This window comes from Trachymyrmex cornetzi, unplaced genomic scaffold, assembly GCF_001594075.2.
Source record: "Trachymyrmex cornetzi isolate Tcor2-1 unplaced genomic scaffold, Tcor1.1 scaffold346, whole genome shotgun sequence".
Lineage (NCBI taxonomy): Eukaryota > Metazoa > Arthropoda > Insecta > Hymenoptera > Formicidae > Trachymyrmex > Trachymyrmex cornetzi.
The window spans coordinates 489,608-561,696 of NW_017298173.1; the positions used below are offsets into that span (position 1 = coordinate 489,608).

Sequence of the window (72,089 nt, forward strand, 5' to 3'; positions counted from 1 at the left end):
GCTACGTTCGTTTTGCAGAATAGGTTTTGCGGAACAAAAGATGACGCAAAAAATAAGTAATCTCTTATTCTAACATAAATATAACCTTTCTTGAAAATACGATTACGTTTATACACACTCGGAAATATTGTTATATTTGTACGTATGAAAGATTGCAATATTGCTACATTATATCGTGCATTTGAGGATACGTGTAATGCACGTTTGGTGATGCGAACGTGCTAAAGACGAGCGGGGCAGTATTTCCGGCGCTTCAACGTCGAGACATCGACAGAGAGAACTAGCGTAGGGACGTATCTAATTTCGCAAGTTTCAGAGAACCAACCGAAATATCCGGCGGAAACTTTGCAAATTTTCGCTCGGCGTCTTTATCTTCGTCGAACTTTGCAAATCGAAGAGCTTCGCGCGACATGCGCGACCTGCGCAGTCTCGTGCGCTCTCCCGATAATCTCATTCTCTTCTGGAATGCTTATTTCGCCTTGCTCATTTCACACGAAGGACCTTTTTATATTCTTATTTATTATGATAAGACACAATCTCAACGTCGAGGCACGATGAGAATTTTGCGCGCATCTTTCGCGAGATGACTCTTTTGTTTTTCCCGTGTCGTTATTTTAATGAAAAAAAATTCGTGCTCTCATTTTTTTAATTTCGCAACGGACATAAAAAAGAATTCATCGTAAACATATGCAGATATGTTGCAATATGAACTAAAGATGTGCGAACTGTACGAATCGAATTGAATCAAAATTCGGTATCAAGATTCGTATTGGCTCCCAATTTGTAATTGCAGTTTTATTTTTAATTTTTTACCTGTATTGTAGCCTTATTGTCAAATTGTAAATAAATGTGTATATTTTATTAATTTGGTATTAAATATTTAATTAAATATAAATATGTATATTTAAAAAATGACTTAATATCGTTGCTGTTTTTCTTACACAGAAACGTTATTTATCTTTACATTTTAATTTAATTTTAATTTTAATTTAATTTAGTTTATTGCAAAGCTATATGAAAAAGACTACATGTTAACAGAATAATAGACATAAAATATGATACAACAGACTATAGTTAACATAAACATAAATACAATAGACAATAGTAGCTTGCAAATGGTTAGACATCGGCAAAATTACTGTTACAAAGCCTACCAGTAACAAAACCAGAATAAGACAATGCAATAAGAGGTAAACCAATAGCTGAAATCATACACTCACACACATACACCCGCAAACCAATTACATCAGTCTCGTTTAAATACTGTGAGTGACGCGAAATATATATATATATATTATATGTATTAAAATTTAACCTAACAATAATTATATTGTTAATTGAAAATTATGTTCCAAGAATTTGATTCGATTCAACGTCAAAAATCTTGATTCGCACATCTCTAATATAAGCATCTCACGAACATCAAATGTCGGTATGATGATGGGAGAGAATTCGGAAAATGATTGAAAAAAATATGTACTTTATAGAAATTCTCATTAAAGTGACGAAACCGTCTATTTTCATGTATTTATATTTTCATATATTTTATATGTAAGTTACGATGCGTTTTCCATTTAATTCCTGCCAAATTCGTATTGCGATATCATCGAGAATCGTTAACAGCGTGGACAGTGTGCAAACGGCGCCTAAGTTAGAATCATTGCATATATTTTCTCACCCGTACAATCGGTCTGGGGCTTTCCTCGTGATTTGCGATCCTGGTTAACTCTAACTGTACCGAGGTAACCCATCGGATAAATCTTAAGTAGCGTGTTTGTAATTAAAATGCATTGTAAATGTGTCGGGGTTCAAGTATCATAGGTAGTTCCGAACGGAAGAAAACGTGAGAGAGAGAGAGAGAGAGAGAGAAAGCGAGAGAGAGAGAAAGCGAGAGAGAGAGAGTATTAAAAAGGCTGTCGCACGCGATAGAAGCGGGACGGCGAAAAAGTGTATATTTTACGATATGACCGTCATACTAAAAATTATTACTGTAACGTTATCGTATCGCTAGTCAGTCGACGCGTTTCGAAAAGAGAAGGAAAGAGGAAAAAGGGAAGGAGCGAAAAGGGTGGGAAGCGAGGAGCGTTCGAACTATCGAGTAAAATTAATTGAGATATTAAATTATTGTACAAAATTGAGCGCCGGTAGTTCGTAAGGCCTATTATATCATTTTTCCATTTCGTATCGATTGCGTATGACACGCGCTTGTAAAATGATACGTACGAGCGAGATGTACGAGGAAACGTTTTAGAAGGAATATAAGCTCAATGTTAAGTACGAAGAGAGGCGTCCGTTTACACTCTCCGTAAAAATATCGAGTAGAAATATTGAAACTTGCCAATAAAAATACGAATAAAAATATAAAAATCTCGCATCAATCAAAGATGCGGACGCAGGACCAGTTATACGTTCCATCTTTCGGTATCTAACATTCCTTACGAAAACATTGCGTAATGTGTCTATTCTATCTATTTATAATGTCACGTATGTTCCATTTCTCACGTACGTCTCGCTCGTATATTTCATTGTAACTCTACCCCCTAAATCGGCGCGACGTCAAAAGGCGCGCGCGCTACCTCTCTCGTCTCATATCTCGTCATAACACACGACTCATCCGAGTTCCTTCTGCCGTTCGAGAGATAAGCTCGAGTTCTGCCATTCGACCCGCGAGCTCGCGACGCCCGTTATCGGGCGACGACAGGGTGTCGATTGACGAATTCCGCGTACTTAACGGCGCGCAATGTAATCTCTCGCCGGAGGTGTCGATGTGCAAGCACTGGCTGGCGCTTATCGACGTCTCTCGATAAACTTGGTATCAATGCGCGTTCTGTGCCATTGTGATCGCGATTCCCGGATATAAGTATGCACGTGAACAGCTAAGGACAGCAGGGAACTGTACGCCATGAAAAGGCAAACATAACGGGTCGATTCTCTGTAACGCGACCTTTATTTATCTATAGAGAAATCGAGATTCTCTTCGTGATCTTTTATTTTTTTACGTATAGATGTAACGGCGATCTCTTGCGAATCTTACGGACGATGAACTGGTTTCGAATTTGCATCAGTCCTGTCTCACGTGTGTTCTATTTTGGAAGAATGTATAAAAAATTAGGATGGCGCGTTATAGTTCTTTTTCCTGCTAAATATTCAATTCGATCCAGGAAAGTAATTTCGCCCACAATGGTTTCGCGAATGTTTAAACGAATTTCCCTTCGTTAATAATATCCCATGTATCGAATTTAAACGACCTAATCTTACATTGTGATATATTATATGTATGTAGTACTTGATTCGCCCTTGAGTCAAGCTTGAGTGGAACTGTGAGTTTTCATCGGGATGAATCAGACGATATGCACATTCCATGAGAGATCGTATATCATATTAGGGTGATATTTCGCGCTTCTCCAGGATGGCGGAACTTAAAGCTTCTTCTATCGATCGATATCTTTAGACAATTATGTAATTCTTCAATCTCGTCTCCACGCACTTTATAGATTCGGAAGACGATCATAGAGGATCAAGATCGGTTCCGAGTCGAAATTTGATCAGCGGACGAGTCGGGACACATACACAAACACACGTATGCTCACATACACACACACACATACACACACAAACAAATGCACACAACGTACGCACACACTACACTGTACATTCGTGTAAAGCATAGCGAAGCCTTATTGAGAAAGCAATATTCATCCTTAAACCGCTTAAAGTATTTTCAAGCTGCTAATCTATCGAGCGATTTCTTCCTACGCTAGATAAAAAGGAAGAAGAGGAGACGCCTCCTTCGAGACGAACGGGAAGGCCTCGATGATCGCGGATCGGTTCCGCGATCGGCGACGGTCCAAACTCGCGCGAGAGGACTGGAAGCTGCGACCCACGGGGTAATGCGCGCGTTCGCGGATTTATCGCAAAAATGTTCCTTTCAATTCCCGATTGCTATAAAATAGAGCAACTTTGGTCCCCGAATTTTGATAATGCCGAGATATCACGCACGTCGAAATCAGAACATAAGACGTCTTAAAAACGTCTTAAAGATGTCTCGTTTCCTGCGACTTTGAACATGCGCTGTCCAAATCTAGGCATTTTGTTTTATTTGGGCCAAAGTTATCTCATTTTACAGTACAGTTATTGCGGACAACAATGCGCTGAGGTTGAAAAGCTCTCCTTGATTTTTCCGCGCATTTTTTGAAATTATTATATTGTCTCGCGAAAAAAACGAAACGAATTGTAGCGGAAATAAAAGACAAAGAGCACGCGTACAACTTTCTGAACCGTATACGGCGTGTTAGAATTGGATTGGAAGGACAAGTTTAATTACCGGGGCGTACTCTTCCGCGTTCGCGTAAACACGTGCGGAATTTCGTTGGCGCGTAAAAAGCGTTTCGAGACTGAAAAAGTTCGGGCCGTGCGTTCACTTGAACCTAAGGCACACACACTGAAATACATCTCCCCGCGAAAAATGAGGAAACAAAAAGGAACCGCGAGCCAAGTGAAAACTAAATTAAACTCTTACATAAGTCACCGGCGAGGTGAATGTGGTACCTGTAGAAATATCCGCGCGGGAAATGCTCGAGAGAAATTTCTCTTTTTTTTTTTACGCGATAGTCGCGATCGGAATTCGCGAGAGTTTTTCCGCGATAAGCCTGAACACGCGCTCTCTATCTGTCTCTCTTTCCTGCCCTGAGAGTGATCCGCGTGCAAACGCGATCCGCCGTAACGTTTATTAATCGATAATCGCTCTCCCGCGTCCGAGAGCCGGCACTTCTGGCCGCAAACGGGTGTGCGACAGGACTCTTTTTTTTTTTTTTTTACATTATTAAACGGCTGCGTCGCGTTCCGGAGAGGCAGCGAGACCAGCGTAATCTCCGGCTCGATGGAGAACGGTTATCACTTCGCACGCGCCATATATCGATCACACATCAGCCGTCTCGCGGATTAACCGCGACGGTCGTCGACGTCGTTACACCGTGGGTACAAATGGTACAGCTTCCCCGCGACTCCGCCCCCCCCCCGTCCCCGCTGTAAATACACCCCCGAGTTGTTCCCCGACGGTGGTAGACGGCCCGCATTCTCGCTGCGCTTTGCCGAGCGCGAAAGTCGCGGAAAGTGCACGCGAGGATTTTTTTCGAATAAAAGGGATTCCAAATTTAATTCGTTCGCGATCGAAACGATTCGTATCCGGCTCAGTTCTCGTCAAAATTTCATGGTGAATGAGCCGAATTTCATTTCTCGCACGTATCATGTGATAGACGCTAATCGCTAAACGATGGCTTAGTCCGTCGTTTTTTGTTTTATTGCAATTATAAAGTTAGTTAATATAAACTGTATTATATGTTTTTTTTTGCTTAAACTGTAAATTGTAAGATTTATTCAAAGGATATTATATTTAGACACCAACATTCGTTTTGGCCAAATATGGCCTTCTTTATGTGTATTTTTTCATCTATAAAATAAATAAATAGAGAAGTAAATAGAGAGAAGTAAACAAATATCTATAAATAAATAGAGGAAAAAGTTTCCTGTTTATTATTTATTTTTCTTACCCACTTTACATTGACTAGATGAAAAATGTACAAAACGGAGAATCGAGTCGGATCTGATTTCACCTTCTCGGATTTTAAAAATTCACCGTACACTGTTAGAGGGTTAAGAACGCGGCCGAGAATTCAGCAGACAGAAATGATTCGATATAAATATAATTTATTTTAATTTCAAATTGACATGCGCCGTGAGAATGCGGGGCGACACGCACACGCACACACACAACACGCGTTTATCGAAATTCGCATTCGTCGCCTATACTCGATTTTCTCTTTACTTAACGAGGATCCTTTATTAAGATGTGTATCATAGAGGCGAGTATGGCGCGGACGTGTCCCATTGATCTCGCGGCCTTCTTTTCGTCCGCTTTCCCGTGGAAGAGCCGATCCGATCGCGATCGGTCTGTGTAAATATTATTCGTCGCATTTGTGCGAGCACGAGGGAAAAGAAGGCGAGCGGGAAAGGCGCGTGGCGCTCGTGTTTTTCGGCATGGAAAGGACAAGCGAACGTACTCCGACTCGTCGAACCGAGCGGAAAGAGGGCTGTTCTCTTTCGAGGAAAAGAGGGAGTACCCCTCCGGGCCATAACATAGGTCATTAATAACATAATAATAATAGTAATAATAATATTAATAGGGATATTCCAGCGTTATTTTGTACATAAACAACTTTATCAACGGATATTAAGAGAAGTCATCAATAAATCTATATATAAAAAAAAAGAGAGAGATGCTGGGGTCTCTTATTCTATTTCCTCCATCTATCCCTCTTTTAATCCTAAAATTTTCAAAACCGTTCATAAACGTAATTATGTTAATCGCAGAATTTAATTGCTGAATTCTGAATATTTCAAATGATTTATTTTGCGCCGCTTATAAACCTGCGGTTTCGGACGCATCACGCAAACGTTGTTCACTGATAAGCAGGACCAAATATTTGTTGCCAGGATTGCCAGAGTCAATGTTCACATCTGTGTTTGGCGGTGCATTTAACGCTAGCTATGGCTACCTATATAATTCTGAGTTTCATATATCTAATATGGTAATCGTATTCAAACGTAAACACGAAGGGACTCAGACAGTTACATCTGGCATAACGCAGTTGCATTTGCGTAATACAAAAGATGATGGTGGATGGTAAACATACAATGCGAATCGGGCAGTCAGATTTTACGCTGAATGCGCGTTCAATGTATAGATCAGCACTTTACAAAGGAATCAAATTTCTGTTCCTCGTCATACGTGGTCTGAACTCAAGAACAAGGACGCGCCGTAAAATCCATTTGACGTGATTTGCGAACGAATACGTTACATTTTCCGCGTAAATAAATCCATGTGCGATGTCGTAAATGAGAAGTGGAGCGTCGCTCCATATTCCGTATAATTTTATTACGATGGAAAATCGTCGGGTTCCGGTAACGTCGAGTAAAGCTGTGTATGTACACGGCAATAATTTGCGTGGAAAAAGCATCATCCGATATAACTTTAAACATTGACTTTTATTAAAAGGATCCAATAACAACATAAATCCACACATATAACCCTAATTATATACAAAAGTTATAATTCTTAAATAATTATTATTTTGTAATTTAACACTTTGGGTAAACATACGCTTTGGTTTTAACATACGCGCGTATAAATAAAATTTTAAATACAAAAACATGTGATATACATATATCAATATAGATGTACACATACCCATATGTGTGATATTATGCATAACATACACAATACAAAAAATCGTATGTAGCCTTGGAATGTAAAAAATAATCGCATATAATTTCGAGAAACATATTGGAAATTAAATTAATTTCACTGTTAGATTTTTTAAGCATAAAAAAAATCATATTTTAAACGATGTGCTTAAAACGGTATAAATAATATTAAATAATATAAATTAAACAAATCATGTTCACGCTAGTTTTTCCCCTTGTTCTCCTTTTCTGTGATTAATAGAAAAATAACGTTACAAATTACATTTATTGGATTTGGTCAACGTTCTAGTACATTTGAGACTCTTCAGTCTCAAACAGCAATTATGACGCAAGTTACACACCATTTCGCGCAAACACATTACATCACAATTGTAATTGCATAATCACGATTCTAATAGTTCTTTTAGGGGTGACGCTTTCTAATTTTTTTTTGCCATCGCGATGCCCAGGCCTAGAATACCTGCAACACCGATAATAACACCTCCCGCGACAGCCATACCCATAAGGCCCTCTGCAAAAAAAAAGAAACAAACGGGATTCAATGCCAATTCCAGTCACGAAAATATTGATTAAGCTTCTTAGGTGAAGCAAGTTTAACATGTTAGTTGATGCGGTTAGTATAGCGAATCATTAAAAGGAGAACAATATGACATATGTATATACGATAGCATGATGTGGTATTAAATGGGTTTTTCATCTCGTCCGTATAAATTTTTATTACTTATTATACAGAATATACAGATGTGAAATACTAGAGACAGATGCATTGCAAAAAATACAAGCAATGATTATTAACAAAATAACCAAATCTATGCTAAAGCCTTTAATTTGTATATTGAGATATAAAATTAAATATCTACTATCAGAAAAAATTAGGAAAGTTAACAATCATAAAATTAAAAAAGATGAAAATCTTTAGAGAAGATTATGGAAGAGAGGTTATATACAATTACAAGATTGTGCTGCAAAAACATGCAGAAGATTAGCTATTTTTGCCAAAGTTTTGGATTAGTAAAGGACACAAAATCGTTAAGTGGAATCTATATAAAATTTAGCAATCCAAGAGAACAGAAAGATTAGCAGAAGCAACCAGAAATAGTACGATTGCGTAAGGAAATCACAGAAATCTCTCAGCGATATTGCTCCTAGATAAATTATAAGCTTTATTCTCTTAAGTCGATAAAAAATTATAAAAGGAAAACCTTTTTCCATCTTCTTCCTTATTAACGATTCCAAATGTTGCACTTGTACATTCGCAGGTTCAATCTGAAGGAATGCTCTGACGTACGAGAGTGCCTTGGAGTATTCCTGGAAGGATACATTAACGATCAATGATCGAGATCGCTTTGTAACAAAGTGCTTGATATATTAATTCATGATTTATATATTTTTACCTTTATTCTAGCATTTCCAATGGCCAAATAGTACAAGCAATCACGCCTCTCCGTATCGTGATTGTTATAAAGGTCCTCCAACAGCAATATTCCTTTCCTAATGTCTGCTGAATATTTGCTCCTCACAAGGCACCAGGCGTATTCGAATTGTGCTTTTTGCGTGACATACGACGAATGCAATTGCTCATGGTACACAGTTTCGAATTTCTAAAATGGAATCACGACAGTTGTCACAAAGTGATGCAACATTTGTGTACTTCGGATTACATTTCCCGATCGATGAGTCATCCCGACATCGTCTCGATCCGCAAGTGACGCAAATGTCAAATTAATTACGATCCGTTCGTGGAATAAAAAGAGTACGTGTACCTACGTTTTTTTAGAGAGAACGTTATGCACGTCATCGAGTATCCTCTTCGCTGATAAAATTATTAAAGTTCCGTAAAAATATATATTAAAATTCTACGCAAAGCGAATCGCCTGAATGCTTAAAAAAAATGACAGGAACAAAATTTATCGCGCAAATATACATAAATATAAATAGATTCGACGTAACCTAACCTAACTTTTCAAACGTACGTCGTTGTTGTTAGCTTATTCGAGGCGAGAGCAGGGACGGACAAGCGTGAGAAACGATGTCGGAATGAGAAGCGATATCGGCAATGTGAGAATTATTCTTCGGGCATATTTACCTTCAAATCCTCGGAAGAGACGACTTCGTTCAAAACGTCCTCCATTTCTTTTCCAGACTGACGCACGTAAGCGGCGCGCACTTTGCCCAACTTTGTCACATACACACGGACACACACACCGAGACGAGACGGTTGCGCTATGTTACGCGTGTAAAATTCCACCGCGATTCCCGATTCATGAAACGCGATTGCAGCAGATTCCAGGTGCGGGACTGCGAGATGACTTGACGCATTGCAAGAGGCGAGATACGCGAAATCTACTAGCTCGCCTCGCAGATGGCGCGATTTATGAATCTTACTGAAAAGAACGAAAATCTGCGGCATACAAAAAAATATCATTTTTTTGCCAAAAAAAAAATGATTACTCAATTCACTTTCTTTTTGTTAAGTAATAGTTACCTTTAACACAAAGTATTTTCCTGATAATAATCTTAAACTTTTATTATAAATTTTAGAAAACTCATTAATGTAAATAATAAAATAAATAAAAAAGTAATGGTTTAAATGAATAAAAATCAATCATAAAACAAAAGGCTACAAATCAATTAAAATATATTAAGGCTAATCCACTATAAAAACAAAATGTATTTTAACAAATGTTCGACCCCCACCCCCCCCCCCCGTACATGAAGTCATTAACGATCAATGTTACACAACAGACGATTAAAAATAATACAAAAATTTTGAAATCGGAAAATTGAAAAATCACGCCAAAATAGAAAGTCCGTTTTCACTCCATTATTGGTCTTTTAAATATTAACGACCATACGATTTGCGACAACTCAATTTTACTTTGCAAAATAGTTTAATTATAAGTTTCATGTGTTTTGATTTTTCACGATGCGAGGATCGTGTGACTGCCTGAGTATTGATGTATTATACCCGTCACTAGATCTGTTATTATTCACGATTTCACGGTTTAAAAGCAGGATAATCATAACTCTGGGCATCATCGTTGTATTGCAATAGTGCATTTAAATTAAGGACTGTTGATGCTATTTTACGAGAAGATTAAAATGAGTGTCAAAATTGTAAGAGCTTTTTGACACTGCTTGAAAATTATATCATTAACTCGTAAATGGCACCTGGGTGCGAATTCGCATCAGTAAAATTTTCAACTTGTGAGTATTTAATAAAATTGGTTTTGCTTAACACGCAATTTTAAATAAATAGCACTTTATATTTTTTGAAAATTCAATATAACCAATCGATTGATTGGTTAAAAAATTTTACATTGAAAAACATACGTTTTACTTTAATTCTGTTTTTAACTTTCAAAAGATAAAAACATTAAAAGTATCTGGTGCGAATTCGCACCCATCAGGTGTTCTCTTTACGGATATTCAAAAGGAACATGTTCTTTGCTGGTTAATGCTCCTTAAATTGGAATGGAAATGAGTTTTTTACATCGAGATGATTTTTCAACTTTCCATTTTGCGACTTAAACAATTCTATATTATTTTTAATCACCGATTGTTTGTAACATTGATAATGATCTCATTCACCTCATGCATAGGTCGAAACGTTTGTTAAAATACAATTTTGTTTTGGTCAATTTATATTAATGTATTTTAATTTTGATCCTTGTTTTATAATTGATTTTACTCATTTAAATGTGTACTCAAAACAAAAATTAATTTTCTTTTGAAGAGTATTTTATAAAATTCATCGAAACATTTTTATATAATAAGTAAATCAAATTTGTTTTAATTTAATAATCTTAATTTAATTATTAAACTTACCAGGAGATTCTCAGATTTGGTGCTTGTGATGAACATATGATAGATTTGCGGACAAATTAATTTTTTAAATACTTGGAACAAGTGATTATTATTTGTACTACAGTATATACTTTTCCATGTATAGCGTTTCACGCAAATTGCGTATTTCACAAATTCTTTCAATTTCGAAAAAGCGCTTTGACTAGCAAGTAAAATTACGAAAAACATTATAAAAACAAAAAATTTTAATGGGTCCAAAGACCCATATGTCCCTTTAATGTTATAAAAAATAAAATGTTCTTATTACAGTTAATTATATTTATTTATAATATAATCATATTTCAAAAGATAATTCTGAATCGGCACCTCTTATATTTATATCTCACTTCAATATATTTTCATATTGAAATTAAATGTGTTATACGATTTGAATATTCCTTTAAAAAAATGGAAATATTTTAAGAAAATATTCGTTCCAATGCTAGTATTTTTAAATATATTAAAGATATTTTTAAATATGTCGTTTTCTTAAATAGAGAATGGACATAATAATTTCACTAAAATATTTTTTTAGATAATGATAAATTAAAATAAAATTCAATTATTTTCAAAATGTGACGCTTGCAAACTTGAATGTCTTTTTTTACATTGCATTATAGTATGACTAAAACGGAGAAAGTTTAACCGAATGAATATATAGCTTATATGGTGGTTAATTTAATTACGATGCCAACGTGTGATTCGCTTTGTGTCTTTGACAGCGTACGATACGATTATGAATGTTAATGAGCGCAATATCAATATTAACGCGGGTTTAAATATATACCTATTAAGCCGCAACGTTCGGACTATTAAATACACAAATAGGGAAATTCATAAATTTATGAGGCTTTTAACGTAATAAAATTTATTCACGTAGAAACGACGGTACAATAGTTCAGGTACTGACGGGTATACAACGCAATATTCTACTAACTACACATTGGAGAACATTCGGTTGAGTTGCTTGGCCAACGAATACAGCGGTAGGCCCGTTATAGTGTAATAATCACCATCTATTCTTTCGATCAGGCAACCCCCTATACCCTGAAGACCATAGCCTCCTGCTTTATCCCTGAAATAACATCTTGCTTGAATGCAAAGACTAATTGTAACAATTGCAATGCAATATTAAATATTTAGAGTGTTTACTGAAATCTTGTGAAAGAATTTCCTGAGAATGCCTGGATTTTCAAGATATTTAGAGAATATTAACGCGACGGCCGAATTCTGGGATCATGCGATTTATAAAATATGCATATAATTTACGAAACACATTACTATATACTACTACATCAATATCGCATGCACATCTACACATAAATTTTTACGCAATTTTTTTTAGATCAAAGCTTCTAGGTTCATTTCTAGTGCAGTGATTGTTCTTTCGTGTAATCCAGGTGAAGATTATTTTATCAGTCGAACGCAATAATTTTTATACAATTTTTATATGTATTTATTTCTACAGACATTTTTGAAATTCTTTCTCTAGAATTAAATTAGATATTAATTAAAGTAGACATTAAAATAGATATCACAAGATATCTGTCTGAATTCTATATCCAAAATCGAAAATTGAAAAAGAATTGAAAAATTACAATCTCGTTACCGACTTCTGGCGTTGACCTGTGACAGCATATGCTTTATATGTATATTACATAAAAGTTTTAAACGTACAAAATATAAAACTTTTATATAAACCATATGCTATCAACGACAGAAGTCAATAATAAAATTGGAAATTTTCAGTTCTTTTTCGTTTTTCATAAAGAATCCGAATTGTGTTAATGTCTATTTTAATGTTTAATTTAATTCTGGAAAAGGATTTCCAATCTGTAAAAATAATACATACAAAAATTGGATATAAAAATTATTGCATTTGATTGATAAAACAGATGACGCTAGCATTTTCTTAAAGTTCCAGGTAAGATTAAAGAATTTTTAATTAATTGTTTGCAACTTTGAAATAAATTTAGAAAGTAAACAAATTGTATATTGTAATTTAGTAAAAGACTGGGATTCCACAAGACTATATTTATACAATTGAAGTTACGAAATCTATAAGATAAGAATACACTCAGAAAAATATTATTCTATTAAGAAAAATGATTACTCAATTTACTTTTTTTCTTTTAAGTAACGGTTATCTTTAATAAAGAATATGTTCTTGATAGTAATCATAAGATATATTGATGACATATTTTAGAAGAATTCATTAATACTCAAAGCAAGGATTTATTTTTTTTTAAGACTATAAAATTGATTAAAGAAACGACTTTATATAATAGGCATCCCGAATTTGTATTAATTTAATAATCTTGATTAAAGTATTACACTTGCTAAGATTCAGAATATATTTTGAATAAACTTAATACTTGTGATGAACTTGTAACAGATTTGCGAATATATGAATTTTTGAAATAAATAATTATTACTTACGTACAGTAATGTCTTAAGATGTTAACATGGCCCTTCATTGGTTTATGACATCTTAAGACGATTTTAAATATAAGAATCGACTCTAATGAATTTGGCTAGAGAGCCATATTTATATCTTAAGACATTATTTAAAACAATTTTATAATAAGAACAAATTATGAATATTGGCCTATGAGTGTGAGCTATTTTCTTCTACTGTGTATTATCTTTTACTGTCACCCTCACTTTTATATAAGAATTTACAAGAAGGCACATGGAAATGTACGTAAATGTATGCTTACTTAATGCTGATTATTTTTTTAAATTGTCCAGCAAATTGTTTTATCAAACAAATTGAAGAAATAATGAAACAATGTTTTAATAAAGATACGGAATTTAAATTTAAAATTCCCAAAATTTCTCTGAATGCTGATAAAATTCTATGACTATTCTTGACTTTCAAAGGTAAAAGAGAAATCCCCTGAAAATTTCAAGTTTTCCAGATTTTTGTAGTAAACACTCTGAATATTGCAATGCAGTATGGCAATGCATAAGCTACACTCACATAGGATCACCAGTTTTAATGTACTCTCTGATTTGTTTCTCCGATACATCTCCGAACTTTACTTTGGCAGACTCATAAAACTGGAGTTCGGTCTTTGGTGTTTTCAGACACACACCAGTGTAGACAACGTGTTGCTTATTCGCTAAGCTAAGAAAGATGCGTTGCATACTACGTATTACATTCAGATGAGTAATCCAGGGTAGGAGTTATTACCTGGACAACATCTGAAATGCTTCCACTTCGTTTCGAGGCTTTCCATAAATGACGTCGCCCATTGTCACCATGGTATCTGCTCCTATTATCAGAGACGGTGGCACCGGATCCCTTTTTAGACGTTCATACACTTCGAGTACTTTGTACTTGGCTATGTCTTGAACGTATTCCCCATGTCCCTTATACTTGCACCTGTCGAGCTTCTCATCGTAGAGGGACGGCATCACTTCTACGTTTATGCGCTGATGAACATTATTCACGTTAATACGATTAACAGCCTACCCGAACGATTATCGCACAATCATCCAGGTCCATCGTTTACATCTACAGAGCGCTTAAAAAAAAAAAGATTCTCTGCACGATTGTTTACCAATTGTCTCAATATGTCTTGCCGCCTCGGGGAACCGCTGGCCAAGATCGTCCTACCGCTTGCTAAGACTTGGGCAGTCGATTCCAACATCCTTCGCGACGTGCAACACAAAAATTCAGTGTTTATTGTTAATGACACCTGCTACAACGCAAAAAAACTCGCGAAACACACGTGGTGAGCAGAACGCGCGAACGTAAACACATTAACGGTACGGCCGGCGCCTGTCGGTAAACACGAACTGTTGCGAGCCGCTTTACATCTCGATGATGCCGCAGAGGACGCTGCAGTCAAAGGGAAAAGCGCACTTGCTCTTCAATAGGGGTTACTTTTTTTACTTTACTATACAGAATATCCTAAAATTTGCATATCAAAATATTACGATAATAAAATTTTCGAAAAATTAAGAAAAAGTGTTACACGTACATTTTTATTTTAGTAGTTTTTGAGATATAAAGATTTAAATATAATTACAATTTTATGTTTAGACAGCCACCCTGTCCATGAATCGCGCGTGCGGTATACTGAGAGAAAGGTTTATATATTTGTGGTATAGGTTTGTATATTTTATATTTAAAAATTTATATATTTGTGTGTGTGTGTGTGAGAAATATATTTATTTCACTGGAATAAAAATTTATTTAAATATTTAAAATACGGCGAAATAAAAATTTATTTCTAGCAATTTTTATTTTTTTACAATCAATAAGATATGTTTCACAGAAATGTATATTTCATCACAATCAAATTTTTTCATAACTAATAAATATCGGGAAAAAGTATCATAAGTAACATTTGCTTCGCAATACTTCAACATTTTTTTTTAACGCAATATCAATGAACGTCCACTTCAACGTTTAAACGCGTAGTCTGTATATCTAAACATAGTTCATAGTTGGCTATATTTGTATTCTTATTAATTCACAAACTATTGCTTAAAATAGAAATTTATAAATAACTTTTTTACTCATTTCTTTAAAAACTTCCTTACTGTAGTATTTTTATTCGCGAATTTCGGAAAGTCCTATACATATCGCTGCGTAAAGTATTTTAGTGGTCGGGGGGAATTTCGATATTAATTTTAATACACCTACTAGGTTTGTCAGTTCAAAGTTGAGGTACGTACAAATAACACAATATATATTCGAGTGTAATAAATTCCTGGAATATTTAAGTAATTATAATATACTTAAATATTGAAAGTTGAATTTGTTTATTAAAAGTATGCGTAGTATCTTTTTAAACATTCAATACCATCGTTCCAAAACTGTTGGAATTATATTATCGGAATTAATTTTGTATCAATTAATTTTATATCATGTTATTTAAAATTAATATTAATTTTATATTATATAATATCGAAATTTTAATTGCATTTTAAAACCATATTAATTATAAACAAAATAAATTTAAATAATAAATAAGATGTGTTTTAGATTGACAGAATTATTTCTCATCTCGTTTCAATGAATTAAAGTTTTAATATTCATTTTTTAACGCTCCATCTGCAATCTTTTTTGTTTAGCCAAACTCACACAGCACAAAGTCAATCGGGACATATAAGACATTTTGAAAACATCTTTATTACGTCTTTTACAGAGAATGTTTTTAAAATTTCTTTTAGACGTCTCTCTTTAGGCGTTTTAAGTCTCGTTTATTTTTTAATATGCAGATTATATTGTCTGCAAAATTTTTTTATTGTTCTATATTTTCAAAAAAAAATGAAAAATTTAGGGTTACTTCTCAACATCTCTATTACATTACCTAATAATTTCTAATTTAAATGTTATTTAATAAAAATTGAAATTCGAGAAAAAATAAGGAAGAAATTTCTGAATGAATTTTGCTTATACTGTAAAAGATTTAGATTGTAGGTGGAAGGTTAATAATCTTAAGTAGGAAAAGAAAGGAAGTGGCATCAAACATAAACATAAACACTTATAAATAATATCTATTTAAAGTGTTCATAAATAGAGCAATGTAACTCTAATTTGCTACTATTATTTATTCCATCGTTATCATTCACGTCCATCTTCCTTTCTTTATTCCTTTCTCCAAGACAAGATCAAAAACATTACTTCACTCGATTAGTATCTGAAAATTCGCATAAAAGATTGTTACGTCGATTGTTCGCAGATTGTATAGATACATATACGTAATATAATATATATGCACGCACATCGCATATCTAAATTATATATATATAGATTACAGATGTACATACATATAGTATATAATATAATATATGTAATATTCTTGTACTTAATTCGAAAGATAAACATGTGGTGTAATCTGGTGCACGTTTGAAAATATATCGGCGTTAGAAGGAGAACTCTTCTCCAGGCGCAACTCAAGCCAGACTCTAATACATCGTAATCGGTAAATTACGTAAATGCCGCATGCCATGAACGAACCTAAAGGTCAGTCAGTCCGAGGCCTTACATAATCGCAAGGCGAAAGGTTGACCCATCTTTGCGCCGCGCAGCCTTCCAGTTGAACAAAGATTTAGCGGCATTCTTTTTTTCGCATGTCACTCGCGGTCGTATCCTACCTTTAATCGATTAGTGATCTAATTGCTCGTAAGTATGAAAAGAAAACGTTGCAAGAGGTACTGCAACTTTGTTTTAGTAGATGTATAATCTTTTGAGATGAATAAATGTGAATAGCTATATGTGACATTTTAATTTTTAGCAGATTAATTTGCGATAACGTTTGTGAAATATGATACGGAGTTATTTAACAATCATTTATTCTCTCGTTGAGAGATAAATATATAGATAAATATAGATAGATATTATAGATGGATGGATGGAGGTGTTTATTAATATTCTAGGTCAAGCTTTCTAAAAACATAAAAAATGACAAATGAAAAAGAAAGTAAAAAATCGATAACAAAGAATACAAAATAAGACAACATGAAACAAAAATGAAAACAGTAAAAATGAAGAATTATGAAAATAATCGAAAAGGAATAACAGAGGAGAGAGAGAAGGGGGAGGGAGAAGGGGGGAGAGAGAGGGAGAGAGGGAGAGAGAGAGAGAGAGAGAGAATTTTGTTATAATTTTGCTGAAATAGCATTGCATCGAGTATCGACAGATTTGTTTAATTACATTTGTTTTCCGAAATTCGGTTTACACACCGTTCTGCTAGAATAAATATCCAACGATTATGTATTCGCAATTATTCGTTCGGTTGAAAATCAACAAACGTACACGTCCGTCTGCGGTAAACAATTCTTGTAAACAAGTAATCGCTTTAATTTAATATAATGCGAATACAAGCAAGTAATAACGGCAGGGTCAAGTTTACTAATGAGTGCACGTGGCGAGCGGCCTGTCGATGTTATTTATGAGATAATTGCTGCTTAGAGCCGAGCGAGGATGAAATATCACTTCGTTATCCCTTCGATCGGCGGGACTTCAGCTTGATCTGCAATAATTGACAATCGCGTTTATATAACCGGCATATCTAAAATCTCGGAAATGATGATCGACGCACGATGATGATTATCGCGTGATTATTTGTAAGTGCGATTATTTGTAGCTCGGTGTAATTATTAATTTTTTTAAGCTGACGCGGCGTATTGTCATATGTAAATGAAGTATAATTATAATTAGCTGATAAAAGAATAAAAATGTTTTAAAATTATAATGGCCAGGGACTTGAAGGATGGGAAAAACAATGTAAACGAAATCACGCGATGTTTACAATCTTCTTCTATAAATATTGAATAATTATTATGAAAATATTGTTTTGTGCAAAACCCTGTTAGATTCCGCCTCTTTACATTCTTGTCTCGAAGGATTAGAAAGGAGCACGCATTAGGATTATTACTTCGATAAATAACTTGCGATAAATAACGTATATCTTTTCTACGCTGTTAATGGAAATGTAAACTAAAAAAAAAATAAAATTATATATATATATCAAATTATTATATCCTCAACACGTTTATCTATGTATTTGTAAAGTAGTGCTTCGTTAATGATGGTTGTTCACTAAGCAATCAACTTTTCCAGGTAAATCCTTGTTCCTGGACATTAAACGCTTAATTAATTAAAGTTTCGGATAAAAATTCGGTCGATGGGGAATATAATAAGCGAGAGGGGCAGTGAATCAAATCGCAGGTGTTAGAAAGGAGAAACACAAAATACATAATTCACTTGCATGCAAAGTGCATCAGATATTAATGCCGAAGCTATAAGCTGTAAACAGGATATCACAAACCAGTTATTAAAAGCACCTTACGCGGTTGTACCTCTTCTCGCTTTTCGATCAAGTCGCCTCGGCGTGGATAAAGCGAGGGCTGGCATGTTTATTTATACATATGTATCTCGGCCGACATTCATGAAATATCCGATCCGGTTCAACCCTCGCGTGGCAGGTGTACGCGATGTACACCGAATATCACCGAGGATTACGTCATTGGGGTAACTCACACGAAGGACGTTTAACGAATGTCCAAGAGCGGTCAAATAAATCGAATAATCTGGGACGAAGTAGTTTATGAGAACTCGGCGGAACATGTACCAGTTTCTTAAACGCAAATTTCTCTCTCGATTTACCGTATAATCTTAGCGATCTATCTTATGAGAAGTTTTTATCCTAATAATTTAAAATGCAAGCAACATGAAGCGTGAATCAACATCTTTAATTAACTTCATATATCAGATGTTTGAAGAAATGCAGCCTTGGCCATAAGTAAATAAGTAAATAAATAAAGCAATCCCCCACAAATTGACGTAAACGTGCTACTGTTTGAACGAAAAAATAAATTAAAAACAGTTTTGTTAAAAAACAATATTTATTTTTTAAATAATTTCAATATTTTATTAGCTCTCTAAGAGAGAATTAACAATTTTTCAATAAAACTGCTTTTTAATTTCTTTTTCTTTAAAATAGAACGTTTACGTCAATTTCTCCTTTAGCTTTTATTACCGTTTTTTTTCCAAGAAAATATAATAAATCGAGGGTGCAACTTTATACTTATAGTCAAGGCCGTATGTTGATTAAAAAATGTTCTAATTTTAATCGACCGATTTAAAATTCATTCTATGAAATAATCTCAAAGTTTTGTCGCAGAATATGACATACGCTTTTCAACGTTCTTCAGAAAATTTTAAACAACATCCAGCTAGCATATGATAAATTATCATATGAATTGGTGCATAAATAACTTGTGGGAGGATTCACACGTATGGCTGAGATACGTGCCTGTCTAAGCAGTAAAATTAACGAGTTGGCCAACAGGTAAAATTACTAGCGCAGACTTCCACTTTTACGCGTCGGATGAGAAGTGGCTTTTGCGTCGTAAAAAGTTTTCAGCGATCAAAACCGATGTGAATGGTAATTGCAAGGATTATATTACACCGTGCTTGTCGAGAGTTGCGCAACATCTTATATTAGGCGCTTCTCGAGGTGGCAGGAGTGGCGACGGTCGTGAACCGGCCAGCCGTCGACGTCACTTCGGTCGCGACTATTTCTGTACTATTATATACGTGTTAAAATAATTACGAAGGCATGCACGCGAGAAAGGTGAAAGAAAAGAGACATGAAGAGAAAATCTTGATCGTTGGCCCTATCGAGCGCGACATGGCTTAATTCAACGACAAATGTTGCAACGTACACGTTGTCGTGTACATTTTTTGTGTAAATTCACCAGCTGAAATTTATTCGACTCGCTCTGCTGTGAAAATCCGTTAAACTGTCATAAGTGTCCGCGCGAGCTGCAGCGAGCACGGTAATCGCGCCGGGGCTGACGTTATTAAATGCGATTGCGCAAGAAGCCGCGCGCGAGAAGCCGCTCCAAAGGACGCGCGCATTATGACACCGCGGCATGTAACGCGGCCTCTATGGTGCCCCGGCTACGTCACGCCTGCGAAGTGCCTGCGGTTTTGTATTACATGTAATACGCCTGCACACGATTATCAGGAGCGTACCTCGATCGGAACCCTCATCCCGGTTTACTTTCCTATAGTTGATCCTTTCTGCGATGTCGCGCCTCCGATAATGGGACATTGCTTCGATCTGTCACAATAGATTAGCGGATTTGTCAGAAAATTCTGTCTCTCCAAGAGAAGAAAATTATGTCCATTTTTACCAACGTAGATTAACTCTAACATCTTGGTTTAATTATTTTTTTATTTTCTTCTAAAAGATGATTTTGCTAAATTATGTAACAATTTAACTTGATACAGATCTGAAAATAATTTTGTTGGACTATAGAAATAATTATGTGGGGCGCTCAAGCAATGCTGCAAAAAATTTTGATATTTTAACAATCAGTTTGAGCACTCTACATAATTATTTTGATGTTCCAACAAAATTATTTATAGATACTTCAGCAAATCACTCATTCTTTCTATGTAGTTTTAAAAATTTGGGAACGATAAATTACAAATTATAAATTTTTAGATACTTCGGCAAATTTATTCTTTCTATGTAATTTTAGAAATTAGAATAGGTAAATCAAACGGTAAACAGAAATTTAAATCAATCTACATTGGTAAAATACATTGAGCTATGAATATATTTTTCGTAGGCAGAAATTAAACGCATTTACCTGCGTATATAATAATTAAACCAGTCGCTTTTTTAACGTAAAAATGGATGACTGAAATTGTACATTTAGGCTTTCACGATGATTATGAGGATAATTTTTTTATTATTTTTTATATAATAATACATTGCCATATTGTAAAATTTATTTTTATTATAATAACAATTAAACGTCTAGATAACGGAAACATCCGCATTACGATGTCATTGCTGTAAGATGAGGCTGTATGTCCGTGCAATTATTAATAACGCAATCCGGTATCGACATCTTTTCATCGTTGAAGAAGGAAGCAGGCATACATTCGCGACATACATCTCCTAGACACCTTTATTTAATTAATTCAATTGTCATTACTGTTTTATCACCTGGCATTGCCTGGACAGTAATTTAAAAAGACGGACTTCCTGCATTCCAGCACGAATGTCTTGCCTGCCGCGTACGTGGAAAAACGTCTTTACCTCGAATTCTTTTTATTCACTCGTAGCAGGTGTTTCCTTGTCATGGAAAAATTAACTGACATGATATTACGTAGTGCATATTACTATTTGTAGCCTATAGCGAAATACCGAAGATATCCGTTTATAACATCCTAGTTAAGGTGAGCTCCATTGCAAATCAATGGGGAAATCTACAACTTTGAGATGAAACAAAGGCGTATATCCTTGGTAATAATTCTTACAAAATTCTTTACTTCTTCCGTGGTAATAATTCATATTGCCAACGAGTGAAGAATCTTGTCAGCATTGGCATTTATATAATATAAAAAAAAGTAATTTCTCTCAGAGAGAGAGAGAGAGAGAGAGAGAGAGAGAGAGAGAGAGAGAGAAGAAAAAAGAGCTACCGCCAACACGTACCACGTGCTTGTCCGTGTATCAAATATTGACGCGGCGCTCGACGGGCTTAAAGTTAAGAGCACTCCGTATAACGATCGGATTGCCAGAGTATAGCATATCCTCGTGCGCTCGTTCCTTCATTTGTGCGTTTCGGTTTTCCGAGAGTCAAACCGCAACTCGAGATTGAGGCTGCCACTTCATTAGCTCGATTCTATGACATGCGTGTACGTACACGCGTGTACATACCCACACGACACATATCCCTTGTAAGTAGGTACACGCGCGACTTACGTGATCATCTCGTCTCCTCAGCTGACTCCTCTCGATTCGCGGCATGGCGATTTGTTCGCGTGTGCGCGTGCAGTCACAACCGAGTAATTCCACGGGGGACGACGAGGCTACCACCCATCGGAATGCAAATTGTGACTTTAAACGTTGCGCCGATAGTAGAGTCGGCCTGAAATGTTTCAACGGTCGCGCCACAGCTACACGTTTTTTCACGTTGGATTATGCATCTCGTCTCCTACGAGGCGCATCTCATCTCCTACGAGGAACGCCTTTCATTTTCCCTCCATCGACATTCTTGCCAAAGTTCCTCCAACAGATAATGCGATCTCGCATTATCCGTTGGATTTTTGTATCGCTGACACTGATACCGCGATTAACATAATCTGCGTGTGAACATGCATGTATTATTAGCGTTTTGAATTTTAGTTGGGATCAGTTATTAAATCGGTTATTAAATAATTTTTATTACGCGAAGGTTTCCCTAAATAAACTCAGGAAAAATAAAAAATAATTTAATTTTTACAAATTTTTATGAAACATGAGAATATGTAAAAAAAAAAGTAGAAAATATACAATAAATATTTTATGCATTTATATTTTTGAAAGGATGAAATATTTATAAAAAGTTTAAATGTTTTACAAATGTATATTTACAAATCGAGGAAAGCGTTATTAATTTTTAATAGATTTTTCCGGTTCTTTATTATACATTATCCGTGTTCTGAATTAATTTTCGTCACTTTTACAAGTATATAAAAATTATTAATTAATTCTTATATACTTCAATATCATTGAAAAATATTTGTAAAGTTGCGTATTTAAAAAATTGTGTATAAATGTAATAACTTATTTGGTATAATTACTTGATTATAAAAAAATTACTTGATGTTCCTATAATAGTACTTCAAAGAAAAGGAATGCGCAGGACAAGAATGACCTAATCGTGTGTACTTAGAGTTATCCAATTATGGCCGGTTTCGTAGTCGGTTCTTATTTCAAGACCGTCTTACGTAATGTCTTAAAACGCTAATGCAGCCCTCTGATTAGTTTATGACGTCTTAAGATTGTACTTAAGACAGTCTCAAATATATAAGGATCGATTATGAATACTGGCCTATATCAGTACTATAACGGTTTTAATTCATTTTATTAGTTATCTCCAACTGTATATAAACAAATCGTAAAACACAAAAAATATATATTTTTGTAAGCATATATAAAGCACATATAAAGAAATAGGATAAATAAATGGGTTATTCAGTAAACAAAATCTCTGATTTTGAAATACAAAAATGATTCATCCGATGTTGTTACAAAAAAGATTACTTATTAATTCACGATGCATCTTAGGTTTCTGTCTGCTAACATTATATACATGTACGTACATTATATACAAAACGTGACTTGTGCGAATATCCATTTTGGAGAACCTGCACAATGCACGGTTGAGCTTTACTCGTATTCGCGAGTTTATTAAATAGTAAGGATCATTCTCGCGCATACCTTTCCTTTGGGAGATCTCGATTTATTTCTCGTTTTTCTTACCAGCATCCCCGACGGAACAGGAATGCTCGACGATTTAAACAGTCGGGTGCAATCTTAATTAGAATTTTTCAGCGGGATTTATGTCTCAATCGTCCGCATTCCCAGCGCGCCTTCGCGATTGAAATGTGTCGGCGAGATGAAACCGATTGAGACCAGAGGATAACTATTTCAATCGTTTGCTCATCGCCATTGGCACCGAATGAAGATTCGATGAAACATCATTCACTGATAGCGATAGGGTATTGATCTTCTAATCTTGTTACTCTGAAAAGGCTATGTCACACACAATTTTTCTTGGTCAACGTAGATATAAAGGAAAGATCTATTAATCTTCCAATTTTGAAAGCTCCATTCACTCTTCTTCTGTTGTGAACCACTCGGTTTCGCCCATGACATTCTATCCTCCACGTGGACAAGATCGTCGATGTTGATACAAGCAGGTCTGATAAGAACGAGGCGGGACAATCGCCACGCGCGCAACTTGAAGAACAAATCCTTTCAAGCCTTAAAGGCAGATCCTGTCTCAGCGCGCTCGGACAAATCGCCTTCCGAGAGAGATCACGCGCGGTATCCTCGCGATGCCGCGTCACACGAATGACACGACGTAAATGTCGGTGTATGGCCGTGGAGGCTCGCGAGAAAGGTACGTTCGACATGAAGATTAATAAAAGGGATTGCGTCGCACCGTCTCGCTCGGGCTTCTCGAGGGTTACCTCCGTTCGAAGGGCGAGGTGAACGATCTTATCGTTAAGCAGTCAACTATATTATTATATTCATAATGTCAAATTATATTCATTGATTTTTTTAATTTGAGTTATTTTTAATCATTTCTATAGGTCGTCATTGCTCCTACTTGGTATGTTGTGTTACGGATACGTTTACTCCATGCATTTAGGCTGCGCCCTAGTCCAAACTTAATTTTTAATTATTTAGATTAACTGCTTATAGTAAACATTTGGTAGGTGACCTAATTTGGCTTTAGGTCAGGTCTCGGTTTTTGGTGATTTGACTTAAAATAGGCCACCTATTCGGTAAACGCGTATTACTTGATTTAAAAGCTTGCTAATTTTTTTTACTATATAAGAAAACTAATTTTCTCGCTGTGATAAAGGCACAATAGCTAAAGACATAATATGAAACGGTGCTGAGTCCATAAAAATACTTTAAGTTGCTTATGAATTTAGGGTTGCCAGGTGCCCGGGCTTTCCGGAAAAAAGGAATTCGTCGACTGATCCCGTATCGAATAATTGAAGTTTCCTGTTCTGGAAATATGTAATTTTAACAAAAGCTCAGAATTCATCTCATATTTTTAGGCCACTTCTCGTGATTGCAACCGTCGAGATACTTATATTAAAGATTTATATGTCTACAACATTGTGTTGTGCTTTGTGCGTTCTGGCATCACTGGTATATTGTCATTATTTTTTTTAAACTAAAGTAATTTTTATATTTTTGAAGATAAAAAGGCGAATCAAAATAGGATATGCAGTTCTCTTTTTTTTACTAAATAATCAGAAAAAACTTTCAAAATGCATCCTAATTCTCGAATCGTCTTTCTATCTTAAAAAAAAGTTATTTTAGTTTAAAGCATTAGCACAAAAAAAAATGATCACAGTACATCATAGTATATATGAAACATTGATACGAGATTTAAATACTTTAATAATTTATTGATCAATTATCGTCTTAGACATGTCCTAGAAATGTTGATATTAGACCTGACAACCCTACTCACGGTGTAAACAGTTGATGGCTAGATTTTCCTTGGGTGACGGTGTAGGTCACGTTGCGCATATGTCTCCTGATGCAAATGCAGCCTATAATTAATTTAATTAAAACAATTTAGCTCAAGAAGTGTTATTAAATTTGACTCAATTTAACTCAATATTTAATTTAGTTCATTATTTACTTACAACAGAACCTCTCGAAGTGTTAAATTATAAATAGAAATGGATTAATTTACATTTTGAGAGACACACATAAAAGTTAAAAGTAACAAAATGTTATTTAATTCAAGGGATACCATTGCTCCTTTGACTTCTAGTAATGTAGACGCCGTGCAAAAAAAGTAAAACGCCGTTCCGTATACACGTTAATTATTCATGCGAGATTACGAAAAATGATAAGAACACGTAGTATACCAAGGCTGGTACGGCGGAGGCGTTCATTCTGGGCCTCGTGGCACTGAATGAGTGGAAATTACGCAAAGCGCGCGCGGTATTGCTAGGGTACTTGCTTTGATACGCTGCACAATATCTGCGGGCGTGTCGGTTGTTTCGACGTTATCCGCTTGTTGCGTGTACCCGCGAAACCGATGGTTCGATGCCACTCGACACATGACTGATAAGCCAGCTGTAGCAGCTCTCCGAGGGAACGTAGTAACCTCCGTGTTGCAGCAACGAAATTGGCGATCCCTGCGGTTCTTAAAATTTGAAGAGAGTTAGTCCCGTGTGTTTTTTCCGTGACTGTTAGATAAGTGAAACTCCAGCGTAATCTAATTTTAATAAGCGTGGAAATAAAACCAGGTATATTTCCCAATAGTATAAGAAACTTCTGCTCAATTACGTTCTCGCGCAAGCAACAGTTTTAAATTTAAACTTTGTTTCTCTCTCTTTGTCTCCTTATGACTTTCTGCTCCAGTCGTTACAACGCTATCAGGAAAAAGAACTGGACCAATTCGAATAAAGAATTAAATAGCGCGCGAGAAGTTCACGACGATCAATGAGTCGCTCATTCTTGGTCCTTCGCGTCGTTATGAAAATGTCAAAAGCGACAGCGGACAAAATCCCGCAAATTCTCAGGTGAAAGGGGCGCGGCTATTGTATAAGTAACGTAAAGATGTCTAATTATACGAACAATAAAAGTCGGGCAGATTGCACATTCGGGAATCGAATAGCCACCCCTCGCTCGCGATCGCGAGATTGCGGCTTCTCGAGACGCAGCTGGAAAGATCATAAGGAATGCGTCGCGTAACGATCAACGTAATTCGTTTCAAGGACCGTGCACACAGGTACGGTAAAAACGAATTGCAACTAATAAAACCGCTGGCAGTTCGCGAAAATTGTAAATCACGAAACTCTTTTTGGAGCGTCGACGGCAAATGTCAGGGTTGAACGGACGGTTTTGAAGTCAACTGTCTTCATGTCAAAACTGAGAGACAGATTTATTGATTCTTTATAAAAAAATAAACATAAGAAAAGCATAATAAAATAAATATTATATTTAATACATAAAATATAAAAAAACATTTAAAAAATTTGAAATATAGAAATATAAAAAAACATTTTTTATTTTAGAAACGATGCAATATTTGATACTTTTTTCATGTACTTGGCGTATACTTTTTCTTTTTCAAAAAGTTTTTTAGAGTAAAAGGATGCGAGAAAGTTTCATATCGTGAATATAATTTATTGCAAGCTTTTTGTATTTATTGCATAATATATATATATATATATCGTAACTTTAATAATGTTTAATAAATGAGTTAACTAAATTACCTTGTTCAGAAAATTTTTACAATTTTTAACAGGAAGAAAAAGTTTTTATATTTCATATAAAAAATTTTTTATATATCTTGAAGTGTGTTATATTTGTAATAATAATTATTGAAATTGTTTTTTAATTCAGAACAAACAAGCAATAACGATATTACGATTTTATCGCAAAACAAAACGATCGTGGTTAATTTCAGCGAATTGTTATGCGAACAGTTAGCAATTCTTTGCGATTTGTCGTTTTTTCTAATTCTGCTTCTTTTAATAATTCACTCACGTATTTACGATCTAGTGATAATTGTAAAAGTCGAAAGTAGCCGATAGCGATCGCAAAGGTCAACGCGTGGTTCAACATTGGATGAGTTTACATTACATTAAGAAAGAAACGGGAAACATTTTATACGTAAACGGCCGCATCCGTACAACGGAGCTGTGAAGATTCCGATTTCCAAGAATATATTGACACGCGCGCGTTGAAGCGCGACATGCAGTACTGCGTAATAATCTTTCGATTTCTGCCATTCCTGAAAACGGCAAGCTGTTATTGCCGTACTCTCTTTCAACACAATAATGATGTCATAAATTCAACCTCAAAACTCAATCGTCGACCATACGAAAACTTCATTTATATGTATGTGTACATACATCAGAGAAAGAATCACTACCTGAAAGTGTTTGTTATTAATTTTGTAGTAGACGCACGAGGAAGGTATAATTTACAACAATAATAGAAACAGAAAAATGTTATATGTGATGTTTGTATTTATATTATATTTCTATTACTGTTGCAAATTGTGTATTTAACAAACAATTTTGATAACAATCACTGTAACGTATTGTAGGTGTTTATATATCTCGTCTATTTTATTTGTAGGGAATCTGTTAATTAAATTTTACCTAAATTTGCTTCTTCCAAATTTAAACATTATATCTTTATATAAGCAACTTATAAGTAATAACCTGATAAGTAATAACTACATATAAAGTCTTAAGTAATTTATGTAAGTAATAACTTATATATATGTAAAATCTCTGTATAAGAAATTACAACTTATATATATTTTACATATATAAGTTATTATTTCATAAATTATTTAATACTTTATGACAATTATCTTCTCACTCAATTAATATCAGCCTTATTCTTTCTCTAATACTTTATATACAAGAATTTCTTATAAATATTATATATATATATAAGGATATAATGTTTGAATTTGTAAGAAAAAAAAACTAAAGTTTAATTAACAAATAAATAGAATAAAATAGATGGAGTATATACATATAAATACGTACAATACGTTACGGTGATTGTTATCAAAATCGTTTGTAAATACATGTGTGTATACATAAAGACAACAATACATAAAGAAACAGGTAAACACAAAATATATACGCGAAGAAATATACGTGCCGACCGTGTTAGGATTATCATTTGTAGGTGGAATTCAACAAGCGGCTTATCAGCGACTAGACACGCGCGCATAAAGTATGCGCTTCCCGCGTGCATGTATTATCCTGACGTGCTATCGCGCTACGTGTCGTGGCGTTATGAATGGCGCGAGGAAATCGCTTCCACGACGCGACGCTACGCCGATGTAGCCGTAATCGACCTAGACATTGCCGTCCCTACGCGTATCTCAGGCGCAATGCGCTTTGCTCCACTTCGCGGAATCGCGATTGTACAATCGCACGCGCAAGTTCAACACTATTTCCGCGGAAGAGATATCGATTTACGATGAGACTATGTTTCTAATAACTGAGATTTTTTATGCATAAAGTGTCAGTCTGGTCGTCTGATATTTTTTTTACAAAAAAAATTAGATTACGTTTCCCTATTATGTCTACGCATAAAATTATTTCAAATAATTATGATGTAAAGCGCCTTAAAAAGTCCCAACTGCGATGTTTCGGATATAATACACTTACGATATGGTTTACGTTTCTATATTGTTTCTACAGAATAATGTATTTTTCAAATTAATGTAATTTAACTTATGGTGAAAAATTCAAGTTCACGATTGTAATTATTTTACGTTTCGCCTTCTTCCTGTCTCTCTCTCTTTTTGGAGAATATAGGCCGGATGTCCGATCATCAAAAACCATACCGGTATCGATCTAAACCGTTCACGTGCGCGCGACATGCGGAGGGGGCGGGAGGTGGGGATCAACAAGCTTAGAGGAGAAGAGGGAGCGGATGAAGAGGAAGATGGAAAAAAACGTACGGAGTCTCCACTCTTGATTCATCCCATCAAGCATTTTTCCGAAGATGCACTGGTCAGAAGAAGAAGTGTATTGTGAAGAGAGGGCAGGGATGACCCCTTTCACTGCACCACGTTGGCACCGTCGCGTATATAAAGAGCCGAAGCGTCTGACGAAGAAGCACAAGTATTACCACCAACCCATCTGCATCTCAGGCAAAGCTCCTCTTCATCGTCTCGGTGCCTGTGTGACAGAGAGATTATGTATACTATTAAGGTAGGTACGCGCATATTACTCGCCGAGTGCCGCGAGTTGGGTCCAATATCGTTGTCGCGAGCGGGCCCTTCCTTCGCGAGAATACGTAGGGAGTGCAAATGAGAGAAACGGGAGAGAAAGGCAGAGAGAAAGAGAGAGAGAGAGAGAGAGAGAGAGAGAGAGAACATGAGGGAACTTTTGCCTCGAAAATTTCGACTCATCTATCTTACGCGAAAACGCGTCCGCGAGGCGACGTTAGGTAACGACGAATGTCAGGTCCCTCGGGTGAGAAGAGACGTCCTGCAGTCATGAGATTAGTTTAAGTCGCGACGTGTGTGTGTCGGACCAGACTAGACTAGACGACTTCGAACTCACGCGCGATTTGTTGACGGCGATATGGGATGACATTTTGGCGTGACGACCAAGGGTTGCGCAATTTTCATTGCACATCTTTCACTTTATGTATCTCATATAATTAACGACGCTCCGACAAGATATCGTTTTACAATCGGGTTAAGTCTGGTCGCGATAAACTATCGATTATTAATTAATTGATATTAATGAGCTATAACATATAGCTAAGCTTAAAAATGTTTCGCGTATCTTATAACTTGCATCTCTCGGGAAAAAGAATTGGTTTTTAGAGCAATAAATGAAGGCGGATATCAAGTATTATAAATTTAAAAAAATCTCTTGTTTTCTCGTTAAAGCTTGATATCTGCTTAAAAAATTTGCAATATTTCAAAAAGATGCGTAAAAATCGCACGTTCTACGTAGCTAAATTTAAAAATGTTGCACGTATCTTGTAGCTATAACTTATATCGCTCAGGAAAAAAAATTGAATGACGCGTTCATATACTATTTCCAAGACGATAAGAAAAGACGAATATCGCATATTATTGATACGAGGAAAGTATCTCTTGTCTTCTTGTTAAAACTTGATATCTCCTTAAAACGACGTAATAGAGTTCAAAGAGGTGCTTAAAAATTCTAAACGTTTTTTTAAGCGATTTTTTGCTCCATGTAAATGTGTGTTTTCTTTTAATATTTTCAAAGCAAATCATAATGCACAGTCAATAATTCGTAATCTAAAAAGACGTCACACATCCGCGAACGATTAGTGTAACAAGATTTCATTGCACGCGAATCGCAAGCTTATCGGTAAATAGAGAACGTTAAATCGCTCTTTTGGCGAATTATTAGGGAGTTTTCGCAACAATGTGAATTCAGATACGGTGAACGCTAAAGTCATGTTATCCTTTTCTGAATTATTTGTTAAGAAGAAGATAGCCTGACCTTAACGTTCACCGTATCTGGATAAACGATATTGCAAAAACTCCCTATTATAAGAAAGAGACTACCGTGTGTGTTTCCTATTTTTTTCCTCTCTTCGCGTCTCGCCCGTGCTCGTCGTTCGGAGGAATAAATTTAAACGATCCTCTCCTCGGCTCGCGCATTCGATATCAGCGGAATTTTTCACGAGTAGAGTCGTTCGCGGAAACGAACCGATAAACTTTGCGCGACTTCGGCAATTTTTCCAGCTCCGCGGGCTCTCGTATATTAGTAAATATGAAATACGCCGTGCGCGCTATCAAGTAAAGAGCGACGTATCGGGTGTGCGATGTATATGTAATATGTATGCGCCGTATCGCGCACGAGGACGGATCGTGCGTCGGAGAGAGAGAAAAATTTCTTAAAACCCGGGGATCGCTGCATTACATTCGAAAATGCGCCGTGCGTCTCATATAAGTCGCATTTCAGAAAATGCGTGCGTTTCTTTTTCTTCCTTTCTCTTTCTCTTCTCACCCGTCTCTCATTCTTTCTCTCTTTCTCGCGTCGCTACTGGAATATTATTACCTCTTCAGTTTGAAGATACAGAAATTTTGTTACGCGGGGAGAAGTTTCAAAATTCAATACAACGTTTCTGCGCTCGAAAATAGGGACAAGTGTTAAAATACGTTTTGCGAATTTCCGCCCGATCGAGATACAGATCATATTCTTATCTTGCGTTTAATGCCCAAATTTGATTCTGTCTGACGCGGGATTATATGACGCCTGAAAACATCTAAAATTAGAATCAGACAGTCGGGTTTGGTCGGATATGATATGGAATAATGAGTAATTATTGGCGTCAGTGCCCTCCTCCAGTAATTTTGCATACGTTAAAGCCGATTGAATTAAATACCGTACGTTACAAAAGATTCATCTAAAATAAGAAAGTAGTTAAAAATATATTTGTCACATTGCGATGTGCGGTACATCACCTCATTATGTCATCTGTCGCGCGTACATCTTTTTACGGTTTCTTCATTCTTTTGCAAGTCGTTGCCTCTTCGCCGTCTAATTCGCAATTCCATGTTACTCCTGATGGTTCTGTCTTATACTGAGACTTTAATGTTCCCAATAGCCACCTTTACATCACTTATTCTTTGTTTTAAAATGCATATAGCATTATTAAATTGACGTAAATTAATATAATTTGTGATGTTATCAGCTTTAGTTTAATCAGATTGCAATTCAAATCCGATAAATCGAATCGACGCACAGTTTATAAAACTAAAAAATGTATTTAGAAACATTAAAATTAAAAAAATTACATCGCGGAATATTATTAAACACCAAGATCCTTATCTCTTGACCGAATACAAGTTTCTTTCTCTTATTTGACTTGAAAGGATTGCTTCGTAACACTGTAAATTGTAAGACTACACTGGGTATCGTCAAGCGACGTAATAATAATTCAACAGCTATTTGAGGTATCTTTCACAAAGTGTGATGTAATATGTGGCGCACGCATGCCGAATAAATGCAGAATTGTGAATATATAATTGCATTGTAACAAATGGGACACTTGACAGACGTTACATCACACAACGCCTTCTTGGCGACACCTTTTTCTTCACAAATGATAATTGCCGGCGTAAGTATTCTTGGAGTTTCGGTACGCGTATGTACATTACGGTCTCTGCCATCAAGAAAAAGAAATGACTCGACAGCCACTACTTGCACGGTTCATTATTGGTTAATCATGATTACTTTAATACGTTGTGAGATTTGTTTAAAATTAGACGGTGTATTACGTTTTCAAATTTATTAAAATATACGTTGAGTAAATGCAAAAAAATATTCATACACGAGAGATTTTTATGAAAAAGCCGTAGAAAATAAACATTAATTAGCAATTTATTAACAAAGAAAAAATTAAATTTTACATTTCTCAAAATAATTTTATCTAAAAAGATGTAATAATTAAAATATAAATATAAACATATTAATAATAAGTATAATTATTTTAATAATAAATGTAATTATCTTAATAATAAACAAAAGTGAAAAATTGTATTTGAATGCACTGCACACACTGGATATGTTTTATATTAGTCGTAAATTATGAAATTTTCCAGAGCGGCTCCCCAAAAAAAATATTTAACACGATACCTTGGAATTTCCAGTTACATGCTAACAATACACGTGCGTGCACAGTGTGCAGATTTTTCAAGGCGGATACGCATTTAATACGTTATGCAGCGGAAGCGCATATCCGTATGTTCCCGTATGGCGTGGAGAACGTCATTGAAATCGGATTTCTCAATGTCAGCTCATCGAGTAAAGGCATATCGATTTCCGCGGTAATCTTCAATGAAGGCGACGCGCCACAGAAAAATCACCGTCTCATATCTCACTAATCATATTTCATTACCATCGCGTAACACAATCGGCTACACCGCGAGATTATTTTCAAATTACAGCGTCATCCACGCCGCACGCTTACGAAAGGCAAATCCTGATTACTGTCGTTACGTACGTAATCAAGCACACTGTAAAGATCAACATTGTTAGCAATCTTAAATATCTCGCCCTGAGGGGCAAACGCGAGATTCCGATATGCTCTTCGATTTTCATATAAAATTCAAGCAGATATTTATACGAAATTTTCACACGTGAGTGGAAAGTTTGAGAGGCGTTTTGCTCCTCGAATCTGTCTCGTCGATGAAAAAGATTCGAACGGAATTCTATTTACAGCTACGTTAGAAAACCTATACGAGAGGAGTGCTCGATTTTCATCTTGAATTCGCTTCGTACATGATATACATAACTTCGACGTTTGCTATCGAATGATAAACGACATCGAGAGAGCGGTTATCGATCTCGCAAACGATCTTGTCGTTGAACGCTTAAATCGGTCGACGAGGCACTCAACATCGGCCGCTCTTTCGAACGAGCGTGCATTTCTTGCGCGATTCTGTGACTTTATGTCAGAGAAGGCAAGAAGCTGCCTTCGTTCCTCTCCCGCTTTCATAATTCGTCGCGTTATTACACGTTGCGCATAACTGGTGCTTCAACACGACGACGTCGTCATTGTTACGATCATTCTCGCCGCGTCTTGCTTTTAACCACAGAGATTTTCCGCGCTCTGTCGTTTTCCCGATCGCTTAATAACGGATGCGTTGCCGATCAATTAGCATTTCAGATAACGATTCGTTTGCCGAGATAATCATTACGTGAGCGCGAGGCGTGAAACAATCCAGCGGCATTCGCGCAACCGGTCGAAAAGAGAGGAAAAAAAAGGAAGAAAAAGAGAAGATGATCTTGCGCGAGCCTGGCAGCGCCTCGGGATGCACCGTAACGATCATTAACAACGTCGACCTTCTGCCTCCCTCGAAATTACGTGTATCGAGAGGCAATTAGCAGTTCTCCGGTTGGCCGGTTAACGGGAAAGCAAATGTCGATTCTCGATATAAGCACGTTTGCATAAGTAGTTTTCTCGACGAAAGTTCGTGGCCGCAAAAGCAGACTCATTCCGCTGTACTCGTCGAAAGTATCGATCTTCCTCGATTGGGGGATGGAAAATGTGGAAGGATTAAGCTTTATTTTACGAAACTCCTGTGGATAGCGGTTTTAATTATCCCTCCGAGATACTTGCAAAGGACCCTAATCTCAAATTCAATCTTGATTTCCCTCGGAGACGGACGAAAAAAAAAAGAGGATCGATTATAACTTTATAGATTTGAATGAACGGTCTTCGATAAAATATTACGAAAATTGTGGTGACTGAGAAGGATCGATAATCTTTCCCCCTGCTTATATTACTCGCGAATGCACCGGTGATTTTCTATCGCTTGATTAACGCGAGCGATGCTGCACGAAAATCATGGACTATTGTAAATTGCATATGACAGCTTCGTTAATCCAACGAGCTTTGCTCTTTAATCGCTCGTTGCTCGATTAACGGGAAATCAATCGAAACGATCCTGTGATGCGCGTTTCATCGCGTGACATTCGCGTGTGTTTAAATTGAAATTCAAAAATCTGGCTTGCACGGCCGAAATCCGCAAAGCTAACTATTATTAATTGGAATTAACTGGGAGAGTTTGAAATTAGCGAATCTGCTTCGAGCGCGCAGGAAAAACAATATCTAGCGTGCAAAAACGATTATATAGTTTGCTCCATTATATTTCCTCATAAATGGATTATTTTACACATATATGTAAAAAAACAATGAATCAAATGTATTTAAACTAAAATTACATACAGAATTATTATTTCGACTTGTAACTTTGCTCGTAGTTGGCGCTCTTTCTTACTTACAATTAGTTAAAGACAATGAATTTCAGAATAAAATAAATAATACAAATATTATCATATTTTAACAAGGAGTTTTATAAAGTAAAATTTTTTTTGTGTTTATAGATTTAGCAACTCTTGTCAAAATAAGTACTCCATTTTATAGTATTACAGTTATAACGTAAATACTCTATTTTAAAGTTTTTAAACAATTTTGCATAAGAATATTGTAATACATGCAATTTTTTAAATTTTGTAAATTTTTTAATTATAAATTCTGTTTTACGTTTTTATTAAGTAAAGCATCGAAAAAGCGGCGAACAAATTGAAACTCGTTGACATTTGTAACACGATAATTTTGCATATCATGTTTTAATAAGGAGTATCGTAACATTTCAATCATAGATTTAGCAATTAAATTTAGCAGTTGTCGTCAAAATATAAGTATTCCATTTTAAAGTTTTTAGGGCGCTTAGACAATTTTGCGTAATAAAATATCGCAACATGTGTATTTTATAGTTGTAAATTTTTTAATTACAAATTCTGTTTTAGTTTTCTAAAAAAAAAGTAAAGTAGCGAAGAAGCGGGGAACAAATTAAAACCCGTTGACATTTGTAACACGATGATTTCTGATCTTCACTCCTTGCCTCCTCTCCCCCGCCGCGGCTGGATTAAAGCCTGATGAAGTTCGTGAATGAAATTATACGTTCACTCCGCGCGTTCATGAGAAAAACGGGCGCGTTGCTCAGCACCACTTTCGTCCTGTCATTACACGCTGTATTTCATAATGTCATTTGAAACTGATGTAACCGTGCCGTGCAGTTTCTAAGCATTATCGTCCTCAGTTGCCCTTTGCAACCGTGCCCCGCACACGTATACAACACGTGCGCATGCACGGTCGACCTAGTTCTCTCGTGTACTTTCACGAATTCTATGAATATTCGAGCAAGCCAAAAGGTTTGGCGATGTCGAGCACTGTCACACTATTGTCCGCGGATCGTCCCCGTATATTCTCACAATACGCGAAAACTCGAAAACACGCCGGGACTCGATCTCGACTATCGTCGATCATTTTCACACCCAGGAAATTGGAAGGGACCTGCGAAATATTTCGCTGTCTAATCATATTGCTGGAAATTATGTGCTCTGCGCTGAACGTTATAATTACTTTTTATATAACTTTTTTTTCCATTTCCATTTGTTCCTGGCAAAAATCCCACGATTTTCGTTGCGGGGTGTCATGATTGGGGAACCGTGGGGATTACTCGTTCAACGCGATAATAAAACCACGAACCTCGCACGTTTACAGTTCGGTCAATATTGGGGCATTAAAGCGACATTATTCGCGCAGCGTGCTAACAGCAGCTAGATTTTTCACACTCACGAAATGCGAGTTGAAATTCCGTGAGTTCTAGCTGTGAATTTCGTAGCGTCACTTTATCTCGCTTATATACACCTGCGAATGCGAATGCGAATTCTTTTTAATTTTGTAAAATATTCGACCTTAGAACTCAATAATTTTGATTTCGCAAATTTAAAGTATTATTGGACGATTGATATATGAAATGATTGTTGACAGGTGTTGGTGGCGGTCGTACTTTGTACGACAGGCACATTGAGCGCACCCCAAAGAGGACCAGTAGGTGGCTCGGAAAAAGATGCGGTAATTACATCTCAGCAGCTCGAAGTCAACTTTGACGGCAACTATGTCAATAAGTAAGTTATGACATTTTTGATACACACTTTAATGGAACTTTAATAGGGGAAAGTTGCTGACGGCGTACCGGTTGCCTAAATTATCTTATTATTTTATATTATTACTTAATATAGACAACATTTAATAATAAAGTTACGAAATGAATGATAAATGAGTAACATAGACAAAAATTTAATAGATTACATCTTGTTTTGCGCATGCTAAAAGCACTTCAAAAAGTCGGATACAACTGCTTGATGATAATTTATGATCAATTTGTGTAGCTGATAATAATGTAATTATATCATTTTATTTTAAATTTTTATGTGTTCAGAAAAAAAAAGATTTAAAACTGGCTAATGACAAATTACAGTTAAATAGCTGTTTGTCCATGAGACACCACGTGCGATCATTAACACTACCTACGCATGACTTACGCGGACAGACAGCTATTTAATCATAATCTATAATTAGTTTTAGACCTTATAATTTTAAACCTTTACATCTCAAAAAGTACTGTTTGGAACAGAAAATGGCAAATACTTTTTTAACTCAAATTTTTGAGAATTTTCTTACAATACAATTTAGGCGTCCAGTTATCTAAATCGTATTTTTTTTAGCAGCATGTTATAAAAAAACTATAGAAAAACTTATAACAAATTTATTTGTTATTGGTTAAATAATAGATACCAGAAACATCAAGTTACAATGTTTATTTGAGTATAAATCAATACCAAATGGAAAATACTAATGTATAATAAAAAATTACTTAAGTGGTACGCATTCCATAACTTTCCCCTAAGTCTCCGTTTAAACAATTTTATTAGAACACTGTCGGAAAACAATTTAAAAGAGAAATACTTTACTAATTATTAAAAGGAATAATGCTTTATTTAATTGAGTATGAACATACTCAATCAACATAGCAAAGTGACGAGAGATGAACGAGTTAAAAATTTTCTCTTCATCATTTAAAAAATCGTGCCATCATCGACGAATCCGCCGTCATTAGTGAATCAGTGACTTCGCGAAAATTTCTTTTGTAACGTGAACATTCCACGCGACCCACGCAAATATTCAAATCCTTTTCGCCTACCGACCGCATACGAGGAAGACAATCGATACGGAGATGGTCGACAGGTACCTGCATACATCAGATATCTGATGACACTAGTTTATCGGCGCGCTGCCAATTGTTGCCCACGACAATCTGCCTTCTGCATAACTTCATTGTTATGCGCGAGTGGGAGCATTTGCTACTGTGCCGAGGACTCATCTCCTCCTATCGTTTCTCTTTTTCGTACCATCTAATACCATCCGAGGCCGCATGACGTCTTTTGCATCTACATACGAATTGTGAATGCATTCATCAATCGATCGCTGAAACGATCGCTGATGACAGCAGAAATTTGGTTTGTTCTCGTCTGTCATTCTAATTGAGCTGTCAAATTATGAACTGCATTCGATGAATATCTTGTCTTTCAGCAGTAAAGATATACACTTCAATAGATTATTTATATTACTAAAGTTATTTTTTATTATATTAAAAAAATGAAATTTTTTAGTTTATTTTTAATAATAACAATTACTTTATTACTTACATATATGTATATATTATTATTTATAATCATAAACTTTTCTACAATTTATAATATATTTTATTTATTTTAAAATATTTAATACAATAAAATATTTCAAATTTTATTATTGTTTTATTATGTATTTTTTATATTAAATTTTATTGATTATTACTTAATTTTTTAAATTTTATGTAACAACATACAAATAATAAAAAATCTTAGATTTGTGTTCCTATTTCTTTTCGCTTTTTAAACTTTGTTTTTCATTCTTTTTAAATTTCTCTTACATATAACTCTCTTACGTGTACCTGTTAAAGCCGCACAAAAACTGTAACTATAGATACTGAAAGAAGCGGACCAGTTTATGCGGAAAGATAAATACGTAACGAGTCGCAGTTGAATCTAATAAGTTAAATTTATCAAAATTCTCAAGTTTTACAGAAATGACATTCACATAAATTATTATACGCAACAAAAGCTATTATTACTATAATTAGACATCGAGAGCGAACCTACCGAAAAACTGTATCGATTTGATGTGATAATATCGTCGTTTTACAAGTGATTTAAATACTTCAAGAATAAAATCCGTTGAATAGACTCTCTGAAAAAAAGATCGCACGTTAACTTAAATGATAGAAGACAGATAATAACGGGATTCGCGAACAGCTGATGTGACATACGAAAGAGATTGTATAATAAACAAACTTATCGCATGTTCCACACACACAGAGAATGATTTTTTTTAACATCACGATTTCACCGCTACTTACATAATTCCTAAAGTTTAAATAAAAACATTTGTCTGGTGTTGTTTATTACTATGTCACATGTCGTTTATTCCGCAGCTTTGAGACGAGCAATGGGATCAGCCATCAGGAAAGAGGCGAGCCAAAACAAGTGGAACAAGAGACACCAGTAGTCTCGCAGGGCTCGGATCAGTATGTGGCACCAGACGGCCAACAGGTCAGCATCAATTGGGTAGCGGACGAGAATGGTTTCCAAGTGCAGGGCTCCCACATCCCCACGGCGCCGCCTATTCCACCGGAAATCCAAAGGGCGCTGGAATGGAACGCCGCTCACCCCGAGGAAGACGATGGCGGTCAGAGACCACCAGGAAGAGGTGAGAATCGTCGTATCGTTAAATAATGAAGAATCCTGAACTCGTGTTCGCGTCAGTGTCTAAATTATGAGATTAACACAAAAAAGACAATGATACATCCGTCGGTTTGACACAAAAATGACACTTCGAGACTCGTAAATATTAAACAAAATTTTTTTCTTAATATCTAATCACGATTTAATTTCACATTAAACAGCTAAATAGAATTTTTTTAGAATGAGATTTTTTTCAGTTTCAAAAGCAAAAGCAAATACAACTTTTTCGTTCATTGTGAGAAATATGCGAAATTGCGAAACATGCTCGCACGGAATCAATGTACAAGATTTATCGCGAGGTCGAGAATACAATTAGGGGAGATTAATAATCAAGCGTGTGACTTCAAAAGGCACGGTGTTTGAAACAGCGTTTCTACCCCTCGAGGGATATCACTCGCGTAACCGCATCGCGCCGCACGGCAGAAATGAAGTTTCTTTGTGTCTCAACCGGAGGTTTAATTAATTTCGTAATTGAAAGAAGCGCCTTCGTCTGGAGTGGACGATTAAACAGCGCGGTTTTTCTTTTTTTGTTTCGCTCGCTAAAATTCCGCCGTGCGATTCTTCTGCGTAAAGGAAAACGGTTGACCGAAATAACCGAATTACCGCACGACGGAAGACACACGACTTTCGGGGGATAAGCCGGACGGCAAAAAAGTCACAGCAGATCCCGCCGTGAAATTGATTTATGTCGGACTATTCCGATCGTCGTTTCTCCCTGCAGCCCGTTTTGATCAAGCAGCCATTTAAATTTCCCTGTGCGTTAAGCGACGCCTCATCCTCTGTTTCCGACAAACAATTGAGGAGAGGGGGTGGGGATAAATCAGTTTACTCAATCGCAGTTCGGCGGCTGGCAGTAGCTCACCGAGACTCGCTGTGGCACCGTTTAATTCACTTTGGTCCTGAACTCGAAATTGAAATTGGCCCGAATACGGGCGCACCGGTGAACCGAAAATATCTTTGTGGCGACCGTGTACTGGGAACGAAAACAATTTCGGCGCACGTTAACCGCTTTTACGGAGTAAAATCTGGTTATTTCGCTTACGGGGGAATACGTGCTGTTGACGTCGGAAGACTTTCATATTTTCTTAATAAATAAACGTCCAGCTCAGAACCCGATTTATAAAGAAACGGATCCTCTTTAAGATAGGTTACGAGTCACGACAGGAGTGTAATTGTTAGTGTCCCTGTAATCTAAATTTCTTCACGCGCTTGCCACTATCTTAAGACTATGACACACGAAAACAACACTTAAAAGCAGTAAGACGTAAGCGGTAAACAAATCAACACATTTTAGATTTTACTTTGCCTTACATTCTTTATGATGATTGTTCGATTCATTTTATTACTTACGTCTTATTGTATGTATTGCCAGCCAGGGACTTTATATTTTATCTTAAGTTTCGCATTTAACTTCTTTTAAAGCTAGCTTTTTTTAGAAGCTTTAGATTAACGATTTAATTTACAAAATCAGTTTGTATCTTACTGTCACGATTTCTTTGTCTATACATACACAAAGTGTACATAATAAAGCGTCTTTCTGTAATTGTATTATTACTAGCTTCCGTAATGCCACCGACTCTCTGCAACGCGGCTACGTTAAATATTTCAGGCACCGCGTTCTTCACAGTCTCCCTTCTGTTGCAGGTTAATCAGCCCAACTTTACCTCAAACGTGACCTGATTCCGAGCCAGCTTGCCATGGACAGAACCGACCCCGAGCTTTCGAAACGCAAACACAAATAAAAATAAATATAGTGTGGTATATTAATCTAGGATACAAACGTAACACGAAGACAAGGCATGAGACACCGGTCTATAATAAGCTATGTACTCCCGAGATGATTCTTTATCTTACCTTGTATAGATGAAAAATAAAGCGCACTGTTCAGCAGTTCATCGAGGCAGAGAGATGCTCGTGCTCCGATGCACGCGCGTCGTCTCCGCACGCAAGAAACGAGAACGACACGCGCGTGCGAACCCTTCATGCGTGCGTCGAACGTTAATAGTATATATGTATACTTAACTTGTGATTTTTGTATATAAATAAAAGCGTTTTGCCCAAGTTGGAAATATCTTATTTTAACTATAATTGCTTCCTTTGCTTGTTTTCCATCTTTGTTATCCACCGCTATCCCTTTTCCTCTGAAAAAATTAATAATATAAGAGAAAGCTAGGAAAGGAAATAATAATATAATAATTAATTTTGTTATATAAATTGAAATCAATTCACATTTCTTTAAATATTACATATTACTTTTCATATTTATTAGCAGACTGCGATAACATTTGAATTTTATATTACTCTCTGAACCTATATCTTTCTTACTATCTTGTAATAAAACTTTTCTATGGATTTATTTTCTTTCTCTTATCGTATAGTAATATCGTAAAGAAACTCCGAGAGAGGAAATGGCGCAAGCGTTCTTTGGAATAGTTCTTGAGCCACTTTCGATCGCGCAAATTGTTTTCTGGCTCTTTATTTTTTACGAGAACGTGCGTTCTCCAACGTGCGTTCTCCAATAAGAACGTTCATTCTCCAGTCTGTTATTTAGATATCGGGCTTCTAGAATTGCGTGCGCACGGATAATTTTACGAGGAGAAGAAGTTCCCGCGTTTTACAAACGATATGCTTCATATTGGCCATAAAACGACATAAGTATAAGCGAATGCTAAATAATAGCCAGAGTGCGCGCGCGCGCCATAAAAATGTTTCCTCTTCATGCCGCTCGCTCTCGCCACAGAAAGGTTAAAAACTGCAAGTACGTCTTCGCGCCGTTATTATGCAATTTTGCCTCGTGCAGATTTTCAATCTGCCCATCCTCCGGAGTAAATGTTACATCGTCGGGCACAAGTGAGCCTGGCATACCTGCCAGCGAGCCTCACTTCAACAATGAGCGTTAAATAAAAAAAAGTCAATAACTTGAATCGAGGTACTATTATATCGCAAAGAGTGTCGCGGGAAAGCTCCGGCTTCGGTTTTTAACGACCCTTCTACGAAATACATATCGCTATGATGCGTATCCTGTTACGGGTATCAGGTACATTTATGGCAACTGACAAGGTAATTCAATAGTGAGTAATGAAACTGCGTTACGCAAGCGATCGAAGAAAACCACTAAAATGAAATGTCCAGTAAACGTGACATAATTCTTTCTGTGTAATAACACATTGCATTTACCTATACCATTTCGATAATAAATAGCTTTCGATTATCTCGCTTTCGTCAAGCTTGTGTGTTTTTCATCGTAATTCAAATGTGTGCGACGTACATTTACATAATTAAAACATTTATACAAAAATCATATAGACTTCAAATATTACAATTACGTTTAAATGCTTAACGTTGCAAATCGTTTTTATTGTTGCGGAGAATAATCTTTTTATAGGATAAATTTATTTCAAAGAATGTGTGTGTGTGAACGATTAATGATATTTTCGATATCTTTCATTAGAACTAGAATCGATTAGCGATTAAAATTGAGAATTAATGAGTAACTTTAAAGTAATTTTCTAAATATTTTGCTATTTCAATAACTATTTAATATTAACATCTTTTTCGAAAAAATTGCTATTCCATATGAACATTAACTTTAAAATTAATTAAGCTTTAATATATCTGCATCTTTTTTTGATTATATGTGCACTTTTAGAAAGGGGAAACGGAAAATCAAAAGGAAAATACAAGCTGATTTTAAAGTCAATGCTGTAATATTTTCAAAAAACAATGGTTAAATATGTATTAGACCTACAAAATTAGTCCCTGCAAAGAAAATTAAATTTGGAAGTATGTTTAATATTTATACTTCAAATAAACTATATAGATATGAAAGTTGTGTGAATAAGATTATATTTTTGTTTAATAATACATTTTTGTAGTTTATTTATTTTATTTGTTATTATTCTTATTATTGTTAAAAATTAAAATTTAAAAAAACTATAAAAAATTTACATTTTTCTTTTATAAGTACTTTAAATATTCACAATAATTTATGCAAAGTTTGATTTCGATTCACTGATTAGTTACAAAGATATAAAAAACAAATAAATATTTTGTTTATTTATTGGACAACTAATTCATGCATCGCAATGTAACTCTACGTAAGTAATCTTAAATACATAATATACTTACATTAAAAAATTAAGATTTTTATTATTTACTTTATAATACATTTCCATATATTTTTATTAGGGCACAGATTTAAAAAATACTACTATTTATTAAAATAACTTATGATTCAGATAGCAAACCGTCACCAAATTTGTCATATTATTCTTAAACGTGATTTAGAATATTCTGTAATTTTTACGTAATTTTGTTATCATTTTGAAAATATGTATAAAACATTCTTAATAATTTTGTATAATAAAATAAATATGTGAAAAACATATCTCAATGAATGCAAATCAATTTTTAAGAGGCATATATCACTTAACGCTTAATAAAAGACGCGGTTATCAAAAGGATATAAATGACCGCAAGAAAGCTAGATGTGCACGAAAATTGCAACAAAAGAACTATAGGGATAAACGAGCTAACGACCCATCGTACGTCGCAGCTGTCGGGCGTTAACGATAAAAAATCATCCGAGTGCAATGCACATCGATCGCGAAAGGAATCCCGAGGAAAAACGAGTGGGTATACAACGTACGTTTCAAAGGTTAAAACACTACGTGCATTTGCAACGTACTTGAACTCTGTATCTATTTATGTATCTTTGTATTTTTCTCAAACAACTGCGGTATGTTTAACTTTTTTTAACTTATTCAAAAATTATAAAATTTAATGAGAAATTTTGAAAAATTTACACTACAATATTACACGTAATATTCCGTTCACGTGGCATTTTGCAATGTCTTTTTTGCTGATCCCAAAAAATAATCGTTACATTTAAAACGTAGTTAGTGATAAATTAATGATAACGAGATAAATTAAAAGTGAAATGAAAACGTAGCGACAGAAGCGCAGAACTTCTAATTTCGACTATCGCGACATAAATGAAAGCTTACGGGTATAAAAGAGTTTCTTTTGCGGTATGCATCGGTCTATAATAAAGGTTCGAACCGGTATCATCGTGGCATTTGAAATAATACGCCGATAGCACAGGGCATTGCTATCTATAAAAGGAGGACGCGGCGGATAAACGCTCGTCAGTAGTACCGTGCACGCAATATCTGGAAAACGAAGCAGTTGAGGTAAGAGTCTCGCAGAATCGCTTGTCAGTCAAATCTCAAACGGCGCTATATTAACCGTCGTTCTTTTATATAATCCAATAAGCTTCAGCAAAAATTCAAAATTATTTGATACGGACTTCTCATTTACCATTTCGAATTACACTTGCCAACAGCTTTTACACGAAAATTCGATATACTAGATAAATACTGGATAAATGAAACTCGTAAATTCCGGTAGGTCACAAAGGGAAAATTTATAATTCTCGTGCTTCATTTCTAGTATTTCATTTAAATAAATTCTTTTTATTACTTTATAAATTTTGTTGTTTGAAAAGCAATTGTAGATCAAACTTTGTAGTAGGAATTTTAATACAAATTTATAAATCGCAAACAAAAGCAGATGCACGGTTAGTTATCAGGCGTTAGATGAATTTCTAACCAATTTTCGATCCTATCCAGGATGAATCCGCATTTAATTATCTTGCTGAGCCTGGCGGCGGTAATATCGGCAGCAAATGAGCCGATAGCCATAGTCAAGCAGGAACAGGACATCAGCCCGGACGGTAGTTACTTTCTGAAATGGGAGAGCGCCAACGGGATTACCTTCGAGGAGCAGGGCGTCCAGAAGAATTCTGGCCAGAAAGACAAGGAGGCTGAGGAGGTACACGGCAAAGCGTCATGGACCGCGCCCGACGGGCAGAAAATTAATCTCGGCTGGCAGGCAGACGAGAATGGCGCCGTTTTCCAAGGGGCGCATCTACCGACCCCGCCACCACCGCCGGCAATTCCGCCTGCCATCCAGCGAGCCCTTGACTGGATAGCCGCTCACCCCTACCAGGGAGAGAAAAACAAAGTGTAATTGATGCAGTTCTTGCTACAGACATGTTGAAGATTCGTACTTCACTAGCATATGTTTAGCTTGACATTGAATGTAAAAAGGCAAGTTTGTATAAAAATGTCATATGCTGAAGGAAAATGTGATTTAATTCCCGATTTCTCATCAACCACTCTTGTCGTAATAAAATTACATTGTTTTAAATGTATTGTTTAAGTGTACTCCCCGTAACGTGCGATCAATTGTGCTGTAATTGTGATATCGCATTGTATTTGGACAAATGCGATATTGACAGATTGTTTAGGAAGATAGATTTAGTTATAAAATCATTAAAATTGATAATAGCTCTAATATATATTACGAGATTATTAAGACATAAACGCTATCAATCATATTGGAATATATCATGGTGTCATGTTTACTTCAGTATCACAATTATCCCGAATAGATATAATTTAAACGATTCCATCAATCTGATTAACCACAGACAGATATGCAGAGAGAGTTATTTGTTTAAGAGTAGAAAATTGTAATAGGTTAATAAAACCCTCAATATATTTACTTATATCTAGCAATATATAAATATACAAGTTCACGAATGCAAATTTATTCAATGACTTCAAAAATAACTATTACAATTCATGAAGAAATTCTAATTCTATAATCGGGTATTTATTTTTAACTCATTGTCAGTGAAAAGATCTTTCAAATTAAAAATAAATTACTGCCTCTCAACAACGGCGACACTTTTTTAAACATTGGAGGAAGAGGAAAGCAAATATTTGTTCTTTCGGGATATACGGCCGCTTTCTTCGCCTACTTTGTTAAGGAATTGGCAAAAATATTTCGAGAGTGGCTACTTGACGTAAGACTAGCAAATTCACTTAAATTAAATGTGGACAGACGGCTAAGCGGTAATAGAAAAATCGAGGTCAAAAATGGTCATTGCGGCGAAGGAGGAAGATAAATTGTTACATAAGCGAATGATAGCGAGAGTTCTTGCTGCCGACTACACCGTTTTCTTGAAATCTGAGATAATCCGGCGAGACAGTTCGAGCAACAGGGCAATTACGTTAATGGTAAAATGCGAATTGTGAATCGGTTTTCTTATTTGTTTTCACTTTCGTTAAGTTCTTATACGTTCTTAATAATCTAATTAGTTTTTATATACATTTGCAATAATTTGATATTGTTATATAAAAGCGAATTAAATTAATAATTAATTTAAGAAGAAATTCGGAAAATGCTAAGAGAAATATCTCTAGTTTAATAGAAAATTATTTAATAAATACAAATAAACACGCATACAATATAAACAGTTTGTACTGTATTATGCATATATGTTATCACACAACATTTATGCATTAATTGGCGTTCCGCACTGTTACTCGCCCAAATTAAATATGCAAATATTAGTAGATCAATTACTCTCCTTTTCCAACCTTTCTCTTTTTCTGTTCTCTTTTCTCTCTATTTTGTCCTCTGCTTTTTTTTTTTTGCAGTTAAAATGATTATAGTTGTCAAAGTGAACACACGCGTAAACAAACACGGATTGCTCATTCTGCGGAAATATTCACGTACACCAATTATAATGTTAAATTGTTTACAGAGGCGCGCGTATATATGTATATATATGTTCCGCCCGTGCGCCACCACGTTTAATTTGATAATTAATACCAAGCGGTCGCTTCATAATTCAGTTATAAATTCCGCGAATCATGTTTCTTGATTGCGGCAGCAATTTCGATTCGACGGCACGATCATAATCGGTATTTGTTGAATCGTGAGTGCAAATAAGACTGCGATAGATGGAATTAATCGAGGCCGGATAATCGAATTTATGGTACCATTAATAAACATTATGAGTCGCCGGCGATATCACGCCGATGTATCGCCGATATATGCATCCTAATGCGAATTCAAATTAATATTTTGACAAATGCGAAATTGTTATAATATTTATGAATTATAAAGGTAGCTACTGGTAGCGCGCCAGCAGTTACGTTTCATGCTATATAAGTATACTACGTGACATATATACCGGAAGAGACACGTTTTGGCACACTTTCTCTAACCGCGGATAATAAAGCTTCGTGCTGTAAGAAGGATGCTGTTGTGCTGACAGAATAGTAAGTCAACAATTAAATAATTTTCTTCAAGCAATTTAAACGTAAAACAATTTTAACTTAAGAACATTTGTGTAAGATCCATCTCTTTGCGAGATCTTTTTGATTATACGATATATTGTTCTTTTACTTCAAAAGTGACACAAAAAATTTGATTTTCGTAATATTTATTATCATAAATAAAATAAATAAAAAGTACTTTATGAATCATTAAAAGTAAACTAATTTAATTTCACAACCAATCTAAATTATAATAACTTGTGCCGTTCTTAAGGCTTTCATAAAGAGATCATAAAATACGTATCTTCTATAAGAATGATATATTTTGAGTTGTGCCGTTTAGAAAAAAAACAGTTTTCTATAAAGAACATTTAGAGTTGAGATAGTTTTAGTAATCAAAATTTGAAGAAGAAATTATTTGATTTTAAATTTAGTCATTTTAACTGATCAAGATAAATACAAATTATTAGTGATATTTCGAGTTATGTCATTCCACATTTTTTAATAATTTTGTAGGATAATCAAAATAATCACAACTTAAAAAGATTGGAAACAGTTTTCTCTTTTCCTGAAAAATTCAATTTTTTAAGTTATTTTTTGAAGTAAAAGGGCGATATTGTTACCTGAGCTCGAAGATTTGCGAATAAGAATTATGGCTTTTTATCAAATATCGAGTGATATAAAACTTTTAGCAACTAATTCTTAGTCAAAAGGAACTACACTTTTGGGAAAAATAATTTGAAGCTTGTATACAATTTGTTTTCTTCTTCCCTCTCTCTACGGGAATAAACTTTGAAAGATTTAACCTCGCGCGAGCTTGCGCCGGGAAGATTTATATAAGTTGCTGTTACGTGATGCTATAACAAATTTAGAACACGACTCACGTCCTGCTAAACGGCAATATATGACGAATATCGCGGTGCCTGCGGTGAAAGTTCAACGAGAACGCCGCGAGGTATAATTAGTTCCGGTTTCTCCACCCTCGCGAAGCTGTCGGATGTCAACGTCAATTTGTCGAATCGGACCTCTAGGTCGACCTATTCGAAAGTCCCCGGATAGATGACTAGCTCGCGAAAACGACATCGCACGAAGATTATCCACGATATCAGCATGACGTATTAATTCTCAATATCAGGGAAGCACGACGTATATCGCTGTTTGATCATTAGGAGAGATGAAAGTGATCGAGAAAAGAAACGCGTTAGCACTGATTCGTATCTCCCATGTCTTGGACGCGACATGAAGTGACAGCCTTTGGAGATTCGATTGCTCTGTACATTGTTCCTTTTTAAATAACAGATCTCTTTGTGTGCCTGAAGGTTTGAGTGTCAGTAATAGCGTAAATCGTACAAGATGAAAAGAGTCAAGAGGAGAATGTGTCAGAGCTAATTTATGTTTGTCATGTCATCGGCGTGAAATGACGGCCCGTCCAGATCATCGGGAAAGGGACATTTTTATTAACCCCCCGATTACCACAGAGAGATCGCAAGATTTATCCGAGCGCGTATCATTATAAAGAGGTATTGAAAAATACAGTATAGATTGCTGTCACGAAATCGTCAAGATAAATTATAACGCTGTATGCATTTATAAATTGAGATTTATCTGACCCTGTTGCAACAGTTATTTTATCCGAGCTTGATCGTCGCAGGTTTATATAAGGATTAAATTTAATTAGATTGTTACCCGGTGCCATGAATACGCGGATCTTTATAACGCGCGAGTGGTTAAGTAAACAAGGCTCATCGAGACGTCTAGACTCTCGTTGCACCAAACGTAATCAAAGTTACCGACGGTTCCCATATGACGCGCGTTACATAAGGTACATGTCTTTGTCCACTCTACGTGATTGATTAATGATGGCGAGCAAGGTCTGCTGTAATAAAGACGCGCGCGGCAGCTGTGTTTACAGCGATGTAATATCTTACAGTAATAGTCGCGCGACTTTCTATCGTAAATCAGTCCGACGTAATTGCGACGGCTGGCGTCTGTTATATCCATGATGCTCGAATACAGGATTTACTTTAAGTTCATCTTTAATCGCGCGATGGATCGTACATTCCGGAAACAACCGATTCGATGGCAGATGCGAGCACTTTGAAGGGCATCTTCGATCAAGGATTAATCCAATCAAGGATTAATCCAATCAAGGATTAATTTTGTTACGCGTATGTTAGGGAAATGAATTAATTCTTGATTCGCAAAACGGAGATGGAGAGAGAGAGAGAGAGAGAGAGAGAGAGAGAGAGAGAGAAAGATGAATAAATACGCTCCACCACCAACCGCAAATTTGTCCCGCATCCTTCCTGTAATGCTCACGAATCTGGAGCAGAATTTCGCGTACATTTTCGTGTGTTTCGCCGTGGGTATCAGGCTTATTAATAGCAACGTTTCTCCTAAGATGCAACGTTTATTCTTAATGCACCATGACATAACTACATGTCAGTTACAAAATCGTGGTACATATGTCTCTTTGAATATATATTAATACAATATATAATATAATATATTTAAAATACGCATGTGTATATAATATCGTGTACAATAAATATTTACAACAATTTGAACCAGAGTAGTCCGTGTTCATTTCGAGGGCGAGGACGACAATGTGGGGCGGCGGCAACACTCGTCGTCCGGCGTCACCGTAGGTTCATGTATCGTGGATCGTCTTCCATTCTCGTGGCGGAATAATTACTTATGGAGGTCGTGAGATCACATGCTGGACGGCGGCGCCGGTTGCTGATTTACACCTGGTTCTCATCTTCCTTGGACGGATGAGCCGCGTTCCACTCGAGAGCCTTCAGTATTAGCGGCGGGATTTCCGGCGTGGTGGGTAGATGAGCACCCACCGGTTGGAAACCGTTCTTGTCAGCCACGTACGTCAAAGAGATCGCCTGGCCGTCGTCGCTGGAGTAGCTAAAGCCGCCCTCTGCCTTCATCGCCTCGTTATCGGTGCCGACTTCTTCCAGGTGACCTTCCTCATTGGCTTTGATACCGTTACCGGATTCGTAACTCCACTTGTACGATCCATCCGGGTTAGGGCCTTCCTGATTTTGGCTGACGATCGGTATCGGTTCGCCGGGAGGCGCTGCCGCGATGCAGGCTGCCAATGCGATCAAGATTACCTGATAAAATGGAAAAGTATTAATAAATAATCAATAATATAGAAATAAAACTATGAAAGTCAGTTATTGATACGAACATTTTTACAATATAATTTTATTTTGCAATTAGGTTACGTTTGGGAAGAGCGCTATTTGTGTCAATCTATCTTCATCGTTCATTAGACGTAAAACAAGAATAGAATATAGCTATAATAGGACACAAATAGCTATAATAGCGGTTCCTCGAACACACCCTAAGCGCCACGATACAGAAAAACTTACGCAGTGAGGAAATCAACATGGATTTGCTTACATTATTACCTTATGGTGATTGATCTACGTGGTGGATTAGTGATTGCCTCTACTGTGATTGGTCAATTCGCTTACTGCTCACGTTTTATTGATTAAGGATCGGTTGTTCCATCTTTGGATAAACTACGTGATAATTTATGTAATGGATAAATAAAAAAGTAAAAGAGTAAGAGAAAAGGGTAAAAATAAAAGGGTAAGAAGATATAAGAGAGTGAGTTAAAGTTTATCGAAAGGTAGAATAACCTACCCTAAGTTTCTTTTTGTGCTATAATCCTTAAAATACATTTCTCGTAAACGGACGTTTCGAATTCGCGTGAACTATCTTCAGAGTAAATTAAATGACGGAAATCGATTGTCTTATCCTACGTTTATAATCCCATAGAAGTAAGTTCCTTCCAATTACATTATTCAAAAGTTCAAACTTAGAGAAATTTATTATAGAATAAAAATAAAAAGCTTAAATAGATATTATTATCATTAGTGGAAAACATTTAATTGTTAAAGAATAAGTGTGAAACTCATCAACAGGTCATAAATGTAAAAAAAATATCGAAGTAAAAATTGTCCATTGTATCGTTAATTGAAAAAATATCTCGATGTAAAAATTAAATTATGTAAATTAAAAAGTATTAATTGGGCGGAAATAAATGCGTATTTAATGCGGGAAAAATAATTCATGGGTGATCGAGCTGCTCGCTATGACACATTTATTGTAGGAATGAATTTTAGTTGGAGAGTCACGTTTGATGTTAAATTTTTAATACAGAGAAGTATGCATTTAATTGTAAATTCAAATATTAAAGTCTAATTAATGTAATGTAATTATCCTGCTGACAGTGTAATATGGTATTGCAGTACTCTTGAACAAAATTAATTGCTTTTGTAAAATTATGAAGACTGATGAGATTAGTATTTATTTAATAGTCATTATTAAATCGTTAAAAACGCTCACTATCAATTTATCACTAGGAAATGCTGCGGTGACAGATTTACTGTCACGACTATCTTAATTAATCTTTTTTCCCCTAAACCATGTTCCATCCACGTGTTGACCTCCTATATTTAGCGTAACTTTCACATCTCCGCTTAGGGCACACACGTTTTAACAGCTAAATACAAATTGTGAATACACGATTCTAATATTGATTGATTGAAATCGCTTGAATGTGACATTATGTTACGAAATTCCACGATATCGGTCGTTGCATCAAAGTCGGGATTACCGATAAAAGATCTAATACAAACGCTGAGATGAAAGTAAAAGTAATATCCATCCTTGGAGATTAAAGATATAACAATTAATTCCGTAGATTGACTTATCAAGTAGGATCTCGATTAAAGTGATGAGACACACCCGCGGCGAATAATTTAATACCGATGCACTACGATAAAGTATCGAAGTTACGGTATTCGATAACAACGCCGGATAGCGGTGCAGAGAACTAAACAGCCTTAGTTAATCGCCACCGGTTATGTTTGTCTGTACGTAAACATCGTATGAACATTAGCCTTCTCGTTAGCTTCCCTGCTTGAGACTCACGTTGTTGCACAAGTGTTTATGCGGTACGTGCTAATAAACTATCGCTACTTAGATATTTTCGAGGACGCGATTTGCGCGACGTGGTAAAAATGAAATAATTAAGAGTAACTAATTATAAGAACGATATGTCTGCAATATAATCATATAAATTAATATACAGTATAACATATTATAGCAAAATATTCGTATTATCGAAATATTAAAGTTATTGAATTTTGTTGCCTTTGTTTATTATACTACTGATTTAACTTTGACAACAACATTTGAAATTACTAGGTCGGTCATGTTGCGACAGAGAAAGCTTTGCTTTGAACCAATGGAAACGGACTCCGCAGTAGTGATACCGTTTTGAGTCAGACACGACGGGGATCGCGGTAGTATCAGCGTTATTAGGTCAGACGCTGCACTTTGAATAACCTTCACAATGCTGACGATTCGTGTTATTATTGTACAACTCTGCAATTTTCTGAATAATTATTTGACACTACAAATAAGACACTATCTTCAATTACAACGTACAAAAAATTCTATAATAGATTATTATTGAGAACATCAATATTAATCCGAAATTATTCAGTAAAACTGAATTGAATTCAATATGTTGATTATGTAGAGATTGTTGCACTAAATAAATTATACTGAATACGCTGCTTGTCGAAAACGGAAATGAACAGATATATACTATGATTTATGGAAATGTTGTTATGCTTAGCAACTCTTCGATTTTATGTGATTAATATTCATTCAGTTGACGCTGTTTACACTAGATTTATCGATGATAAAGGTATATCTATTTCTACTATTATTAATAACATATAACATATTTTTAAAAAATGGACGAAAAAAGGAAAATAAGTTCAATCTAATAATTTACATATTGCAACAAAAGTCATGAAAAATCTTAGAAAATGTATAAATCGTTATAAATTTGACAAAAATTGCAAATCAATTATTTTTTACTTTGATAGAGTAAAATTATTTTTATAGCTAAAGATAGTGGAACCAATTCTAGTTCAATAATAGAACTAGTTTAATAGTAGAACTAATTAAAATACAAGTTCTACTATTAAAGTCAAAATGACTGATTTGTATTATAATTTTTTATTTTAATTTATAAAACTACTTCTGTTTTAACTAGAATTACTAAAGTCAACACTAAACCTACTAAGTAGTTCTAGTATTGGTTTTAGCAATTCTAGGCAAAATAGAAATAGTTTTACAAATTTTAATAAAAAAGTAGTTCTAGTATTGACTTTAGTAGTTCTAATTAAAACAAAGATAGTTCTAGTATGTGAAAATAATTAAAGAACAAATATTGCTATCTGACATTTATTACGTCTCTCGTAAGATAAAATGACTCAGTATTTTCCAAGATAAAACTATCTTAGTTCGCAGTTAAAACATGTTGTATCATCCGTTATACGCATTCGTTACTAAACATACCGTACATTGTTTTACACGCGAACGCGGCAGATTTTGGGTGTATCCCGACGGTGTCGATCGATATCCTTACACCAACTATCCTCCGGGACACGCTACTTACCCTCCGATCCCGGCTCGCCCCACGTTTCTACCCACCGACATCCGAGTCCCCGGAGTCCTCGGAGTTTCCGGACTCGCTATACCGGATATAATCGAGAAGTGTCACTTACAACAACGTAACTCACAGAATGTCCCGATACGCGCACAGGAATCCCACCGCAGAGACCGGAAATGCACGTCAGATTCACACGACCCGGCTACGATTACCCGCGAATTGTCTCACGGCGAATGGCGGAAGTTGCCCTCCGGCATTCTTGCTTCCCAATCTCCCTTTTTTTTCCCCTCCATCCCTGAGCTTTCTTTTCTCTTAATTAAACGCTTACCAATGACGTGTACATGCTGCGGCAGTAATCGCTGATGGGCAAGTGTTTATCAAGCCCCGCAGCGCTCGTCGTATATATACCCCTGGAGGCATCACCAACACCACCGACGGTCCAATGCACCGATAGCCACTACGTTACGATAGTACGTAGAATGCACATGGGGGCACACCGAGGGGCCGCATAGGGGGACAGACAGGGGGGTTTACACGGATTCACGATTTAACACAGCATCGTTACGCGTGTGTATGCGTGTGTGTGTGTAAGTGTCGCTGCCGCCGCGCCGGTGAGCTGAGAAACAACACACTCCACATAGCATCGAGGAGAGACCATCTTCCCTGAGATCACCATGTCACACTGCGCTAAATGTCATCGGGTCCCCCGTTGGAGGATGCTTACTCAATTGTCGTAATTTCTTTAATGACGATCTGCACGGGGATCCGTTTTTCTTTTCCATCGATTAGTCGGCCGGAAACTCGGACTCGGTGAGTTTGCGGTCAGTTGTGGTATTCTCTCCGACAGACTCGTCGGCACGTTCAAGTATTATACGAATATGTATATTCCTATGGTTTCGAATTTATGCGAATTTTTTTATTGTTGTTTTAAGAAGACGGAACGATATACGCGTAACACTGTTACGTAACTTCTCTCGTTGCTTCTTTCGTGCCTGGGTTCCTCCGTTATTTTCTCTTACGGCAAGGTAAGACTCTCTTATGGCCAGTTCAAGGAAATTGCCGTTTGGTAATGCTTCTGGACACGAGGCAGAAATCTGGAAAGTTTGGTAAATAGAAATAACGTTTCTGTTAGTGGCGTCTACTATATTTTCAATCATTCGTATGTATTTGAGTACCGTTACCGTCAGATTAAAAGATCGAGAGCGAGTGCTCGAGAGACTGTTTCGCCGTGTCGCTGTCGCATAGATTTATGTTGTGGATTTTTGTAAAAAGCTGTACCCTCTTCATAAAACAACGCATGTTTGTGACACATATATGGGAACAGCTTAAACTCGTATCTTCTATCGGATTTATTAATCAGACGCCGCCCATCGCTTTGGCATTTTCCTAGCAGTAGAACGGACACGGTAAAATTCAATTCTTCTTCCATTATTTTCCACTTTTTTTTCCAATCTTATCGCTTCATCGCTCACGCAAATGTTACGTAATATTAATCGTCAGTGCTAACGCGCGTTTTTCAATCAACAAATCACGCCATCATTAAACAATCAGTTGGTCAAATGGCTATTTACCTCGAGTTTTTTTCTAATTGCAAAGTCTAAATTACTCACGATTTGGTGTAAAATCAAACTCAATATCCCCTGCAATCCCTAGCCTGTGAATCGACTGACAAACGCACGACACGCGCAGTCGAATTGTCCACTCTCTAATCAATCGGAAACGGCCTGACAATCTCTCATTATCGACCGATAATTATGTGAAGCGCCGTGCTATATCGCATTTACCTCGTCACGGCTGAACTTTCCGTATGCTGTGAGAATAACGAGCTCGCGTTAAGCGTTTAATCGAGGCGATTGTAATCGAGGGGTTTCGTAAAAAAACAAATAAATAAATAAAGGAAAGGACGTGACGGCTTCGGTCCTTGGTATAACGTAATTGTGAGAGAGAACAACAGCACACCAAACTTTCTCGCTCGAAATGGGTTACGCGCGATTCTGAGAACATTCCCTCGCACGCGCGATAGTGTATATTTACAAAGTAAAAAGATATTTTTTATTTTAAACTCAGAGCCGCGTAGTAATATTGGGTCTTTTTTCTTTTACGACATTATTATGTAATATAAATATGCGCGACAGTACATGATGGTGTATTATATGGCTGATACAAAGCGATGCATGTGCCGGAAGATGCGGAATTATGCATGCACCTAACATGCGTATCTAATTAATAATCAATGCCATTCCATTGGGATGTTTGAGATTGTCAGTAAATATCGCCGATCAGATATGTTAATGTCTCCACACGAGATAGAAGGGGTTATATTTGTCTGGGAAATTCCGCGCTCGTTGGAAGTACGTATTTGGGATTAATACGTCGCTTACCCAGATTCGTATGTCTCGCTATAATAGAGTTTTCATTATCGGTAGCATATAGATAACCCGGTAAAAAAAGTTTATATACTCCAGTATAAATATACATAATTATATATAAAATATGCTCATACATTTTTTCTCTTGTATAATTTCCATTCTTTTATACAGGAAACATAATAAGAAGAAAAATTGAAAAATAATTAGAAGAATAAATTTTGTATTGTTTTTTTTCTTTATAAAAAAGGAAAGGTTTGTGGGAATGATAAAAAATTGCTCATATGTAATTATATATAATAAATTATGTATGTAATTATACATAGAATATTGTATAATGTGATCGTTTTTATTTTTTGTATAAAAAAATAATACAAAAGTTATTTTTCTTTCCAATTGTTCTTATTATTTTTTATGTACAGAGTTATACGAGGAAGAAAACATATATACATTGTAAAAAATAAAATGTTAATTTTAACTTAAAGACGTTTAATGGACTTTCTAAGACATGCAAAAATGTTAAAATTAACATTTCATGTCTCAGAAAGTCCACTAAATGTCTTTAAGTTAATATTAATATTTTATTTTTCACAGTGGGTGAACACATTTTATACACAATTATATTTATTTATATTTAATTATGAACTTTTTTACCGGAACAGTATTGTGTAATTAATTAATTTCATTATGTATAAATATGGTTAAATCTCAGACTGCACCCTTATGAATATGAAATAGTCCATTTTTACATTGTTATTTAATTATTTATGTTATTTCAAATTTTATATTATAGTTAACGTTTATTTTTTGTAAGCGTTTTGAAAAATTGTGACGGTGTCGGTTACAAATAATTATCAAAGTGTTAATAAAAAGTCCAACGCCGCGTCGGATTATTATCATGACAGTTAAAGTGTTAAGATACAGAAAAACGAAATGGGACAATACCTGTACATACAATGAAAATATAAATTATAAATTATCAAGATCTTCCGTCAAATCGAAACATGAAAATATCGAATCATGGAATTAATTGAGATTAATTACGTTAATTAGTAGTAAGTTAGCGACGTCGCAGTTCCTCTCTTTCGCTCTTCTTTGAGGAAACTTTGGGGAAGGTCGTACATTTTCCTACGTGCGATTATTGATCGTGGACATTACCGGCGAGGTACACCGATGTAACATTAGACAGGATCCGACGGGGGAACAGTGAATTATGCCTCGATAGGCATTAGTTTTCTTCTTTTACGGGAAATGTAAGGGGCACGTAGCACGACAATAAATTCTCTTGTGTCTCTAGGAATGCCAGCTGCTCGCTGCTGCGCAGCGCCATGTACCTGCGTGATTCACAAAGTCACGTCATCGATATATCCGAACAATTTTCTCTCGAGATCGCATTTACATTTTGCACTCACGAGTCGCAATAGAATGCAAGAAAAGCCTAGGGGGTTGGTTTAAAATAATCCGTTAATCGGAACTAGGAAGGGAAGAACGCAAAGGGAAGAGAACTGGGAAGGTGAGCTTCTCTCTTGAAAGTCGAGGACGCTCGACATAATAAATGCTAAAATACGTCTCACAATTGCTCATTGAATATTTTAGCGCACCGCGGATTATAACGAAACGTCAACTCCGTGCAAGTACAGTAATTTATAGCGTAATAATTTTGCGGTAAGATAATATTTATGTTATATTATATAAAAACAAGAATTCTGTTCAATATCTATACAGCATTTATTTTGTCGTCCAATTTATGTTTTAAGAAAAATTTACCATAAAAATCGATTTTTATATTTATTTTAAAAAAAATTATAAGTTCTATATTTTTTTATTTATAATTAACGTTATATGTGTAATAAGGTTCTTGAAAAGACGTTGTCACTAAAAATTAAATAAAGTATGAAATACTTTGCGAAATGCGAATATTTTTAAGTCTTAATCGATAAAAATTTAAAAATAGATAATAAATATTTAAAAAATCTTAAGAATCTTTTCAAAAATTGTCTCTAAAAAACTTTCGTTAAAAAAGCATGTCACTTTTTCAATTTTCGTAGGTCACTATCGCGCGAACACATTACTGAACTCGTGCAGAGACCTTCTGGAGAACATGGATTTTGGACAAGGAACATTAATTGAATGCAAGGGAACGGGATGAACGTTCACTATCTGTTCGATCGCGGGACGATTGTTCGGTAAATATAGGGGAAAGTTTGCGCGATATGTTTGGGGTTTTAATTAGCCATATTACATAACGCGGCGCGTAGATATTCAAAAGATGCATGAATAAATATCAGCCGTGAAAGCGGCTAACATTCTATGTTCTTATCTCGCGATTTACACCATTAAATATCAAAACAGCACTGTAACCCAATCCTTTGAGTTAAATAACATTGTTTCTTTTTATCTCATGTGTGTCAAAATGTAAATGGAAAACATTTCGGTATTTAGTTTCATAGTAAATAAAGTTCATGTTAACGTATACACTTAGGTAGGTAAATAACAAATTAAATTTTTGAATCAAATTTAGTACATTTTCTTGAGTTAAATCGTTTGATTGTATTCTTTAAGTTAAATTAACGACATATTGAGTAAGAGCAATGGCGACTTATAGAAATAACAAAAAATCATTTAAACTGGATAATTTGACATTATAAATTTAAAACATTGTAAAAGCACATATTTAAAAAAAAGGTGCCTCTCAAGGAGATCAGCCGTGATCATTACGTGCGATCGTTAATGCAATCGAAGTTCCTCTTCGTCGAACACACCGCACTATACGCCGTGGATCATTAATTTCCCACATCACCAGGTAACATTTTCGCGGTTCTATCTGATCATTTGTTAACACGACGAGTCTCTCGAGGCGGATATCACCTGCGCTCTGGGTGTCGAGTCGCTTTGCAAAAATTAGAGAGATGTTTCACGAGGTTTTATTGCATGTTCTTCTTGCCAGATTCAGGTCTATTATAAAAACAGTGAACACATATAGAAACCCGCGATCACGCACGCGAAGTGTACTATACATCCATACAATTGATGATTTATTTATGTCCAATTTCTTTACCTCTAAATAACTTTATCCAGGAGATTCTCCGCAATTTATCTGGAAGTGAAGAAATTGGGTATTAGACGATAAACTATCAACTCTCTTTATATTTAGCAGAATGTACTTGCTATTTAAATTCGCAGCTTCATTTTGCATTTTTATACGCGTACCTTGTAAGATGTCTCGTTACTCATTGCACACACGTACAACGCGAGATAAGGGAGGGGAGGGGGATGAGGTAGCTTAAGGGCTACAATCGATAAAACCTGCTACAACTGTGCAGCTCCGGGCTACGCGTCTCTCGCTGACCAACATCGCGGACGATGCACCTCGATGCACCTCATTTTTTATTCACTTGACAGATCGAACACCGTCCTGATACGGGTGTATCGCCACGCCGCCCACTTTTCTTTCTACCTTGCTTTCTATCTCGCCGTATTTATGGTACGATCGCTGTGTCTTCTCGCTGTTGCATACGACTACTGCGATGACAGGAAAGTTGTGGACTGTTTCGCCTTATTTTAGGAGGTACCTGTAATCGCCGTATCACGTCCCTGATTTTTACGCATTTCAGCGATGCCATAATCGGCCGTATCTTTAAGATTGATATCTGGGATCGTATTATTCTTGAAAATTATGGCATATGAAAATGTACGAAAACATTACCTATACTATACTTTACGTATATTGTAGATTTCCCTATAAGTATTTTCGTATATTCGATATTTTTTAAGAATAAGACTGATTCTCCGCGAAATATTAGGTATGTTTTTTGTCGCTGCACTGAACTGCAATAAAATTTCCTAAAACTTTTACTTTCATTGAACTTTAAATATGCAGATATCTGTTTTATTTTACATACAAGGGTACTAGTTTAGCCATAAAGAACAAACCTCTGAATTTGCGACTTATAAGGCTCATTGTTCCGGACGACATCCTTGCGTGAATGCAGTCCAATTTGAGTATTCCTCGATGTCTTCCATGCACAAACGAAATCGAATACATCGAAACTCTATCGTTTTATTTTATTTAAATAATGGATATTAACCTCTTCAGATCTGATTTTATTAGAACCATTATTAAATTTTTTTTAAATTCATTTTAAAGACATTTAATAAATAATTCATATTAAACAATAAATTTATTCCCAAATTTTGACTATTTTGCCAACATACACGTTATTATGTATAGACTGATCTCAGATGATGTCGATGGAATTAAATAATTTTAACGGATGTCTTTAAATTTAATGTTCATTACAATGTATACTGCAAGGTCTGAGGGGGTTAAGAGAAATAATCCTATTTTCGGTCAAAATGGATCTTAGTGCTTAAATATTTCAATGTAAATTTATATGCATATCCCGTTCTACAAACCGCGCGTTGAATAATGGAGAATTAATAAATTGGATATTTTCTAAAATTCTTTAATTTGTCCCGAGGTAAAGAAAATTCTATAAATTATGTAAATTTGGTGTTTTCATACTTGGAATTGAGGATTATATTTGGTTTGGGAGTTCTCAAGAAGATAATATCGTCTTTGTTGCAAAAAGAGATAATAAGGAGAAGAGAAAGTTTTAACGAAAGAAATATTACCAAGAAGCATTACTTTTATTAGTCTAAAATTTATTCACATTTTATTGAATTGCTTAATACAGTATGACTTTCATCTCTCTGTGACATTGAAATTTTTCCGTAATCGCGCGTTGATATCAAAAGCTACAGAGTCGAAGTGATTGTTATAACGACAGCACTCTCACCGAATATTTTAATTGGTGATTAAGAGGAGTTCGCACGCGTGTCTCGTTACTACGTGTAACACTTCTTCTCCTCGTTTTTAGTCGACAGTCTCTGATAAAAATTGCCTGAGGATGTACCAAATTAAGCGTTGAACATTTTTTTCAATATTTCATGAAGCACACTTTAACCGAATATAATTTGCATCTTGACCGAACATTTTCTCGGACAGTATTTAATTTTATCACCTAATTGATTGTATTTCAGCAACTTACGGCGTTAATATTTATGAATTAAGAGAGAACGCTGTTCGGCCCGTTTAATTAAGAATTTTGATAATTTCTAAATATTTTATTGAAATATATCGCTATTACATTTATTTTTTTAGGTATTTATAAAAAAAATTGTAATGTATTTTTTGTAAAATACATAAAAGTAATAAATAATAAATTAAAATATATCTTAATTATAATAATTTTAACTGTATTGAAAATTTTATTTTTAGAGACACATTTCTTATAAAAATTTTCTAAAATTGCCATTGGAGTATTATAAATAACGTTAAGATGTGTTAAGTAATGTTATACACTTTCATACTCGCGTCAATCATTGAGCACGCAATAATATACTCCGTATGCTAAACTTGCGTAAGGATTTCACTAAATGATGCCTGAAATATCAAAATCTCGGCTATATGTGTGTACATCCGAAAGGTTATATGTACACGCGTATAAACGGATAATACTTCAGCATACGACGACGGTCACTGATGCAATCGTCCGAGCATTATCTTGTCTCTCGACGAGAACATAGATACAGGAACGTATAGAATGATCAAATATAATTGCATCACTATCGGCCATTTTACGCTCTTACAGCGCGCGCGCATGTATATATATATATATATATACCTAATCGATGAGAATTACAATCGCGCAGATATTTTTCATAATCTTTTTGAACAATATAATTAAATTGGCATTAACTGCTTTTTTTCCAGCCAATCAGGAAGCTTAAATTCTCATCGCAAGCAATCTGCGTTCTCGCAATCGGGATTTACAAAGCGATCTACGGGTTCCAAGACGTTCCAGCTGTGTGAATCTGCAAGGCTAATTTTAAACGTTTCCTTCTTTTTCTGTTTATACAAAACGAGTTATTTTAAAGAAGTAGCATACAATGTGGTATATTGGAAAGTTATAAAGACTATTTTACGTTTAATTTGCTTCGTGACCGCGGGTTTGTCATGTGATTTCGTTTTATTAATCGAGTATTCGCCTGTCGATTTCCGGCGTCGCGTTTCTCGCACGAACAGGCCCACCCCAATGGGTTCACGAAATGAACAACGGTGCACGAAGTTATTGATCATTAGTCGAAATGTCAGCGATAAACGCAGGCACTTCGGCACCAGGTACTTAGTTTCTTCTGCATCGATGTAAACGGATAATTTGTATTGCAGTTAAACGAATGTCGCTCGCACGCTGGAAGAGAAAAGTTTATTATAGATTGTTCAAAAAATCTCAGTAATTTTAACGACGTTAGCAATTTGGATATATTAATTTGTTTTGGATTTAACAGTTTTAAGATTATTTAGACATCTAGATATTTATAATATTTAGATACTTTTTCTAAATGTAACTATACATAATTTGTAAAATATTCACATTGATAATAAAAGGCCTAAAAGTAGCAATTATAAAGGTAACAACCATACTAGTTTTATATGTAGAATTAATGATAGCCAAAAATATTAGACATCTTATTATAACTATTATTAAAAATTTTAATTTAAAAATTAATTTGTAGCATTTGCTGTAAATGATGTAAATTATTCTTTGTTTCAAACTTATGTATAATGTCAGTAACTAATAGAGAACAATGTAGGTAAACAAATTTTGACTTAATCAGTTATCGAAACTGTATAATAGTTTTTTCAATGTACATTAAAACTACACTCTAAAACGACCTTTTCGAGGAATTTTGCTTGATATGATATAATATATATTATGTATACTACATATTTCGAGTAAAACTTTCCTCGGAGAGGATATTTTGGAACGTAGCCTAATTCTACATAAAACTTGCATAATTTCATTTACATATATAATTGCTATATCACTACGTTTTTTAATAAGTATACAAATTATTTAAAAAATTACTTCAAAAATTATTTATATAATAAATGCTACAATTATAGTCAACATCGATTGTGGCTGGACAAGGGTCAAACAGTCTGTGTTTACTCACTAAATATGTACGATACGAGAGTGGACGATGGGGGGGTTTCATGTTCCGTTTTATCCATTCGAAACAGATCGGTTATGCATGACTTCTTGTATATACGTTTGCCTTATCCATTCACGCAGCCGTACGACTTCATATGGTCGCACACTGCGCTCGTCCTCTCCTCGCTCTTCATTCTGCCAATTTCTGTCTTTCTCCCTTTCTCGCGAACGTCTTTCGCAGCCGACTTCCATTCAAGCGCGCATTCCTCGGGACAGAGGAGCTGGTAGGCGCATCCGCGTGCAACCTTTCCTTTTCGACGCGGCCTTAGGAACAGCCGGCGCGAAGACGTGCCTCTGTATTGCGACAACTATCCAACATCGTACTTATAAGGCCGCAGCTTAGCAATGCGCGTCTCCACCAGATGATATTTCGACTCGTGTCGAGTCTCTCGTGCGATGCATTGCCGCGCATCTCCTCACGTTCGAGCGGATCCTTCACCCTTTGTCCACCGCTATCTAGGTCTGTTGACGCAGACGGCAGCTTCGTTTGTTTCTACAACTTGTTTTCTATGTAATACATAATATTATAATACGCGATTCCACAAGTTAGTGAATTTAGATGCTAAATAAATGTCTGCCGTACATATAAAATATCGTGAGGATTTATCAAATTGCTTTTTTTTATTGCTTTTTTAATCGATTGCTTAAATATCTTTTCAAAGTTGGTACCAAAGTCGATTTCATGGATCGATCAGACGATGATTTAGATTTTATGATAACAATCTACGGTATTATATAAATTTCTAATAATTTTTTAATTTTTTATATTCGGTAGATCTGTTAAACTTGAAAAAATCTATTACTATGTCTTTTATTAACTATATTTAACAAGAATCTCTAGAATTTTATGCAATAATTAATTTTCTCTCTTTCGATTCTTACAATTACAAAACGACGTTTTATTATTATTTAAATTAGTAAGAAAAGGAATGCAAATATTATATTGCCTGACGTCGATCTAACTATTTTCATGGATAAGCTCCTGCAGTTTTCTTCAGAGTTTGATTAATTTTTAATGAGTCTTTGGAAGTTAAGAAATTTTCATCAGTGGCAGTCAAAGTGTCTATATATTTTTAAATTTCTATTTTGAACACGTCGAGATTATCGACAAATTATTAGTTTGATGTGCACATATATTCGCCAAATAAATAAATAAGCTAGTTATTAATGTTACTGTAATGTCATTGTTATCGATTTTCGGTTTTTATTACTATTTTATTCAAATTTAAATCTAGCTTTTTAAAATATCGCCAGTGACTGGTAAACTTAAACATAAAATACACGTTTATGTTAACCACTCCGTAAATACGCTCGTGGTTACTACATCGTCATGAATGATTAATGAATTTTCCTATAACGTGGTATTTCTACCTTAACCCAAGATGAACCGATACTTGAAGATCTTGGCCGTTTTATTTTTTTTACCAGTAAACTAATGGCTGTTCGATGCTGCGGCTTAAAAATGTTGTTTCGATGATTCATCGCTTGGTTAACATATTTGCGTCGGCGATGATGCCTGCAATAATTATGAGATTAATGATAACATGTGCGCTCATTATTCCGTCATATCAAAATTGCAAGTACAATTTGTTCAACATTTTTAATGTTCCCTTACCGAGAAAGTTACATAACTTGTGAAAAACATTTTAAATATATTTGTATTAGACAGATCAACATTAACGTTTTCTTTGAATTTTTAACCTAAATATTAATTTAACATAATATGATTGTCATTTGAATATTTTGTGTTAAATTAATAGTTAATATTTTTTATCGTTAAAATAACACAATTTATGAATAAGTGAACAAATAAATAATATAGTTTTAAAACGTATATTTAATTAAGATAAATAAATGAATAAAGGATAAATATGTGTGTTAATTTAAAATTATACATATTAATTTTACTGATAAAATACGCTTCCACAATTTGTTTCTAAACTGTATCCAAGTATTACATTTTTTATATTAATTTTTACATATTAGGTGTTAAACTTAATTCCTGCCGTTTTTCGTCTCCAAAATTGATTTGTTTCGAAGAGAAATACCTTAATGAAAATATTATTAATAAAGTATATTAATTAGTAATAAAGTAGAAAATGGAGGAAATTACTTTGATTAAGGTATTCATTCATCTTCCCTTCGAAACAAATCAATTTTGGAGACGAAAAACGGCAGAAATTAAGTTTAACACCTAATATAATGCTTTTGTTACTGTCTAACATATTAAAAATTGGATAAGTGAATCGTTTGAGATACGTAAAACGTGTAAATTTAATACAAATTTTTGTCAAGGAGTGAAGGACTTTTAGATTTGTCTACAACAGGATGTTATTCCTCGAAATATGAACAACTTCTTCACCAAAGCACAGGCATATCCGGGATAGTCGTGGCGATTTGTGTCGAACACGCTAAACGCGTTGCCGAGGAAGAACGACTGTCTCGCGGGCAAGCCGATTGTTGATCGGGAATTTTAAATGTCGCGCAAGCGAATGCGGGAGGGAACAGCTGCGTTCTCGCGTTAATCAAGCACCTTAAAAGTCGGTCGCACGGCGTCCCACCTCTCACGAATTGTCAAAGTAATTTTCGCAGCGTATCCGAGAGGAGCGTTCCGCTCTCGCGCGGGATGAAAGTAAAATTGAATTCGGCGCGAGTTACGTCTTCTCGCCTGCGGCCAGGAGCTCTCTTAGGAGCGTTCATGGTGGGTACTTATATGTCAAGGTCGCTTTCCACATACACGTGCCTCATATCCCTGCCGTCGTCTTACATTTCGCTCAGAATAAGTTCGCATGCTCATTACCGAGGGATTTGCGGTGTATTTGCGGTGTATTTGCGGAATATTCGCGCCTGATGTAATCATCAGTCGATTTCGAATTCAGATTGTGTTATCGAAATTAAATTTATTTATTTATTTATTCACTTAAAAAAGAATAACCAGTATATATTCTTCCCATATATACTGGTTATTGTGGTAAATATTACCATATACTTCAGTGGTTGAATTGATAAGACACCGAATGTAGGAGGTCCAAGTTTAATATGGGCATATTTGTCGCAATAAATTCTTTACAGTATTTTAAGAAGGTCATTAGCATCAGTATTATTAAATTGTTTGTCAACATATAATTTGTGATATTATTCCAACTTCAATTTAGGACTGTGTTTCAAGTTTCAAGACCGACAAATAATCGGCGAACAGTTTGCTCGAGCTGGAAATTGTACGTTCAGGCAAAAATATTATTATATATTAACATCTGCTTTAATTGATTATTCTTCTTTGCTTATTTAAATTAAAACTATTAAAATAAAAATTAGCAACTTTGAAGTATGTTACAAATGTCTAATTGTGACATTATCTTTTTGTGCTTGAAATTCCTTTTTTGGACAAAAATTTGCAGTTTCTTGTTGTTTTCATGTCTGAATAATTCATGATCCATGATCCATAGAATCGTATAATCATGATCTATGATCTATGACATTATGTTGCAAGAGGGGCGCGTTGAGAATCATCTCGTCTAACTGCGTCGAAGCAAAACTCTAGCTGAAAAAAAATCTCATAGTTCTTTATGAGATGCATTACGTCCTCATGTTATAATGTTTTCAGCGAAACACATAACGACTGCGGAACGGGAAATTTATCAGCTACATAAAACAACCAAAATGTCATCGCGATCGGTTGAAGTAATTGCGTCGAAGTTCTCTTGATTACAGCCATAAATTAAAAGAAATTATTTAAAAAAACTTTTTATCTACATTGGAAACAATCTGATTATATAAATTGAAAATCTAATGGATTTAACTATATGTTGAAAAATAAACGAATCAAACTTCTTTTTAAATTATCAGATGAATGATTCACTCCTTGCTATTAAATATACATCAGAATTTCTTGTTAATAATTTATTTAACAGGCGAGCGTAACTTTTTATTGAAAGAGACGTCTGATGAATATAAAAGTATAAACGCTCAAAGTTTCAATAAATGGCAATATCAACAAACAAAAAATATAAAAATTGTTTTCATATTTTACATTAAATAAATATTAACTCAAATTAATATTTTCTGTACATTTATTGATCGTTGATTTGATATTACTAGTATCTTGAACTTGTAAAAGACTTATTGCGAAAAATATTACTTTAGCCAGGATTGGAAATTGAGACCTCGATCCTAGTTGTAGCATCGACGATCAATTTAAAATTTGTGATTATTATTGTTTTAGTTGATTGTTTTCAAGTCCGAAAGTAATCGGCGCGCAGTCATATATCTGAAATAAATGTATTTAAAGTAAGATAGACTGAGGAAAATTTGATCACAGGGCGAATCGAATCAATGTAAATTTTGAGACAGTTAGTTGACATTTGTGGTAATTTTATTACTTTTTTGTTTCGAAGAAACAGCTTTGAAATAAAATTAACGAATAATAAAATTAACGAAAAATATCGACTGTCTCATGAAAATTTATATTAATCTAATTCATCCTGTGATCCGATTCGCCTCAGTCGAAATATTATTCCAACGTCTAACTTCAATGGTAGTTGGCGCTTCTCTTAGTTATTGCGTTAGTTGATTTATTTATATAGTAGTCTTTTTTTTGTTCTAACTTATCATTATATAAAATATAGTATTTGAACTCTCAGAATTTGCACCACAATGAACTAACGCTAGCATGTTAATCAATGTTTATTTGACCACTGACACACTGTCTCTTGTTTTTGTAGACTGTGAGATTGTTTCTTCTATTCCTCTATACATAACTGATGATTGTAGAATAGAATGAAACACGTTACTTGTTCACAATTTTTAACCTCGATTAAATATTTGCTTACTCTGTTTTGAATTACCTTATTTTTTCTTTGTTTCGTTGTACAGGAACTAAATTAAAACATAGAACGTCAATATTTTTCTTTGGTTAAAACATAAAAAGGATCAATACCCAAGATAAATGCATCTGGCAAGCAATTATTTTACGTTTTTTCTGCAAACAACAGCATTTATTGAAACTTTTGAGCAATACCGTAACTAGAAATTTTATAGGTTTAACCTAAAATACTAACGATTGAAATCCTTATACAGTTAAGTCTACTAAACATTTTAACTGTAAAATGTCGAACAATCACTAACCAGAATTCTGTTTGGTTTCACTAAAATATATTCTGTTATATTTCATGTTTTATTGATATAATCAAAACATTTTTTTCAGTGTGTAATATAAATTGCAGAAGCTACAATTATAAAATCCGCATTGCAAAACTAGATTGTAAAATCAAGAATATTTGAAATAAATATTAGTGTTTTCGAAAACTCAGTAATTAGCAATAAAGCAACACGGTATATCAGCGCCTTTACTTCGCTTATATTATTTTTCGTTTCTTAAGCGCGCGATCGTGACTTCGTGATCACGTTGGCCGATATGGGAATTAATCGGATCGTCGAAAAATCTATAACTGGTATCTAAGAAGTTCGCGGGCCGACATCGTGACGAGGAAGACTTTCTCCTCGGCGGGGGCGCGTGCAATGAAGTGACTTGCATACCTGGGAGGAACCGATAGAGTAATCGAATGACCCGGTGGTCTAGTTATAGTTGCATAACCGCGCTGTCTAACTTAGCGACGTCTTTAACGAGTATGGAAACTCTCTTGTTAAACAGACGTACACTGTTAAATTTATAATGTCAGATTATATTCAATTTGAATTATTTTTATATATTTCTATAGGTCACCATTGCTCTTATTCAATATGTCGTTAATTCAACTAAAACAATGGAGGTAACCGATTTAACAGGAGATGTATCTGGCTCTTTAGTTTATTATTTTAGTTTATTATTTATTAAGTAAATACGTTAATATGGACGTTGTTTATTTTGAAACTAATTAAGCAATTTAACCATAGAAATGGATTTATTTACATTTGACACATACATATAAATTGAAAATGTTATTTATTTAAGGGATTGAGTTACTATTGCTGCTTTGATATCTAACAGTGTAAAATACAATTAATCAAACAAAGTAACTTTTTGATTATAAAATTATTTCTTATGTGACTGCTAGAAGAATAATAAAGAAAAATAATAAATAAATATTCAGAAGACTTATAATCTGTTTATCATCCGTAACAAATGAAAAGCATTCAACTGCAAAGAAAATTCCCATGTCCTTTACAATGTTCCCACAATCTCGGAGTCTGCTACTCCGAGAGTCTGTTAATTTGTTTGTAGAAAATTAACTCGAAAATCTCGGTGGGACCTTTGAAACCATTCCGTCCGTGCAACGATTCGATCTCCAGGTCGCGTCAGTTGCAACGAAAGAAGAGGAACCCACGGGTGTAAGATCGGGATCAGATCAGATCCTTCGAGCGTGCAACCAGCTATTATATTCGCCGCCCACGAAGGCGGACCACAGATCCATGTAGAGATATTTCGCGCGAGGCGGTTTCGCACATTTAATTGATAGTGCTCGATGACTAAAGGACGGACTTTTCGAAAATACAATATACGATGTAATTGAAATAACGACATCTCCACACGAGCAATGATTGTTAGAGAACAATTATTATCTTGTTCTATTGTTTGTCATCGTGTTTTACATGAAGGGAAAAGATTAGATCCAGCGACAAAATTCAAAATTTGTAAATAATGTTTAAGTTTTAATTTCTTCGTGATTCTGGACTGACTGTTCCATAGCAAAATGCCTTACTCGCTTCCGTGAAGCAATTACCTCGTGTCGGGGACCACCCATGGCGGTTAATCACGACGGAATTTTTCATACAACTACAGGACGTCTGAAGCATCGCTCTTGTCAGCGTATCTAGAACTGTCAATCGCAGTAATTCGGGGCTGTGATCTACGTGATGGCAGAACGTGAGAGATCTACGGTGATCGAGCCGGCGATTAGATATTTCGAGGTGCATCCAATCGTTGCATCCGCTGATTGCGAGACTCGTATGCAGATTCTAGCGCGGATACTACGAGGTACAGGGCTTGTAGAGATGTAGGGGACTTCGATTGACCGGTATACACAAGGTAAGGGATATGAGGCAAGAATTAATAGGAATTTAACGAGATTCAAAACGACGAATGATTATTATAATGATGTTCTTGCAAACTAATAAATATTAATCACCCGCCGTAAGTTTCAATTGTATTTTTATATACTCTCTAAATCTCGTAGAGTGAAATCTCACTCAAAGAGACTGAAAATTTAGTCTGTCTTGAAAAAAGAGTGAAAATACGGCCACTCTTGTTTAAGAGTGGCAGATTTTCACTCTTTTTAGAATGAAATTACTCCAAAGGAGTGAAATCTCAATCTCTTTTTTGGAGTGTAATACCAGAGTAGATAGAACCTCACTCCAAAAAAGGGATTGAGATTTCACTCCTTCGGAGTGAATCTCTCATTCCAAAAGAGTAAATCTCACTTTAAAAAGAGTGAAAATCTGCTATTTTTGAACAAGAGTGGCCGTAATTTCACTCTTTTTTCAAGACAGACTAAATTTTCAGTCTCTTCGAGTGATTTTACTCCACGAGATTTAGAGAGTATATAAAACATACACACGGAAAAAACGGTTTTGCTGAAATTATCTAAAAATTTGTAGCTACAAAATACAGATCTGAAAATGTTTTTGTTGGACGTCATCGATATAATATTATGTAGAATGTTTCAACGTTGTTGACAACGCTGCAAAATGTTTTGGCATAGCAATCAGTTTGCGCGCCCTACATAATTATTTTAACCAAACAAAATTATTTTCAGATCTATATCTATTGTAGTTAAATTTTTAGATATTTCAATAAAATCATTCTTTTATGGAATGTTTAAGCTATGATCGTAGGCATCTTCAATTATTGTTTAAAAATCAATGATTAATGAGCAGTATAATGTGATGTAGATAAATGAAAATTAAAGAAACCGAATACATAAGAAATAGGTTGAAGAAAATATCATTTTTTCACGGTCTCCTAAAACACACTCCGGAGTAGAGTGATTTACGGGAGGAAAGATGTGCCACTCCGAGATTGAAGAAGCTTGTCTTGCGTGAAAAATATTTTCAATTTAACATATGAGAGACAAAAAGAAACACGAGAGCGTTTCCTCGCCGCGCAATTTCGTACTATTATCCACGGTATTCCTTGAAAGCTCAGCATCAGCAACAAACCAGTGATTTAATCATTCTGACCACAAGTATTTATGTTGT

At 35.3% G+C, this 72,089-nt stretch overlaps 5 protein-coding genes across 8 annotated transcripts; 2 read left to right on the forward strand and 3 right to left on the reverse strand.

Moving 5' to 3' along the window:
- Positions 1-7,398: 7,398 nt before the first annotated feature.
- Positions 7,399-9,591, reverse strand: Fis1 (Mitochondrial fission 1 protein). Its single transcript, XM_018510650.1, has 4 exons — positions 9,350-9,591; positions 8,658-8,864; positions 8,466-8,571; positions 7,399-7,774 (listed from the first exon to the last, which is right to left on the reverse strand). The coding sequence occupies exons 1-4, from the start codon at positions 9,392-9,394 to the stop codon at positions 7,683-7,685; spliced, it is 450 nt and encodes a 149-aa protein (XP_018366152.1). The 5' UTR covers positions 9,395-9,591; the 3' UTR covers positions 7,399-7,682.
- A 2,169-nt stretch (positions 9,592-11,760) lies between these two features.
- LOC108763219 (maf-like protein CTC_02076) lies at positions 11,761-14,915 on the reverse strand. Of its 2 annotated transcripts, none has more exons than XM_018510652.1 (4): positions 14,676-14,915; positions 14,306-14,547; positions 14,093-14,239; positions 11,761-12,184 (listed from the first exon to the last, which is right to left on the reverse strand). In XM_018510652.1, the coding sequence occupies exons 1-4, from the start codon at positions 14,763-14,765 to the stop codon at positions 12,046-12,048; spliced, it is 618 nt and encodes a 205-aa protein (XP_018366154.1). In that variant the 5' UTR covers positions 14,766-14,915; the 3' UTR covers positions 11,761-12,045. The 2 variants fall into 2 exon arrangements, with proteins under 2 accessions (XP_018366154.1, XP_018366153.1); XM_018510651.1 differs by having other exon boundaries at positions 14,093-14,260.
- Positions 14,916-29,764: 14,849 nt separating this feature from the next.
- On the forward strand, positions 29,765-41,908 carry CPR14 (cuticular protein 14). Of its 2 annotated transcripts, XM_018510670.1 has the most exons (4): positions 29,767-29,869; positions 36,993-37,129; positions 39,538-39,812; positions 41,492-41,908. In XM_018510670.1, the coding sequence occupies exons 1-4, from the start codon at positions 29,855-29,857 to the stop codon at positions 41,494-41,496; spliced, it is 432 nt and encodes a 143-aa protein (XP_018366172.1). In that variant the 5' UTR covers positions 29,767-29,854; the 3' UTR covers positions 41,497-41,908. The 2 variants fall into 2 exon arrangements, with proteins under 2 accessions (XP_018366171.1, XP_018366172.1); XM_018510669.1 differs by lacking the exon at positions 41,492-41,908 and having other exon boundaries at positions 29,765-29,869; positions 39,538-39,853.
- A 3,095-nt stretch (positions 41,909-45,003) lies between these two features.
- On the forward strand, positions 45,004-46,421 carry LOC108763226 (endocuticle structural glycoprotein SgAbd-8). 2 transcript variants are annotated; one of them, XM_018510671.1, is made up of 2 exons: positions 45,004-45,039; positions 45,478-46,421. In XM_018510671.1, the coding sequence occupies exon 2, from the start codon at positions 45,479-45,481 to the stop codon at positions 45,875-45,877; it is 399 nt and encodes a 132-aa protein (XP_018366173.1). In that variant the 5' UTR covers positions 45,004-45,039; position 45,478; the 3' UTR covers positions 45,878-46,421. The 2 variants fall into 2 exon arrangements, with proteins under 2 accessions (XP_018366173.1, XP_018366174.1); XM_018510672.1 differs by having other exon boundaries at positions 45,005-45,044; positions 45,473-46,421.
- Positions 46,422-50,369: 3,948 nt separating this feature from the next.
- Positions 50,370-54,842, reverse strand: LOC108763212 (endocuticle structural glycoprotein SgAbd-4). Its single transcript, XM_018510642.1, has 2 exons — positions 54,801-54,842; positions 50,370-51,104 (listed from the first exon to the last, which is right to left on the reverse strand). The coding sequence occupies exons 1-2, from the start codon at positions 54,813-54,815 to the stop codon at positions 50,724-50,726; spliced, it is 396 nt and encodes a 131-aa protein (XP_018366144.1). The 5' UTR covers positions 54,816-54,842; the 3' UTR covers positions 50,370-50,723.
- Between the last annotated feature and the right edge of the window lie 17,247 nt (positions 54,843-72,089).

Bases quoted from the DNA above. Each gene is read 5' to 3' on its own strand.
- CPR14 (XM_018510669.1), top strand. The intron at 37,130-39,537 runs GTAAGTTATGAC...TTTATTCCGCAG, and splicing joins GACGGCAACTATGTCAATAA to CTTTGAGACGAGCAATGGGA.
- Fis1 (XM_018510650.1), bottom strand. From the start codon at position 9,394: ATGGAGGACGTTTTGAACGAAGTCGTCTCTTCCGAGGATTTGAAG. The intron at 8,865-9,349 runs GTAAATATGCCC...ATTCCATTTTAG, and splicing joins TCTCTTCCGAGGATTTGAAG to AAATTCGAAACTGTGTACCA. The intron at 8,572-8,657 runs GTAAAAATATAT...GTATCCTTCCAG, and splicing joins TTGGAAATGCTAGAATAAAG to GAATACTCCAAGGCACTCTC.
- LOC108763226 (XM_018510671.1), top strand. From the start codon at position 45,479: ATGAATCCGCATTTAATTATCTTGCTGAGCCTGGCGGCGGTAATATCG.
- LOC108763219 (XM_018510651.1), bottom strand. From the start codon at position 14,765: ATGTTGGAATCGACTGCCCAAGTCTTAGCAAGCGGTAGGACGATCTTG. The intron at 14,548-14,675 runs GTAAACAATCGT...AATGTTCATCAG, and splicing joins AAGACATATTGAGACAATTG to CGCATAAACGTAGAAGTGAT. The intron at 12,185-14,092 runs GTGAGTGTAGCT...ATGTTATTTCAG, and splicing joins ATTAAAACTGGTGATCCTAT to GGATAAAGCAGGAGGCTATG.